This window comes from Ipomoea nil, unplaced genomic scaffold, assembly GCF_001879475.1.
Source record: "Ipomoea nil cultivar Tokyo-kokei standard unplaced genomic scaffold, Asagao_1.1 scaffold3314, whole genome shotgun sequence".
NCBI classification, from domain to species: domain Eukaryota; kingdom Viridiplantae; phylum Streptophyta; class Magnoliopsida; order Solanales; family Convolvulaceae; genus Ipomoea; species Ipomoea nil.
The window spans coordinates 775,300-847,388 of record NW_017619742.1 but is presented as its reverse complement, the minus strand read 5'-3'; the positions used below and the strand labels follow the sequence as shown (position 1 = coordinate 847,388).

Sequence of the window (72,089 nt, the reverse complement as noted above, 5' to 3'; positions counted from 1 at the left end):
AGCATGGGTTACCTCTTGTGGACTAAAAGACTTCACTTTACACCTCAACAAGCTCCCACAACGCTTACTTTCCAAACCCACTTCAAGATTAAACCAAAAGATCATAAAGATCCTACTTTTAAGAAAGAGACAACTTAGATGGAACCAAAAACCCAAGATAGACTTAGATCTTACCCTCCTAGATGCCCAAATAGGAGAAAGGTTGAATCTTGGAAGCAAAACTTGGAATCTTGACAAGGGTCTCAACTTAGCTTGGAGAATAAGCTACACCTCTTTTCTAGAGAGAAGATAGAGAAATTTTCTAGGAATTGTAAGGAATGAAATGAAGAAGTCTTCTAGGTTAGGTTACAATACTAACTCTTGGGGAAAAGTCAAGAATGCCCTTACTAAGCTTTAGAAAGTGTAAGGAACAAGGGAACTCCCCTCAAAGCTCAAGGTACAACACAACTTAAAGATTGACTAGTCAAATACTAGTCCTTGAGTATTAAAAATTAGGATTTTAGGAATTAATTCCTCAAGTAAAATAGGATTAATTACTCAATTAATCCATGGATTGATTGTGGATTTTTGGGGTGTCACATCCTCTCCCCCTTCAAAGAAGCTTCGTCCCCGAAGCTTGGGTACGACGAATAGAAACAAGCGGTGGTAGGAAACAACATTGTGACAAGAGGTTCAAGAACGAATCCTTTTGGTCATGCTCAAAAGGTTCCACAAGGATTTCAAACAAGAAGAAAGGCATAATAATTCAAGAATTGGCAAGGGCATAACAAAGAAGTAGATTGAGCATCACAAACTCTATTCTTAGAACCAACATCTACTTCAACCCAAACACTAAAAGCAAGACAACCAACACGAAACACCACTACCACTACAAAGCTAACTAAGCCACAAGGCTACAAGCAAAGCAAGCACAAAAGCAACGACAAGCAACCAAGCAACGGCGACTACGCCTAAAGAAAAGCAACAACAAGGAAAAAGGCGAACAAGGAAACCATAACTACTAGAAAGACTCGCTCTCCGACTCCTCGGACTCTTCCTTGTCTTCTCCCCTACGACTCGAGCTGGCTTCGATCTGATCTAGCCGATGGTGCACAGCAACGAACTGCGTCCTCATGAAGGCAAAACCCTCCTCTATCATGCGGTTTTGCTGACGAAGCAAAGCAACAACACGCTCTTCATGCGACGTGGGGTCGTGCTCCCTCTTGGTGCGAGCTTCCCTTCTTCGTCGGTTCTCTTCACTCTCCGAGTCGCTTTCTTCAGCTTTAACAGCTTCTGGCACATCCACCTCTTATTCATGATCGGCTTCATCCTCGGCTTCTTCGGCACCTCCCAAGCTCTGAACAGCGAGGCTCAACTTCCCGGCATGGATTCCAAGCTCAGCTGCTAACTCCGCCCGTTCATCAGGTGCTTTCCTCGCCACTTCTTCAAGCGTGATGTGCTCGCCATCATCCAACTGAAACAGGTGACAACTCCGAAGGTTGGTAGCATCCAACACTAGCTTTCCCACAGCTTTAGGAAGACAACCATCCACACTGATGCCCTTCCTAACCAAGATCCAGCTCAACACCATCCCATAAGGCAAACTCTTCCGATTGTGATCCCGGCAGAACACCATATGTTGCAACATCAGAGCCGGCAAGTTGAACTTAACCATATTCTTCAGACAGAAAGCAAAAGTGCACTCCAACTTACCCAACAGCTTGCTGTTGTTATTGTTTGGCAACAGACAGACCGACACCAACATCACCAAGATCCTTTGCTCCGTAGACAACCACTTCTTCTCCGGCCTAGAGGGTTGAGTGAAACCACTCGTACGGCCAAACAAGTAGCTCAAGTAGTCACGGTACCCCATGGTATCCGTACTAATCCAAGAATGACCACTGTACTGAGCCACTCCGGTAGCAAACAAACTCAACAACTGAGCCAACCTCTTCTCAGAAAGCACAACCTTTACACCTCTCACCTTAGAGGTGATTTCAAGACTTTCACCCTCCTTCGTCACAACCATGTGACGGTTAAACTCTTTCAACAAACTCGGGTATGTCTCGGCCCTTATGGCGAGAAACCCATCCAACAAACCTTGATACCTAAGCAAATCCAACAAGGAACTAGATAAAGATTCCGGATCAAAAGCTTTACCTTCAAGAACAAGGTAGTGGGCATCCACCCATTCTGCTTTCCTAGCCAAACTTGACTTTCTAGGCATGGTAGGAGATGATCCAAAACTCAACAAACAAAGCCCACAACTTCTTCTTCACACCCACACTACCTCTCACTCTCCCGAGCTCTCTCTCTCTCTCTCTCTCTCTCTCTCTCTCTCTTTCTCTCTCTCTCTCTCTCTTTCTCTCTCTCTCGCTGCTCTCGGCGTCACGGCAACAGCATGTCGGCGACGGCGGTGGCCACTCCGGTGGTAGCGTCGGCGGTGAGGCGGTGGTGGGGCGACGGGTTGGTGGTTGTGGAGCTACGGGTTAGGGATGGGGTTTAGGGTGTTCACGGGTAGGAAGAAAGGAAAAAGAAGAAGGAGAGAAAATTTTGGGGATTTAGGGATTTGGGAGAAATTGGGGAAAAAATGATTAAATTTGGGGATTTTGAACAAAGTGGGAATTTATGGTTTAGAAGGAATTAAAATTGGATAAGTACCAAGAAAGACAATTAGCTCAAGTGGTTTAGAAGTTGGGTTGAAGAGAAATAGGCTTGGGTTTGAAACTCAAGGGTTACAATTAAACTTTAGGCTTAATTTTTAGAATGCACAAGAAAGAATTTTGCTATTTCCAAATTCATAGAATACTTGGAAATTTAAGAAGTTCACAAGGAATTGTTGTAAGAAAAACCAAGTGTAAATGGTGACTTCACAACAAGATTTAGATGCCAACTAAAGAAGTCACTTAGCAAGAAGAGAGTCTACACTAAGCTCCAATGAATTACTAGCAAGAAAAGCATGCCAAGGATTGCCAAACAAAAGACAACCACGAAACACAAGATAGCACTCAAGGCAACAAAGAACACAACACTCTCGGGAAAACAAGGATAGGATCGAAGAAAGGGTTACTCAGGGAAAAGAGGCTCACAAGAAGAGATTCGGTTCAATGGAAAAGGTTAGAGTGAAGGATTTAGGTATTAAACTCAAGGACACGACGGTTGGAAAGGAAAGGAGGATGAGAGTTTGGGTTCCAAACTTGAGACAACGTCAATTAGGATTAGGGTCAAAGTAATCAAAGTCGCAACTTAGGAAATAAGGTTGCCACTTTGCACAGAATCGTTTGAAATGAAAGATCGAGAACGAGGTTTGAAAGAATTGAAAGGATTTCCTAACGAAGGGTACTAGATTTAGGCTCAAGGATAGCATAGATTAGAAAGGAAATCAAGATTGTCAAGGTTACAACATAGGAAAACGAGGTTGTCATCTTGTACAGAATCGGATTAAGAAGGAAACAGGAACGAGGCTCGAAGAGATAGGAAGAATTTTCCAACAAAAAGGCTTTTGGGTCCATCAATGTAAAGAGACGAAAACGGCTTAAAGAGGGTTAGGGATTAGACAAGGGTAAGAGAAGAAGATCGGTTGCACGAGGTGAACGGGTTCACGACTTTCGGTGAAACTTCGGCTTGAAGCTGATGCAGGCTTTGAACTAACTGCTCGTTGGTCGGGGTCTCCGAGGTGCATGCGCGAGGACGAGGAGGCATCGCAAGCTTCTGCTACAACAACACGATTACGAAAAGAAAACCAACAAACAAAGAACAGAGAACAACACACAGCTCACCGCGCAACCTAGAGTCCTAAGCCTAACACTTAGCTTCTTAAGGTCGCTTAGAGGTCTCAAAACACACTTAACCACTTAGAAACTCGAGACTTAACTCTTCCTAGGCTCTAAACCTAGGCTCGGATACCAACTGTAACACCACCTATATGAAAAGGCCTTAACACCTGCAGATCAAACACAAAACTAGCACAGCGGAAGATAAAACGGAAATTGGATAAAAAGAAATCCAACGGGGTGTTATGCCACGTCTACCAAACCCGGTAAACGCTACGGCAGCCAATCTGCAAGTGTATACATCTATCCTAAAAGGTAACAGTCTATCACTACAACAGCACACAGGCCACAAAAGAAAGGTAAAGGTACTAGACTACCGGCTTCTAAACATCGCGCTCGTCTAGACATCACCTGAAAGATACAAATATAAACATTGGGACGACGCCTGGTCAGCAATAATGCTGGTAACCCACCAATACCTGTTAAGTATCATACATAGGTAGGGTATATATACAAAAATCATTTTGGAACGGAATACGTATATATAAGTGTAAAACCAGGAGTAAACAACAACTCAAGACTCAACACTCATCAACAAACACCACGGGAACACATCCCAAGACCACAACGGATAACAACACCACAAGAATAACAACATGACAACCGGCAACACATGCCTAGGAAACACATGCCTTTTGTGACTACACACGTCACAAGAGAGAACACACAACCACGGCTACACAAGCCTTCGTGACATCACCCGCCACGAGTTGATATGCCTTCCTTATGCCTGTTCCAACCTTATGGCTACCCCCAACCTTATATCTAGTTCCAACCTCTACCTCCAGGACCCCTGTACATACAGTCCAACCTTATTCCCCCGGGAATCGTCATTCCCCCTCCGACAGACCTCCAACAAAGACCACCAATTCATAGTACCTGCAGCACTATCACGCACATGGCACACATGCCTGGATAACACCTATTATTCCCTAAAAACGTGAACATTACACAAAGGCCACAGCTCCATAATCACGCCACGGCCACTACGAGGACCGCTGCAATATCTTTGTGACTAGTATCCCATACCACTAATCGTGCAACCCAGGTAAAGCCACACACGCACCACAACTCGACAAGAGTCAAACAAAGGATAACAACGAAGGTATGAAACATACTCAATCAAGGAACGGGTCACAGCCCAACAACATCAACGATGAATAACACAAGTTATCATCACCCAAACGGAAGGTACAAACCACACACACGCTAGCATTTAGACAACAAACTAGCATGCTTATCAACGGGGAAACTCAAGATAGTTCCGAAGAACACACAAGACACCTCTCGGTTCAACGAAACACAATGTTGAACACTTAGCACGATTCAAGACACCAAAGTCCTACATGGATACCTACCATATAGCTCTAGACATACGAAACATCAAGAAGACACTCAAATAGTTCCACAAAAGAACATCGGGAAGTCAAAAGGCCAAATACCGAGACAAACGAATTACGGGGAACAAATCCCTTCACAATGCCAACCATGTACCCGCGGGTGGACCCACGGGTAGTGCCCCACCCGTGGTTCCGCCCGCGGGAACACCATCCCACGAGGCTATGTACCCGCGGGTAGGCCGGCGGGTGGTGCCCCGCCCGCGAGAACACTCGTGTTCCACAACAAATCCCTTCGGGGATTTTCTTCTCCAAACACAAATTCAAGTCCAAAACATGTCAAATCTCACCCAACACAACAAAATGACTTGAATCATGGAAAATGCCAAGCAATGGCAAAAGAGAACCCTAAACACTAGCTCTAGATATGCAATATCACAAGACAAATGCATAAACCCTCATATTTCATAGCAAAACACAAGTAGAATCCAAGAAATCACATATAGGTAAGCAAAATAAGTTTTAGTAGAGCATGGGTTACCTCTTGTAGACCAAAAGACTTCACTTTACCCTCAACAAGCTTCTTACAAGGCTTACTTTCCAAACCCACTTCAAGATCAAACCAAAAGATCATAAAGATCCGACCTTTAAGAAAAAGACAACTAAGATGGAACCAAAAAGACAAGAAAGACTTAGATCTTACCCTCCTAGATGCCCAAGTAGGTGAAAGGTTGAATCTTGGAAGCAAAACTTGGAATCTTGACAAGGGTCTCAACTTAGCTTGAAGAATATGCTACACCTCTTTTCTAAAGAGAAGATAGAGAAATTTTCTAGGAATTGTATGGAATGAAATGAAGAAGTCTTCTAGGTTAGGTTACAATACTAACTCTTGGGGAAAATTCAAGAATGCCCTTACTAAGCTTTAGAAAGTGTAAGGAACAAGGGAACTCCCCTCAAAGCTCAAGGTACAACACAACTTAAAGATTGACTAGTCAAATACTAGTCCTTGAGTATTAAAAATCAGGATTTTAGGAATTAATTCCTCACGTAAAATAGGATTAATTACTCAATTAATCCATGGATTGATTGTGGATTTTTGGGGTGTCACAAGAACTCACAACCTCACCGCGCGACCTAAAGTCCTAAGTCCTAAGCACTTAGATTCTTAAGGTCGCCTAAGGGTCTCAAACCACACTTAGCCACTTAGAAAGTCTAGACTAAACTCTTCCTAGGTTCAAACCTAGGCTCTGATACCAACTGTAACACCCCCCCAAAACAAGCTATAGTAAAAGGCCTAACGCATGCAGATATCAAACAAAACACTAGCACAGCGGAAGAAAAAGTATAACTAGATAACATAGAATCCAAACGGGGGTGTTTTGCCACGCTTATCAACACGATAAGCGCTACGGCCAAATCTGCATGGTATACATCTATCCAAAAACTCATGAGTCTAAAACAACCAAATCGGCTCACAGGCTGTACAACAAGGGAAAGATACTACACTATCAGGCACTAGACATCACGCTCGACAAGATATCACCTGTAGGAACACAAAGATAAACATGGGACGACGCCCGGTCAGCGAATAATGCTGGTAACCCACCAATACATGTGAAATATCATACATAAATAGGGTATAAGCTGTAAAACCATTTTCGAAATGGAATACATATATATAAGTTCAAAACCAAGAGTCAAAGCCAACATAAGACTCAACACTCTAATAATCAACACGGGAACACATCCCAAGACCATAAGAACGACACAACTAACCAAAGAGTCAAGGCATGATCTATAATCACTCAATAGACCGCCACCCGACAAGTACAACGCGAAGGAATCAAACTCACACAACTGGCAACACATGCCAAGGCTACAACTGCCTTTGTGACTACACACGTCACAAGAGAAGAACACACAACACCGGCTACAATAGCCCTCGCGACATCACCCATCACGAGTTGGTATGCCTGCCTTATGCCCTGTTCCAACCTTATGGCTACCCCCAACCTTGTATCTTCTTTCCAACCATTACCTCCAGGACCCCTGTACTTCTTAGTCTAACCTTTTACCTTCGGGACCGTCGTCTCCCACCAACAAGCCACCAACAAAGCCACCAATTTCATACTACACAAGGTACCGTACACACACATGGCAACACATGCCTTCCCAAGAAATACGTGGACCCATCACTCAGGCCACAACTCCATAGTTACGTCACGGCCACTACGAGGACCGCTGCAATACCTTGGTGACTAGTGTCCCATACCACTAATTGTGCAATCCAAGTAAAGCCACACACACCACACCTCAACAGGAATCAATCAATGGATCACAACGAAGGTATGAAACATACTCAATCAAAGAATGGGTCACAGCCCAACAACAACAACGATGAATAACACAAGTTATCATCAACCAATCGGAAGGTAAAAACAACACACACGCTAGCATTTCGACACCAAACTAGCATGCTTATCAACGGGGAAACCAAAGATAGTTCCAAGGAACACACAAGACACCTCACGATCCAACGAAAAACAATGTTGAACACATAGCACGATTCAAGACACCAAATACTTACATGGCTTCCTACCATATAGTTCTAGACATACGAAACATCAAGAAGACACTCAAATAGTTCCACAAAAGAACATCGGGAAGTCAAAAGATCAAATACCGAGTCAAAAGAATCACGGGGAACAAATCCCATCATAACACTACTGTGTTCCCCGCGGGTAGACCCACGGTTAGGCTCCCACCTGTGCTTTTGCCCGCGGGTACTCACCCTGTAACACCCCAGATTTTCAAGACATTTTAAGCTTATATAATAAAGGTAATATCTCATTACATCCCAAAATATATTATAAGTGTACGGGGTGCTATGCCACACCTGGGCTAGAGAACCTAGGTGCACAGGCCGTCTAACTAATATCCATTGAAACACAATGCATAATATGGCACGCAGGCCGAAAGGGAACTACTCTACTTCTACGCTCCGGTTCTAGCGCGCTCCAGTGCTCTAGTCCTCTGTGCCTGAAAGCCAAATATATCTGTTCAGCGAGAGATGCTGGTAACCCACTCCAACGCGTTGAGATACAATACATATAGAGATATATATAGATATACGAAAACCATTATGAGCATGAAGATATATCCTACGAACTCTAGCTTTAAAACCGGGAATAACTCGACAGATAAGGCCAGACACCAGCAACAGTTATAACGAGCATATGCAGTTCACAATAGATAAGGCAGATAAGGCAAGGCATAAACAATAATCATAACCCAACATGAACAATCCCCAATATAAGTCCCATAGTCACATCCCCCAAGACACTCATAATCACAACCCATCCATATCACAACACATAACACACCTTGTTGGCGCCACAGGACCAATCGCATGCCCATACATGAGGGTCAGCGCATATAGCTCTGACACGGCCCCGCAGCACCCTGCCCCGTATCGCAACACGGAGGGGTCGATCGCAACCGACCGATGAACCGCAGCTCATCATAGTGTTTGATCGCAACCAAACAGTGGACCGCAGCCCAAGGGAATGTCATCTGATCGCAGCCAGGAAAAAGGACGAACCGCAGCTCGTATAGGAACGTTTGATCGCAACCAAACGGTGGACCGCAGCCCAAGAGTATCAATCTGACCGCAGCCAGCTTCTGAACCGCAGCTCAGGATAACCAATCCGATCGCAACCGAATTGGGGTAACACACACATAACACATAGCAAGCACATCCAACCCACATTACACATTAGGAAGGGGGAGAAAACGTATAACAAAACCTATGCGTGATCCATCACTTACTAAGAATAGTCCTAAGGGGTTCATACTTCTTCCACCTAGGTCAACGGGATACCAATTCAACTAGCATGCAATATAATAGAATCATAAACCTACAAACGGTACCCGAAACATCAAACTAGACATAGGCACGATAAACGGAGTCCGTTGGGACACCACGGGGAACAGGGAACATCAAACGGGGAAACCGGGAGCCCGAGGTAGTGTAATTTCCAGCGGGTAGCCGGTGGGTGGGGGTCCACCCGCCGGCTGCCACTGTTCCGAGCAGCGGGTGCCCGGCGGGCAGCTGCCCGCCCGCCGGCTGCCCGCTGCCGGAGCTGCCCGAGAATGCCGCGGGTAGGTGGCGGGTCCCCTACCCCCCACTTACTCTTTTCATCACTTTTCGCCCCGGGAACCGTTGTGGAACCCGAAACCATGCTTAGACACTTTACAACGCAATTAACAACAACAAGTAGACAATTAACGGATCAAATACGGGAAACGAACGGCACATGGCCTATCATGCTTTTCTAAACATAATCAACACCCAAACATGCAATTTCCCCACCCGATATTCCAAGAATAATATCATACGATACAACCTAGGGTTCTAATCACTTTTATATCAACAAGAATATGATTCGTCTTCTAATTGCAAGATTCGGTAAGAACAATACATAATCACCAAGGATACCAATTAATCATCAAGAACACCATGATTACCAAGAACAATATATAATCATCAAGAATCCCAATTAATTATCAAGAACATCATATTTATCAAGAACCTCTCAATATCAAGATTATCAAGATCCCCCATGGGATCATCACATCAATCATCAACAATAATCATCGCAAGTCATTAATACACAATAATATGGGGAAACCCTAAGGGGGAAATCATAGCTATGAAAATAGGTTTTGTTGAGACATGGGTTACCTCTTAGCCTTAATTAATTCCTTGGCTATGAAGGATCTTTCTTTAAGCTTCCTTGCTTTCTTGATTTCTCCTAAGGGGATTCTTGGAGCTCTTTAGAGGGTGGTGGGGCGTTAGACATGTGGGAGTTCTAGGCGCCTCCTAAGTCCCTTATTTATATATTTAGGAGTCCTAATTAGGAACTAATATTATAGGCTTACTAATTCTATTCCTTTTGGAACTAAGGATTGGGTTTATATATGAGGGCCCATGGACTATGGTGGGCCTTTTTCCCTAATTAATCATTATGATTTATTCTTTCTCTTGGGCTATTGATTAATTAATTAAATGGTTTTAGGGGCCGTAACACGGGGTGTTACACTTTCCCCCCCCCCCCCCCTTACAAGGGGCTTCGTCCCCGAAGCCCGGTGTTATAGTCCATCCTTTCACCCCTAGACACCTCGTAGCTCGGCCTCCTGATTAGGGTTGCGGCCTTACGTTTTGTCTTGGCTTGGGGTAGGCTGAACTTTTGATGGTGTTGTGAGAGGGAAGTTTTCGGTTGTACCTCGGTTTCCTGCGCTGGAACTGGGTGCACCGCGAGCGCCCAAGGCGGCCTCGATCGCTGCTACCCTTTGATCGAGTGCGCGTGTGGTGCGAATCAGGGATGAGAACCCTTCTTCCATGATTTGATTCTGCCGGTCGAGCTGTGCGAGTATGCGTTCGTTGACCGAACCCTCGTCTTGCCCCCTCGGGTTCTCTCCTGGCTGTGGGTGCACTGACGGGTTAGGCCCGTCTTCCTCCTCTTGTCCTTCATTTCCCTCCGTGCCTCCGCAATCTTGCATGGCCCGCTTGAGGTTTTTGTTGGAGATGTCCAACCGATCAACCAATTCCCTACGTTCCTCATTGGGTTTTTGGCAAATTTCTTCGAGGGTGAGATAGTGTCCTCCTTCGATGTAGTAGATGTCGTTGCGGCGGAGGTTTTGGGCATTGAAAACCATGCCATTGGCGGTCTTGACCTCGGTGTGGCTTAGGTCTACCCCCTTTTTCTCCATGATCCAACTTAGGATCATTCCGTATGGTAGGCTAAGCCGGTTGTTTGTCTTGCAGAACTCTATGTGCTTTAGCATGAGTGTCGGCAGGTTGAACTTGATTTTATGTTTTAGGAGATACGCAAAGGTGCACTCCAAGCTCCCCACATCCTTGCTCTTGTTATTGGTGGGCAAGAGGCTATCGGTTATAATCATAACTAATATCTTTTGCTCCGCCGATAGCCACTTTCGGTTTGGTCGAGTGGCCGAGGTGAACTCGTCCTCTTTCCCGAGTAAGTACCCGAGATAGTCTTTGTATCCCGTAGTTTGGGTTTCAACCCACCCCTTTCGGTCATAGTTAGACACACCCGTGGTGGTCAATTTCAAGAGTTTGGCCAACCGGCCTTCGGAAAGCACAATTTCCTTGCCACGAACCTTGGTGGTGATCTCTATCTTGTCACCCCGTTTTGTGGCCACAAGATGTTGATAGATCTCCTTCACCAATTCGGGGTATGTGTCCCCTTTGATGGTGAGGTATGCATCTAGGAGTCCTTGGTGTTTAAGCATATCGACCAATTCCGGAGAGAATTGGTCGGGTTCAAGACTTTTACCTCCGATCACGGTGTAATCGGCGTTGTTCCATTCCGGGGTGCGGATTCCGAGGGGCTTTTTCGGCATCGTGAATCTCTCCTTGGTGGTGAGAAATTCCGGCAAAATTTCCGGCAGCCTTTCCGGTGATCCTCCGGCGAATTTTTCGGGCGAGGCGGCGGGGTTCCGGCGTGTCTTTCCTGGTGGCCGAGCGTGCGGCGATTCGTGGTGCTCCGATGGAGGGCCGGTGATTGGAGACGATGGCCTGGGCGATGGAGAGAGGCGGCTTCGGCGCGGTGCGCAGCAGGACAGCGGGCGGTGGCCGGGCGGCCTTCGGGCGAGAGCGGCTGGGCGCTGTTGCGGTGGTGCAGCGGCGTGGCCTGGCGGGAGGCGGTCGGACGGCGGCGGCGTTCGTGCGGCGGTGGCGTCGAGTGGGTTGGGGGTGGTTGCTATGGTGGGGCGGCGGGTTGTGTGGAAGGGAGAAGGAGAGGGAGTGGGGAAGGTGAAGGGGAGGAAGAGGGAGGAGAAGGGTTTTTTATTTGGGGTTTTTGTGGGTTTTAGGAATTTGGGGGGTTTAACAAGGGAATATCCCCTTAAGGTTTCAAGAAACACTCATGGGCTAGTGGTTCAGGCCTTGACTTATAGAGGGGAGGTCCAAGGTTCCATTCCTAAAGGTGACATTAAGTATTTCTTGGTGGTGTGATTTTTGTCTTTTTCCTTATTTCGTCCTTTAGTGGAGGGAAGGTTAGGTTGGTAGTATAACTTGGGTTTTACCCTTGTAGCGGAAATTGGATTTTGATCGAGAATCTTTATTCATAATAATTCCGAAATAGTTAAGCTAAGTAAATGGTCTTTACGACAAAAGAAGGGGGGGTGGTTACAAGGGGGTGTGACGGCTTATCCTAGACAGTATTTGTTTTCCTGGTTTTCTTCTGCGGGGTCCGTATGGTCCTCGTCTTCTGGGATTGGGTTTTCCTCCCCGAGGTCCTCCTCGTTCCCGAGGTTGGCTTGAGTGTGGCTCATGACAAATACCTTCCCGGGAGCGCCGTAACTCCCTTGATGACCGGTGCCCCCGTGTTGTCCCACGGTGGTGGGGCGTGGTCTTTGGGGTTGAGTGCACTGGAAGGCCTTGTGTCCTTCCTCTCCGCAATTGAAACATCGCCAGGGGTTGCCCGCGCAATCCTTGCCTCTGTGGCTTTTGTTGCATCTCGGGCAAGGGAAGCCTCTTGGATTGGCTTCGTTATTTCCCAGGGGCGGTCTTTGTTTGGTCGGGTTGTTCGACCTTGTGCCGGTGTCGTTTCTCGTTCTTTTCATCGGTGATGCCCCCCTCCCAGTGTTTCTTCTTCGTATTTGTTCCTGAACTCCGCGTTGGAGTAGTTGGATTCGATAGAGATTCGCGGCACTGGAGTAAGCCTCGTTGAGGGTCCGAGGTCTGCTTACCACTAGCGCCTTTCGAGCTTCGAAGTTAAGGCCTGACACGAATCTCTCTATCTTGGTTACCTCGGTGGGGACTAGCTCTGGCGCGAAGCGTGCCAGTTCGAGGAATCGCTTATGGTATTCTATGACGGTGGCCGCTCCTTGTTTTAGATGAAGGAACTCCTCGTACATGGATGCTTTTACGTGGGTTGGATAGAATCTCTCTCGTAGTCGTGTCTGGAGGTCCTCCCAATTGAACCCCGGTTCTTGTTGATAGGTGGGTCCCTCGTGGATCCACCAGAGGTCGGCCTCGTGCCCGAAGTAGAACGAGGCTATCTCTACGCGGCGTTCCTCCGGGCATTCTACTACCCCAAAAATCTTATCAAGGGTTCGGATCCATTCTTCTAGGACCGCGGGATCCTCTTCTCCCGAAAACGTGGGTGGTCGGTGATTTGAAACTTGTCGGGCGACGTCTGAGCTTGCGTTTGATGGGGGTGGTGGGGGCCTGTTGTTGCGAAGGGTCGCGTCACTTAGTGCCTGTGCGACCTGTGTTAGTTGCTGTAGAGTTTGGGTCAAGGGGTCATTAGTGGCGGGTTCCGGAGTCCTTGATTGCCTTCTGTTCGGTGCCATGCTATCGTCTTTCTGGTTAGTGTTTATAAGAATGTTAAGTTAGAGTTCGATGCACTTCGGGTGAAGTGATAAGTGGAGAAGGGTTTTAGAATGGGGAAGGGCAACGTGTAGGGAAGTTATGTGTAGGTTTCACAATCTCACCGTGCGTCCTAAGATTCATGAGTCCTATGTTCCTAGGTACTTAGAGTTCAAGCCTAATGTCCTAAAGTCCGGTCTTAAGAGTCTTTTCCTAGGGTCAAACTTAGGCTCTGATACCAACTGTAACACCCCAGATTTTCAAGACATTTTAAGCTTATATAATAAAGGTAATATCTCATTACATCCCAAAATATATCATAAGTGTACGGGGTGCTATGCCACACCTGGGCTAGAGAACCCAGGTGAAACACAATGCATAATATGGCACGCAGGCCGAAAGGGAACTACTCTACTTCTACGCTCCGGTTCTAGCGCGCTCCAGTGCTCTAGTCCTCTGTGCCTGAAAGCCAAATATATCTGTTCAGCGAGAGATGCTGGTAACCCACTCCAACGCGTTGAGATACAATACATATAGAGATATATATAGATATACGAAAACCATTATGAGCATGAAGATATATCCTACGAACTCTAGCTTTAAAACCGGGAATAACTCGACAGATAAGGCCAAACACCAGCAACAGTTATAACGAGCATATGCAGTTCACAATAGATAAGGCAGATAAGGCAAGGCATAAACAATAATCATAACCCAACATGAACAATCCCCAATATAAGTCCCATAGTCAAATCCCCCAAGACACTCATAATCACAACCCATCCATATCACAACACATAACACACCTTGTTGGCGCCACAGGACCAATCGCATGCCCATACATGAGGGTCAGCACATATAGCTCTGACACGGCCCCGCAGCACCCTGCCCCGTATCGCAACACGGAGGGGTCGATCGCAACCGACCGATGAACCGCAGCTCATCATAGTGTTTGATCGCAACCAAACAGTGGACCGCAGCCCAAGGGAATGTCATCTGACCGCAGCCAGGAAAAAGGACGAACCGCAGCTCGTATAGGAACGTTTGATCGCAACCAAACGGTGGACCGCAGCCCAAGAGTATCAATCTGACCGCAGCCAGCTTCTGAACCGCAGCTCAGGATAACCAATCCGATCGCAACCGAATTGGGGTAACACACACATAACACATAGCAAGCACATGCAACCCACATTACACATTAGGAAGGGGGAGAAAACGTATAACAAAACCTATGTGTGATCCATCACTTACTAAGAATAATCCTAAGGGGTTCATACTTCTTCCACCTAGGTCAACGGGATACCAATTCAACTAGCATGCAATATAATAGACTCATAAACCTACGAACGGTACCCGAAACATCAAACTAGACATAGGCACGATAAACAGAGTCCGTTGGGACACCACGGGGAACGGGGAACATCAAACGGGGAAACCGGGAGCCCGAGGTAGTGTAATTTCCAGCGGGTAGCCGGTGGGTGGGGTGTCCACCTGCCGGCTTCCCGCCGGCTGCCACTGTTCCGGGCAGCTGCCCGCTGCCGGAGCTGCCCGAGAATGCCGCGGGTAGGTGGCGGGTCCCCTACCCCCACCTACCCCCCACTGACTCTTTTCATCACTTTTCGCCCCGGGAACCGTTGTGGAACCCGAAACCATGCTTAGACACTTTACAACGCAATTAACAACAACAAGTAGACAATTAACGGATCAAATACGGGAAACGAATGGCACATGGCCTATCATGCTTTTCTAAACATAATCAACACCCAAACATGCGATTTCCCCACCCGATATTCCAAGAATAATATCATACGATACAACCTAGGGTTCTAATCACTTTTATATCAACAAGAATATGATTCGTCTTCTAATTGCAAGATTCGGTAAGAACAATACATAATCACCAAGGATACCAATTAATCATCAAGAACACCATGATTACCAAGAACAATATATAATCATCAAGAATCCCAATTAATTATCAAGAACATCATATTTATCAAGAACCTCTCAATATCAAGATTATCAAGATCCCCCATGGGATCATCACATCAATCATCAACAATAATCATCGCAAGCCATTAATACACAATAATATGGGGAAACCCTAAGGGGGAAATCATAGCTATGAAAATAGGTTTTGTTGAGACATGGGTTACCTCTTAGCCTTAATTAATTCCTTGGCTATGAAGGATCTTTCTTTAAGCTTCCTTGCTTTCTTGATTTCTCCTAAGGGGATTCTTGGAGCTCTTTTGAGGGTGGTGGGGCGTTAGACTTGTGGGAGTTCTAGGCGCCTCCTAAGTCCCTTATTTATATATTTAGGAGTCCTAATTAGGAACTAATATTATAGGCTTGCTAATTCTATTCCTTTTGGAACTAAGGATTGGGTTTATATATGAGGGCCCATGGACTATGGTGGGCCTTTTTCCCTAATTAATCATTATGATTTATTCTTTCTCTTGGGCTATTGATTAATTAATTAAATGGTTTTAGGGGCCGTAACACGGGGTGTTACACACCCACCGACTTACGTTCCCCGCGGGTGGGCAACGGGTGGAGCTCGACCCGTCGTTCCGCCCGCAGGTACATATACCTGTGCAAAATAATCCCTTTGGGGATTTTTTTCTCCAAACTCAAATTCAAGTCCAAAACATGTCAAATCTCACCCAACACAACAAAATCACTTGAATCATAGGAAATGCCAAGCAATGGCACAAAAGAACCCTAAACACAAGCTCTAGATATGCATTTTCACAAGACAAATGCATAAACACTCACATTTCATAGCAAAGCACAAGTAGAATCCAAGAAATCACATATAGGTAAGCAAAATGGGTTTTGTAGAGCATGGGTTACCTCTTGTAGACTAAAAGACTTCACTTTACACTTCAACAAGCTCCTCACAAGGCTCACTTTCCAAACCCACTTCAAGATCAAACAAAAAGATCATAAAGATCCTACCTTTAAGAAAAGGCACCTAAGATGAAACCAAAGACACAAGATGAACTTAGATCTTACCCTCCTAGATGCCCAAAAAGGTGAAAGGTTAAATCTTGGAAGCAAATCTTGAAGTCTTGGCAAGGTCTCAACTTGGCTTGGAGGAAAAGCTACTCACCTTTCTAGAGAAGGTAGACCTAATATTTTAGAAAGTGTAAGGGGTAGAATGAAGATGTTTACTAGGTTAGGTTACAATACTAACACTAGGTGAAAGGTCAAGAATACCCTTACTAACTTTAGAAAGTGTAAGGAACAAGGGAACTCCCTTCAAAGCTCAAGGTACAACTTGACTTTGGAGTTGACTAGTCAAATACTAGTCCTCAAGTATTAAAAATCAGGATTTTAGGAATTAATTCCTCAATTGAAAAAGGATTAATTACTCAGTGGAGACATTATTGGTTCTTTGTGTTTCAGTAGGTTGAGAAAGTATATGAACAGATACTACAATGTAATAGAGCCAGTAACTTTCAAAAAAAAAAATTACTCAATTAATCCATGGATTGAATTTGGATTTTTGGGGTGTCACACTGATACCAACTTTAACACCCCTAAAATTTCAAACCTTGAATACTTATAAAATAAAGGCAATACTATCATTAATTCCGAAATAGAGCATTACTAAACATAAGTGTTTGGGGTGTTATGCCACATCTGAGTTGGAGAGCTTAGATGCACAGGCTATACTATCTAAATATCCTCAAAACAGTGTCATTACATCAACATGGCACGCAGGCCGATAAGGGAACTAACTATCTAAGCCTCGGGTCCTCTAGCGTGCTCCGGAGCTACTCATCTGTGCCTGAAAGCCAAATATATAGGAAAATCATTTTGAAGCCGGAAGATATATACTTAGGATACTCTAGTTTTAAAACCGAGAATAGACTCAACAAGTAGGGACAGACACATTCAACAGTTATAATCATGCATATAAAGATACTAGCATATATCCTGAGGTCACAAGATTTATTTCACATCATTCATATCATTATTCAATCATTATCTCAACACATAAGCACACTTTGGTGGCGCCGCAGGACCAATCGCATGCCCATACATGAGGGTCAGTGCATATAGCGCTAACACGGTCCCGCAGCACCCTGCCTCGTACCGCAGCACGAAGGGGTTGATCGCAACCAACCGATGAACCGCAGCTCATCATAACATTTGATCGCAACCAAACGGTGGAATGCAGCCCAAAAAAGTATTTCTGATCGCAACCAGATTATGAACCGCAGCTCATGTATAACGTTTGATCGCAACCAAACAGTGGACCGCAGCCCTATATAATATTTATATATATACCTGACCGATCGCAACTGGCCTGGTTAACAGCCGATAGTTCTCAACCCATCCAACTGCCCGTATAGCCAATTTGATCGCAACAAAATTGGGGTATCATGCACACATAACACATAGCAAGCACATGCAACCCACATTAGCACATTGGGAAGAGGGAAATGTATAAATAAAACTTAAGCATGGTCATCCACATATTAGGAGTATTCCTAAGGGGTTCATACATCTTTCACCTAGGCCAGCGGGATACCAATTCAACTAGCATGCAATACACATGACTCTTTTATCCTACGAATGGTACCCGTAACATCAAACTAGACCCAGGCACGACAAACGGGGTCCATTGGGATAACACGGGGGTCGGGGAAACATCAAACGGGGAAAACCATCATCCCACACATGGAAAACCAGCGGGTGGCTTTCTGGGCTTTTACCAATGCTTGTCTGTCTGGTCTGTGATGTGTGATGGAACCAAGTTTCCCCGGTTAGTAGGTCAATCACAATGTCTGGCCTTTCAGTTTCGACTGCCCTGTTTGTAACCAAGAACCTCTCTCTCCCAACTTTCGGCTTGTCAAACTATTTGGATAGAAGAAGAGGTGTTTGCAAGAAAAGGTTTTACATTCTCATCCCCTGTTCACGAATCAGCTGTGAATGTTGCCGATACCGCTTTTGGAATAGCAGATGTGTGACACCCCGTAATCCAAATTCAATTAAGGGATTAATTAAGTAATTAATCCTAAAGCAGTTGGTAATTTAATTCCTTAAATTCCTGAAAATTCAATAGTCGAGGACTAGTAATTGACTAGTCAACCCCAAAGTCAACGTTGTACCTTAAGCTTTGTGAGGAGTTCCCTTGTTCCCTTACACCTCTTCATTTTAGTAAGGGTATTCATGACATTTCACCTTGTGTTAGTAATGCAAGCTAACCTAGTAGACACTCCTCACACTTGCTCCTTACACTTCCCAAATTTGAGCTCTACCGTCTCTTTATTTTTATCTTGTGTTTTTAGTGTTTCCTAAAGTGTCTTTTCTTAAAGATAGAATCTTTATAATCTTTTGATGTGTTCTTGAAGTGGGTTTGGTAGGTGAGCCTTATTAGGAGCTTGGTGAAGTGTTAAGTGAAGGTTTTTGTCTATAAGAGGTAACCCATGCTCTACAAAATCTATTTTTCTTACCTATATAATGATTTCTGGGATTCTACATGTGTTTTGCTATGAAATGTGAGTGTTTATGCATTGTCTTGTGAAAATGCATATCTAGAGCTTGTGTTTAAGGTTCTTTTGTGCCATTGTTTGGTTATTCCTTTTATTCAAGTTATTTTGTTGTATTTGGTGAGATTTGGCATGTTTTGGACTTGAATTTGAGCTTGGTGTTGCAAATCCCCAAAGGGATTATTTTGGGCACAGATACGTACCCGCGGGCGGAACGGCGGGCAGTGGCCTACCCGCCGCGCACCCGCGGAGAACATAAGGTCGGTAGGCGTGTACTCGCGGGCGGAACCACGGGTGGGGGTCTACCCGTGGGTCCACCCGCGGGTAACAATGTGGTGTTGTTCGGGGATTTGTTCCCCGTGATTCTTTTGACTCGGTATTTGGTCTTTTGACTTCACGATGTTCTTTTGTGGAACTATTTGAGCGTCTTCTTGATGTTTCATATGTCTAGAACTATATGGTAGGAATCCATGTAGGTTTTGGTGTCTTGAATCGTGCTAAGTGTTCAACACTGTGATTCGTTGAACCGTGATGAGTCTTATGTGTTCTTCGGAGCTACGTTTGGTTTACCCGTTTGATAAGCATGCTAGTTCGGTGTTTAAATGCTTGCGTGTGTGTTGTTTGTACCTTCTTATTGGTTGATGATAACTCGTGTTATTCATCATTTTTGTTGGACTGTGATCCATTCCTTGATTGAGTATGGTTTCATATCTTCGTTGTGATCCGTTGATTGATTCCTGTTGAGGTGTGGTGTGTGTGGTTGTACCTGGATTGCACGATTAGTGGTATGGGACACTAGTCACCAAGGTACTACAGTGGTCCTCGTGGTGGCCATGACGTGATTAAGGACCTCATGGTGGCCATAACGTGATTAAGGAGTTTGTGACCTGTGTGTCGGGTTCACGTGTTTTAGAGAGGCGTGTGTCGCCGAGGAGTGTGTCGCTGTGTGTGTGATCGGTACCTTGTGTACTATGAATTGGTGGTCTTGTTGGTGGTTTTTTGGTGGGGGACGACGGTCCTAGGAGGGAAAAGGTTGGACTAAGAAGTACAGGGGTCCTGGAGGTAATGGTTGGAACTAGACATAAGGTTGGGGGTAGCCATAAGGTTGGAACCGGCCATAAGGAAGGCATATCAATTCGTGATGGGTGATGTCACAGAGGCTTGTGTAGCCGTTGTTGTGAGTTCTCTTCTTGTGATGTGTGTAGTCACAAAGGCATGTGTTGCCATTGGTTGTGTCCTTATTCTCTTTTGTTATGCATGTCAGGTGTTAATCTACTGTGTGATGGTAGATTATACCTTGAGCCGTTCTTGTGAGTCTTTGTATCTCGTGTGGTCTTGGGATGTGTTCCCTTATCTTGTTGTGAGTGCTTAGAGTCTTGTGTTAACTTCTGCTCTCGGTTTTGAACATATATATGTATATTCCCTTTCGCAAATGATTTTACATACGTATATCCTATCTATGTATGATATTTCACCTGTATTGGTGGGTTATCAGCATTATTCGCTGACCGGGCGTCATCCCATCTTTTATGTGTTTCTTTCAGGTGATGTTTAAACGTGAGTGCGGTCTAGAGCCTACTAGTGTAGCTCCCATCTTGTGTTGTTATGGCCTGTGTGCCAGGGATAGATTTTAGTACTTTGGACATGTATGGTTTTAGCTTATGAATTATGCAGATGTTAGCCTGTGCGTTCACCTCTGGGTAAGCATGGCATAGCACCCTTCCGTTTCCAGTTTATATAATCCTTTTTAATGTTTAATGTTTTGCCTAGATAACTGCATGTTTAAGGCTTTAATTAGCATGGAAATTAGGGGGTGTTACAGTTGGTATCAGAGCCTAGGTTTGAGCCTAGGTTGTTAAAGTCTAGACTTCTAAGTGGCTAAATGTGGTTTGAGACCTTAAAGTGACCTTAAGAATCTAAGTGTTAGGCTTAGGACTCTAGGTTGCGCGGGGAGATGAGTGTTGCTTACAGTTATTTTCTTGTGTGTTGTCTTTTTGGTAACCGTGTTGTTGTTGTAGAAGCTTTGTGATGTCTCCTCGTCGGCGTATCGTGTTGTTCGAAGAAGTGAGTGATGTCACCAAGAGACCCTGAACAACAGGAGTTCGTAACACTCCTAGTGTAGTCGAGCAATGGATTCGAAGTGGCACGTCCACTCAAATAAGCCCCAGCACAGCTACCTTGCCATCGTTCCGTGATCTAAGAAGAAGTGGTGGGTTGGGGACCCAGAGTTTGTCAGAAGAGTTAACCCAAGAGAGGACCCTCATCCTAAGCGAGGCTCAGGCGGGGGACAATGATGTAGTGATCAGGACGTTTTTGGTGCATGCCATTCCAGCAGTAATCTTGTTCGATTCTGGGGCGTCCAACTCGTTCATATCCCCGGAACTCGTGAAGAAGTTGGGCCTAACCGAAGGAGTCGGGGTGAAGCTAAGTGTCAAAGTGGTATCAGGAGAAGTTAAGGCTTGTGATCGTCTCTTCAAGGACGTTATGATAACCATCGGCGGAGAAGAGTTTTCCAGTAATCTAATACAGTTCCGCCTGGACGGGGTTGATGTGGTCCTGTGTATGGACTGGCTAGGACGGTTCAGAGCCCAAATCTTGTGTGGTGAGCAGAAGGTGGTTTTGAGAGGACTAAGTGGAAAGAGGGTGTCGTACCGAGGATCAACAGAAGAACCAGGGATCAAGTTAGTGTCCATGATGAAGATGAAAAACTACGTGGAGAAAGGCCACGAGATCTTCTTGTGCTCAGTTGAAAACTTGGAGGCCAAAAGAGATGGAGCTTAGACCATACCTGTTGTATGTGAATTCCTTGATGTCTTCCCCGAGGAGATTCCGGGAATGCCTCCTCCAAGAGAAGTTGAATTCTCAGTGGATCTTATACTCGGTACAGCGCCTATATCCAAAGCTCCCTATCGTTTAGCGCCCAAGGAGATGCAGGAGTTGAAGACTCAGTTGCAAGAGTTGTTAGACAAAGGCTACATCCGGCCGAGTACATCACCGTGGGGAGCACCAGTGTTGCTTGTGAAGAAGAAAGATGGAAGCATGAGGTTGTGCATCGACTACCGCGAGCTGAACCAAGTTACAATCAAGAACAACTATCCCCTGCCGCAGATCGACGACTTGTTTGATCAACTCCGAGGTGCCGGGGTGTTCTCCAAGATTGATTTAAGATTAGGTTACCATCAGTTGAAAGTGGCAGATCAGGACATACCTAAGACGGCGTTCCGAACGCGCTACGGCCATTACGAGTTCACGGTGATGCCGTTCGAGTTAACCAACGCGCCAGCAGTGTTCATGGATCTAATGAATCGTGTATTCAAGCCTCATCTCGATGACTTCATGATCGTGTTCATAGACGACATCCTTGTGCATTCTCGGGATAAAGAAGAACATGTGGGTCATCTTCGGATGGTACTGCAGATTCTGCGAGAAAAGCAGTTGTACGCCAAGCTTTCGAAATGTGAGTTTTGGAAAGATAGCGTAGCATTCTTAGGCCATGTGATAGACAGCAGAGGTATATCGGTGGATCCAGATAAGATTCGGGCGGTGAAAGAGTGGAACGTGCCAACAACCGTGGCGGAAGTAAGAAGCTTCTTGGGTTTAGCGGGTTATTATCGAAGGTTTGTGTTGGACTTCGCTAAGGTGGCTCAACCGTTGACAAAGCTATTAAAGAAGGATATGCCCTTCCAATGGAATCAAGCTTGCGAATTAGCGTTCCGGGAGTTGAAAGAGAAGCTCACGACCGCACCGGTACTAATCTTACCATCCGGGACAGAGGGGTTCGAGGTATACAGTGATGCATCTAAGAAAGGACTAGGTTGTGTGTTGATGCAAAATGGGAGAGTGATAGCTTATGCATCGCGACAGCTTAAAGTACATGAAGAGAACTATTCCACGCATGATTTAGAGTTGGCGGCCGTAGTTTTCGCCCGGAAGATTTGGAGACATTATCTGTATGGCGTGCGTTGCAAGATCTTTACGGACCATAAGAGCCTCAAGTATATCTTCACCCAAAAGGATCTCAACATGCGTCAAAGACGGTGGTTGGAACTCATTAAAGATTATGAGTTGGGCATACAATATCACGAAGGGGAGGCAAATGTTGTGGCGGACGCTCTAAGCAGGAAGACCAAACATGCGGTTAGCTCCATTTGGGTAGTGGCTGACGAGCTTTGCAAGGAATTTCAAAGGATGAACCTAGAAGTGGTGGAACAAGGTGAAGTTGAGTCGGAAGCCCGTCTTTTCAACCTAAGAGTCATACCTATGCTTTTGGAAGAGATCAAATCGGAACAATGGAAGGATTCTAGCTTGATGAAGGCAAGAGATGACCTGGAAAAAGGAAGGGGGGGACCGTTTGAGTTGTCCACGGACAGAGAGTTGAGGTACGCGGGCCGTCTATGTGTACCTACATCTTGTGACCGGTTAAAGCGTCAGATTTTGGAAGAAGGCCATAATACACCCTATTCTGTACATCCTGGAGGTGACAAATTGTACAAAGACATGAAGAAGCTTTTTTGGTGGCCTAACATGAAGAAGGAGGTGGCGGAGTTCGAGGGCATATGCTTGACTTGCCAAAAGGTGAAAGCGGAGCGTTGCAGGGTCAAAGGCTTAGTACAGCCATTGGAGGTTCCACAAGGAAAATGGAACTCTATATCTATGGACTTCGTGGGAGGCTTGCCAGCAACCAGTTCTGGTAAGGATAAAATCTGGGTAATAGTTGATCGCTTGACCAAGACCGCTCGCCTTATCGCGATGAAAAAAACATGGACAATGACGCAGTTGGCCCAAGCCTATGTTAGTCAGGTAGTGAAGTATCATGGAGTACCAAAATATATAGTCTCCGATCGGGATCCAAGGTTCTTGTCACAGTTTTGGAAGTCCTTACAATCAGCCTTGGGGACCAAGCTGAATCTCCGTACCGCCTTCCATCCAGCCACAGACGGACAAACAGAGAGGACTATTCAGACTATCGAGGATATGTTGAGGGCATGCATGCTGGATTTTCATGGATCATGGGAGGATCACCTAGACTTAATAAAGTTCTCCTATAACAACAGTTATCACTCGAGTATACGCATGGCACCTTATGAAGCTCTTTACGGTCAAAAGTGTCGCAGTCCATTGTGTTGGGAGGATAAGGTCAATCCGGTAGTTTTGGGACCTCAGTTCTTGCTTGACATCGCAGAAAAGATTAAACAGATTCAGAGTAGGATGAAAGCGGCACAAGATCGTCAAAAGTCCTACGCCGACCGAGCAAGAAGGCAAGTAGAGTTCGCGGTTGGAGATAAGGTCTGGCTAAGAGTATCTCCCACCCGGGGAGTGATGAGGTTTGGAAGGAAGGGCAAGCTAAGCCCCCGTTTCATAGCACCCTATGAGATACTTGAGAGGGTTGGGAACCTAGCTTATCGATTGGTTCTACCTATGGAGTTGGAGCGAGTCCAGAATGTTTTCCACGTATCTCAGCTTAAGAAGTATGTTCACGACCTAACACATGTTCTACCACCGGAAGTGATTCCTTTAGACGATGATATGTCTTATGAAGAAAGGCCGCTCAAGATCTTGGATTTTAAGACCCGGGATACGCGTAGGAAGTCGGTGAAGATGGTGAAGGTTTGGTGGTCACATCACGGTGTAGAAGAAGCTACTTGGGAGTTGGAATCGACCATGAGGGAGCGTTACCCAGAGTTGTTCTCGGCGGGTACCTTGTCCTACCGTGTGTTAGTTGCTTGTTACTTGCCTTGTGTGCTTGTTCTTGCTTGTTTGTTTAGTCGAATAGTTAGCTTTGTTGGTTGATGCTTTGAGTTAGTTGTTAGTTCTTGGTTGTTGGTTAGAAGTTGGTAATGGTGTTTGGTTTAGAGTTTGATATGCTCATCATATCCGTTGGTTTCGTTTCTCCAATCTTCGTTTTGATATACTTTCTTGCTTGCTTTGATGTCTTGTGAATCCTTTGGGTTTGACCAAAAGAGATTATTCTTGGCACTCTTGTCACGTTGTGGTTTCGTTTCACCGTTTGATCTAATTCGTCGTACCCAAGCTTCGGGGACGAAGCTTCTTTGAAGGGGGAGAGGATGTGACACCCCGTAATCCAAATTCAATTAAGGGATTAATTAAGTAATTAATCCTAAACCAATTGGTAATTTAATTCCTTAAATTCCTGAAAATTCAATAGTCGGGGACTAGTAATTGACTAGTCAACCCCAAAGTCAACGTTGTACCTTAAGCTTTGTGAGGAGTTCCCTTGTTCCCTTACACCTCTTCATTTTAGTAAGGGTATTCATGACATTTCACCTTGTGTTAGTAATGCAAGCTAACCTAGTAGACACTCCTCGCACTTGGTCCATACACTTCCAAAATTTGAGCTCTACCTTCTCTCTAAAAGTTGGATAGCTTTTCTTCCAACCAAAGTTGAAACTTTGTCAAATCTCCAAGTGCTGTCTCCAAGATTCTACCTTTCATACCTTTGAGCATCTAGGAGGGTAAGATCTATGTTTATCTTGTGTTTTTAGTGTTTCCTAAAGTGTATTTTCTTAAAGACAGAATCTTTATGATCTTTTGGTGTGTTCTTGAAGTGGGTTTGGTAGGTGAGCCTTATTAGGAGCTTGGTGAAGTGTTAAGTGAAGGTTTTTGTCTACAAGAGGTAACCTATGCTCAACAAAATCTATTTTGCTTACCTATATAATGATTTCTTAGATTCTACACGTGTTTTGTTATGACATGTGAGTGTTTATGCATTGTCTTGTGAAAATGCATATCTAGAGCTTGCGTTTAGGGTTCTTGTGTGCCATTGCTTGGCTATTCCTTTGATTCAAGTCATTTTTTTGTATTTGGTGAAATTTGGAATGTTTTGGACTTGAATTTGAGCTTGGTGTTGATAATCCCCAGAGGGATTATTTTGGGCACAGGTACGTACCCGCGGGCGGAACGGCGGGCAGTGGCCTACCCACCGCCCACCCGCGGAGAACATAAGGCCGGCGGGTGTGTACCCGCGGGCGGAACCACGGGTGGGGGTCTACCCGTGGGTCCACCTGCGGGGAACAATGTGGTGTTGTTCGGGGATTTGTTCCCCGTGATTCTTTTGAATCGGTATTCGGTGTTTTGACTTCCCGATGTTCTTTTGTGTAACTATTTGAGCGTCTTCTTGATGTTTCGTATGTCTAGAACTATATGGTAGGAATCCATGTAGGTTTTGGTGTCTTGAATCGTGCTAAGTGTTCAACATTGTGATTCGTTGAACCGTGATGAGTCTTGTGTGTTCTTTGGAACTACGTTTGGTTTACCCATTTAATAAGCATGCTAGTTCGGTGTTTAAATGCTAGTGTGTGTGTTGTTTGTACCTTCTTATTGGTTGATGATAACTCGTGTTATTCATCGTTGTTGTTGGACTGTGATCCATTCCTTGATTGAGTATGGTTTCATATCTTCGTTGTAATCCTTTGATTGATTCCTGTTGAGGTGTGGTGTGTGTGGCTGTATCTGGATTGCACGATTAGTGGTATGGGACACTAGTCACCAAGGTACGGCAGTGGTCCTCGTGGTGGCCATGACGTGATTATGGAGTTTGTGACCTGTATGTCGGGTTCATGTGTTTTGGAGAGGCGTGTGGCGCTGAGGAGTGTGTCGTCGTGTGTGTGATCGATACCTTGTGTACTAGTAATTGGTGGTCTTGTTGGTGGTTTGTTGGTGGGGGATGACGGTCCCATGAGGGAAAAGGTCTGACTAAGAAGTACAGGGGTCTTGGAGGTAACGGTTGGAACTAGACATAAGGTTGGGGGTAGCCATAAGTTGGAACCGGGTATAAGGAAGGCATATCAATTCGTGATGGGTTATGTCACAGAGGCTTGTGTAGTCGTTGTTGTGAGTTCTCTTCTTGTGACGTGTGTAGTCACAAAGGCATGTGTTGCCATTGGTTGTGTCATTATTCTCTTTTGTTATGCATGTCGAGTGTTAATCTACTGTGTGATGGTAGATTTTACCTTGAGCCGTTCTTGTGAGTCTTTGTATCTCGTGTGGTCTTGGGAAGTGTTCCCTTATCTTGTTGTGAGTGCTTAGAGTCTTGTGTTGACTTCTGCTCTCGGTTTTGAACATATATATGTATATTCCGTTTCGCAAATGATTTTACATACGTATATCCTATCTATGTATGATATTTCACATGTATTGGTGGGTTACCAGCATTATTCGTTGACCTAGTGTCGTCCCATCTTTTATGTTTTCAGGTGATGTTTAGACGTGAGCGCGGTCTAGAGCCTACTAGTGCAGCTCCCATCTTGTGTTGTTATGGCCTGTGTGCCAGGGATAAATTTTAGTACTTTGGACATGTATGGTTTTAGCTTATGAATTATGCAGATGTTAGCCTGTGCGTTCATCTCTTGGTGAGCGTGGCATAGCACCCATTCCGTTTCCAGTTTATATAATCCTTTTTCAGTCTTCCGCTATGTTTAATGTTTTGCCTAGATATCTGCATGTTTAAGGCTTTAATTAACATGGAAATTAGGGGGTGTTACAAGATGAATTGAGCAGATGAATTGAGCAGAGGATTTGAGAAAAGCACATTCCCTAAGCGGTCGAAAATGGCCTTGAATCAAACTCTTAAACTAAGCCCTACTTCAAAATTCTAAAGTAAAGAGTCAGCAACTTAAACATCCTAACTCTATCGAGTAAGAAATACATTACCTTACTCTAAAAAGAAAGATAAAAAAGCCATGAAATTTGAAATGAAAATTCAGTGTTATAGGCAAAAATAAAGATAGCCAAAAATTGTAATAAAGCTAGCTTCTTCTGGGTAGAAAGAACGAATAAGATCGGGGGTAGAAAGAACGAATAAGACCGGGGGAAGTGAGGCTTCAGCCGACGAAAAGCAGCATCTCAGAGGTTGTCGTTGGCCGAGGGGAAGGGGAGTGGTGAGGTGGTCTCCCATTAAAATTATATATGGTGAGATTTAAACTTGAGCCATTTTGCATAATACATCAAGCATCTTCCAACTCATCCATACAATTTATTGGTTATATCTCCAATCTTCATTCATGTATTCCTTTCTTTCCATAGATGCTTGATCCCCAAGCCAAATTCATGCAATCTTCCAATCTTGATTTTCTTCAAAGAAAATTCTCCTGGGAAATCATTTTGAGTAGTAGCGACGTGAAACTCATATCATTAATCTTCTTCTTCAATTTGTCATTTTCTCCAAACAAATTCTTGATTTTCGGCTTGATATCTTCTTCTTCTTCTATTTTCATGCATCTTCCTCTGTTTTTCTCTTTTGCAAATTAAATAATTTCCCGATCATAGTCTAAGACTCTACTAGACCTATATAAATAAAATTGGGGGTTCTACAAATACATATTTGGCATATCAAAACCATTACATTTTATTCCTAACAGACTTGTTTTCTTTCTTTATTTTCTTAGAGTCGCAATGACTCCCTTCTTTCTTTCTTAGAGTCGCAATGACTCATTCTTTCTCTTTAAATGGACGAGGTAGGAACTTCACCATACTGTGAATGAACCTATCCGGGCATGGCGTCTAGCCGACCTAATACTCTGCTCGTCCACCGAACCACTCTCTTGGTTCTATACTTGGACCGCAATGTCCATAAATATCATCCGAGAGGACATAGTCCAAACAGGTCCCCCAAAACCTCACCGATATAGATAATACATAAATATATCTCTCATGCATCAATCTCATGCATGCAACATCTCAGCAACTTCTCAATGCATCAAATAATGATATACCACATGCTTATGGATTTTGAAAATAATATTTTGGCTCACGTTGGCCACTTATGCACTTTTTAAAACATGATATACTTTAGATTCAAAAATACTCTACAACATGCTCCAAAGCTATATTTATAATTCATAAATTTCTCAAGAATACAATATCATGCTTGATTTGCAACATAACAAATTCTATTTATATCTATCAACAAAATATGCTTCAACTCTCATTGATCAAACAACACATTCTAGTCATGCTTTTCTAATAAGTCATATTTTCAAAGTGATCATGCTTCTCTACTCAATACATAAAAGACATCAGACAACAAGGCAAGCATTTCTCTTTCACAATAAACTTCAAACACATACTATGTAGCAAAATCATACTAAATCCTTCATAACATGCTCATTTTAAATCCAAATTCCATGAAATCAAAGCCAAAACGTGCGTCGAGACGGCCCCGAGGTACGGAGCCACGCGGGCCCGTGACACCTAGCCCGAAACAACACGTAGCTGAGCCACAAGGGCCCGACCACTACACAAAACACTCTTAGAACAAAACTCAAGGACCTGGGCGGGTGTAACACCCCGTGTTACGGCCTCTAACCCAAACTAATTATTTAATTACTTACCTTAAAAAGAGAATTAAATTCCATTAATTAACCAAGAAAGGTCCACCATAGACCATGGACCCTTATCCCTAAACCAATCCCTTAGTCCTATAAGAAATAGAATTAGCAAACCCATACCATCCAGATCCTAATTCGGACTCTTAGATATATATAAATAGGGGCATAGGAGGCACCTAGAATTCACACCACAATAACTTTCACCACGCAAGAATTCCCCAAGAACTCCCATAGGAGAAATCAAGAAGAAGAGATCTTAGAAAAAGACCCTCAAGGATTCTAATTAAGGCTAAGAGGTAACCCATGTCTCAACAAAATCTATTTTCCATGTTATAATCTTCTTCTTTGGCTCCTTCTCTATGCTTGTGTCTTGATAAATCTTTTATGATGATGATGATATGATCTTGATGATTGATGAGATGATCTTATGTGTTGATCTTGATAAACTTGATGATTATAAGAGGATCTTGATAATTGCGTGATGTTCTTGATAAATCTTGATGTTCTTGATTTTAAAGATAAACTATGATGTTGATGATTTAAATATGATTAGAGCCCTAGGTTAAATTGGGAATTTCGTATTGTGATATTCTTGATATATTTGAGTGGGATTTCGCATGATCGGGTGTTATTTATATTAAGAACTCATGTTAGGATATGTTCAATATGATTCTTGGTTTTGATACATCATTTGATTACGTGGTGTTGTCGTTTATGTTTAAAGGAGTCTAAACATGGTTTCGGGTTCCACGAAAGATCCCGGGACCAATATATTGAAGAAGAGTCAGAGGGGGATAGGTGGGGGTAGGGGGACCCGCCACCTACCCGCTGCCCGAATTGACGTCGCCGGCAGCGGGCAGACGACTGCCCGCCGGGGCACCCGCTGCCCGGAGGCTCGTCGCCGGCGGGTGGTCGGACCACCCGCCGGCCACCCGCTGGATTTTCCCCCACCTTGGGGTGTTGGTTTCCCCGTTTGATGTTCCCCGAACGCATGGTGTCCCGTCGGACTCCGTTTATCGTGCCTAAGTCTAGTATGATGTTTCGAGTGCCGTTCGTAGGAAAAAGAGTCTTGTGTGTTACATGCTAGTTGAATTGGTACCCCGTTGGCCTAGGTAAAAGATGCATGAACCCTTAAGGACATTTCCTAGTATGTGGATGACCACGCATAGGTTTCTTTATACGTTTTCTCCCCTCTCCCAATGTGTTAATATGAATTGCATGTGCTTGCTACGTGATATATGTGCATGACTTCCCCAATATTGGCTGCGGTCAAATTGGTCTTACATAGGCTGCAGTCCACCGACTGAGCTCGTCAGCGGTGTGTAGGGTCGCAGTCCACAAAGAGGGTCACAGTCCACCGACTGACCTCGTCAGCAGCGTGTGGGGCTGTGATCCGCCGTTGAGCTCTTCAACGGTCTAATCGGTTGGCTATGGTCAATCCCTTCATGTTGCGGTATGAGGCAAGGTGCTGCGGGGCCGTGTTAGCGCTATATGCGCTAACCCTCATGTATGGGCATGCGATTGGTCCTGTGGCACCACCAAAGTGTGTTTATATGATAAAGATGATTGATTGAAAGATGACTTGAATGACGTGAAGTTAACCTGTGACCCTAAGATGTATAATGATATCTTTGTATTCTTGATTATAATTGTTGAATGTGTTGATCCCTATCTATTGAGTCTGTTCTCGGTTTTAAAGCTAGAGTATCCTAAGTATATATCTTCCTGCTTCAAAATTGTTTTCCTATATCTAGATATATATACATACCTATATTGTATTTTAACGCGTTGGAGTGGGTTACCAGCATTATTCGCTGAACAGATATATTTGCCTTTCAGGCACAGATGATTAGCCACCGGAGCGTGCTAGAGTACCTCGGTTTAGATAGATTAGTCTTTCCTTTCGGCATACGTGCCTTTATAATGTAGTGACACTGTTTGAGGATAATTAGTTAATGTAGCCTGTGCATCTGAGTTCTCCAGCTCAGATGTGGCATAAAACCCCAAACCCTTATGTTCATGACACTCTATTTGGAATTTATTAATAGAATTTCTTTCATAATATAAGGTTGAAAAGTTTTAAAAATTTCGGGGTGTTACAGATGGTATCAGAGCCTAAGTTTGACCCTAGGAAGAGACTCTTAAGACCGGACTATAGAACATTAAGCTTAAACTCTAGGTATTTAGGAACGTAGGATTCAGGAATCTTAGGACGCGCGGTGAGATTGTGAGCCACCTATCATCACATAAACTTCCCTCACTTTATCTTTCGTTAATTTAAAGAACTTTCCCCCTTCGCTTATCGCATCAAGGTAAGGGTGCAACACTCTAACTCATCGTTACAACAAACGTTAACCCTGTAGACCGACGACATGGCACCTAAAAGAAGACAGTCAAGGACTCCGGAACCCACCACACACGATCCCCTGGCTCAAACTCTACAGCAACTGATACAAATCGCCCAAACTCTAAGCGACGTAGCACTCCGCAATAACAACAGACCACCACCACCCCCAAACACAAACTCAGAAATCACGCGGCAAGTTTCAAATCATCGACCACCCATCTTCTCAGGGGAAGAAGACCCCACAATCCTCAAAGAATGGATTCAAACCTTCGACAAAATCCTGGAATTGGTGGAATGCCTAGAAGAACGTCGTGTAGAGATAGCCTCGTTCTACTTCGAACACGAGGCAGATCTTTGGTGGATCCACGTAGGGCCCACCTACAGACAGGAACCAGGGTTCAACTCGGAGAACCTAAAGGCACGACTGCGAGAGCGGTTCGTCCCAGCACACGTGAGAGCATCCATGTACGAGGAGTTCCTCCACCTAAAACAAAGAATGGCCACCGTCACAGAGTACCATAAACGGTTCCTCGAACTAGCCCGTTTCGCACCCGAATTGGTCCCTACCGAGACAACCAAGATAGAAAGATTTATATCGGGCCTCAACTTCGAAGCCCGAAAAGCACTAATCGTAAGCGGACCCCGAACCCTCAATGAGGCTTACTCCAGTGCTGCCAACCTCTATCGAATCCAACTACTACAACGTGGAGTCCAGGAACAGATTCTTAAGAGGAACACGGGAGGTGGAGCGCCACCCGTAAAGAGAACAAGAAACGACGCTAACACAAGGCCAGGTAACCCGGCCAACCAAGGGCCGCCCCTAAGGAACAACGAATCTAATGCGAGGTCCTCCCTTTGCCAGAAATGTAACAAGGACCACAAAGGCAACGACTGCATGGGAAACCCCTGGCGATGTTTCAACTGCGGAGGGGAAGGCCACAGGTCCTTCCACTGCACTCTGTAACAGCCCCATTTTCCAAAACCAGAATCTGAGAAAATTTTAATTTTTTTCCCTTTTATTTAATGACAACACATTGTTTAAATTGCGGAAGCTAAAACAAAATGAGGGAATAGGGGATGCTACCGCCACGTTTAGATAACAACCTATATCCAAACGCACAGGCTAAAAACAACACAACTAAAAACAACCCAAATTAACACTAGTACATTGAGTTAAATACAATTTTTATATTGTCTAATAAATTAAAAACTGCAAATGCTAAACTAGAACGGTGAAAATCGCTCTCATGCTCCAAATGTCATTCAAGATGTACCTGCAAAATAATTAAAGAATAGAAAACAAAGAAACACACACATTCAGCATAAAGCTTGTAAGATCTACTTCACCCCGTAAAACATTTTGCACATAGCATGTAACATATATGAGCATGTAATTGCACATACAATAACCCCTTAAACATTTTACCATCTCGTCAATACCAATAATCTTTAACTTTAACCATTTAAAATATAAATGTTGAGGAAACCACACACTCAAGTACAAAAATATCCATAACAACTTCTAGCAAAACGACTAAGGCATTTCCTATCCATAATCCAAAGTCATCCAACAATTATTCTTTCCTCAAGATTTGCATATAACCTCATCCTCAAAACATTTCATAACATCCTCATTATTCAAAATTTCTTTAAATCATAATCATAATATAATCACCAAAATAATTTCCAATAATAACCAAATAGAGTTTCCAAACTCTCAAAATAATAACCAAAGAGGGAATTTCAATCTCTCAAAATGATCTCAGAATATATTACCAAAGAGAGAATTTCAATCTCTCAATTTATATCTTTCCAAGAGAACATCTTCCAATAACACATTTGAATTTCTCAAAACCAACCACAATTGATATATATAAGTTGCCAAGAAGAAATGGGTACCAAATGGAGGATTTTCAAATTCTCAAAAATATATTTTCCATGAACAGGGAGTTTTCTCGGCTCCCTAGTGAGTCAGCTTTTACATCACTACTCACTCCTCAAAACAACGGGGAAGTTAATATAAAACCCCCTAGTGAGTCAGTATATCTCAACTGCTCACTCCACAAAACAGAGAGTTTTTAGGCTCCCTAGTGAGTCAGTATATTCCAACTACTCACTCCACAAAAACACCAAATGGCACCACTTTCCATTGACAAAATATATATATCTATAACCTCAAAAATTCACTTCCAAAATCCATATCTTTACTCTCAAATATTACATTCAAGTTTACACCTGAATCTATAACCTTTGTACCAATATTTCCAAAAATGTATTTTCAAACATCCTATTAACCACATAGATATATCACATATTAGCGTATTCCACACCTAATTATTATGAACACAACTCTCCATATTTATAAAAATGATAACAGTAATGATATTTCACAAGCAAGCAACTTCTCAATATCTCAAATAAGAAACTGACAAAAATTTTCAGAAACTATGACCTGAATTGCAGAATTTACTGAGAAAAATCGGCACCAGATTTTCATATGGAGATTTTCATATGAAATTCTCCAGATAAGTAGTAAAAAGAAACTACACACAAAAAGTTTCAAGCCAATCCAAGGCCTAGAAGTATTTTTCCCGAAATATTTCCTAACACTGCGCCAGACAAAAATTGAACTGGCAGCACACTGCCTACACTTTACGAAATTTTTATGGAAATAAAGAAACATATTTTTAACCAAAAACTTTTACAAACATCAAATATAACAAGTCTGGGTTATCCATAAAAAATCTCAAGCAAAAATAAGTTTAGGAAGCAATTTTCACGAATTTTTCTTTCCAACTGCGCCAGTCAAAATTTTCTCAGGCAATGATCAAGTTGTGTAAAATTTATCCTTCTTAATCACCACAAAATCACCATATCACATATGCAGGGTTTTCAAAACATCTAAACACATATATCTATTCGCATAATATAATCAAATAACTTTTCACGTTAAATATCACATATTCATTAAAATCATGAATCACATAAACACATAGGAAAAGTGATTTTTGATTTGGGGTAAAAGGAAATTTAGTGAACATAAATCTTACCTGAATTCCAACATTAACATTAACACTTGAATCCCTACGGTGAACAAAGGAGAGAATTTGATGATGATAGAGGAACAAGACCAATCATGATTGAATCGATGACAAAGAGGAATAAGTTTTTGTTTTTTGTTTTTCCTTTCTATTCGGCGGTATTGTGTTAGCAAGGGGATAGGATTTAATGAATCAGCTACTGATGAGGATGGGAACAATTAGACTACTACTTAAATACTTAACTAATAACTTGTATTATAAATAATAATTCTAGTTGTAGGGAACTAAAATACTTAAAAGCTTAATATAATATTAATATACATATTAGCCTACTAGTACTTAACATATATACATACGTAACATATATATATAAATAAATAATTATTAGCTATAATACACCATTTAGAAATAAAAGAGTGGCAGTGGTAGACTAGTTTAAATAGTTTTGGGTCACATAAAATAATATAATTACAGACCGTATAGTAAAATTGTTTTATTTAACATAATATCTATTTTATAAAATTTTATTTAGAATAATAATATTTATAACAAAATACTCAAATAACCGGGGTATCACAATCTACCCTCCTTAAAGATGCTTCGTCCCCAAAGCATAACCATAGGAAAATACCGGGTATTACACACTCAACCACCAAACTCGCGCCCTACTGTCATGGGTCAGCACAGAGGCTTGAACAATCAAGGAAATTACGGTGCTCCCGGAAAGGTGTTCGTCATGAGCCGCACTCAGGCCGAACTTGAAAACGAAGGCAACTTCGACGAAGAAAACGTAGCCCCAGGAGACGAGGACCCCGCAAACCAACCAGGAGAAAACCAAGAAGACGAATTCTACTTAGGTTCATTAGTGAACCCCCTGTAATCACCCTCGTAGTAAAATTACTTGTTTAGTTTAGCTACTTCAGAATTATTATAAATAAAATGAATTAGCATAAAAAGGACCAGACGATCCCGGGGACCCATGAGTCACCAGAGACAATATCCACTAAAAGACAAAAGTCCAACAAAGAAGACCGGTCAAACCTATTACCACTAGAAGAAAGAAGAGACAAAAATCTAAAGGGGTACCCAACAAAGAAAACTAATGTTACAAATAGGTATTAAACTCTAGGCCTTCCACTTAAATGACCAAGTCCTTAACCACTAGACTATGAGTATTTCTTATAACTTCAAGGGAACACACCCTTCTTAAACCCTCCCTAAGTCCCTAAAACCCACAAAATCCCCAAATCAAAAACCCTTCTTCTTCTTCCTCCTCACACAAAACCCTCTCCCCCTCTCTCTCCCTCTTCCCCAACCGTACCGCCGTCCACCACCCAAACAACACCACAGCTCGCCCCACTAAATGAACCGCCACAGGTGACCGCTGTCCATCGCCCAAGCCACACCACCGCCCCGTGCCCTGCCGTCGATGCCCCGGAGACCACCCGGCTACACCTCGCTGCCATGAAGCCCGTCATCGCCGCCACTGCCGTGCGCCGCCCGGCCTCCTCCCGTTGCCCGCTGCTCCGCCAGGCCGTCACACCCCTGTATCAACTCCGGATCGACAGGCAACGCCGCCCCCTTCGCCACCGGAAAAAGTCTCGTCGCCGGAACCTCGCCGGAAGTTCGTCGGAAAATGCCACCACCACCTAGAGAGATCTCAAAATGCCAAAGAAGCCCGTTGGTATCCGAATCCCGGAATGGAACGACGCCGATTACACGGTAATCGGAGGTAAAGCCCTCGAACCCGACCAATTCTCTCCGGAATTGGTCGATATGCTTAAATTGCAAGGGCTCTTGGATACCTATCTCACAATCAAGGGGGATACGTACCCCGAATTGGTAAAAGAATTCTATCACCATTTAGTAGCCGTCAAACGGGGTGATAAGTTAGAAATCGCCGCCAAGGTCCGAGGCAAGGTGTGACACCCCAAAATCCAAATTCAATTAATGGATTAATTGAGTAATTAATCCTATTTCAATTAGTGAATTGATTCCTAAAATCCTGAAAATTCAATACTTGGGGACTAGTAATTGACTAGTCAACCCCAAAGTCAAGTTGTACCTTGAGCTTTGTAAGGAGTTCCCTTGTTCCTTACACTTCCTAATGTTAGTAAGGGCATTCTTGACCTTTCACATAGGGTTTGTAACCTAACCTAGTAGACATCTTCATTCTATCCCTTACACTTTCTAAAAACCTAGCTCTACCCTCTCTCTAAAAAGGTGAGTAGTTTTTCTTCCAAGCCAAGTTGGGACCTTGCCAAGACTTCAAGAGTTGCTTCCAAGATTCAACCTTTCTTATATTTGGGCATCTAGGAGGGTACGATCTAAGTTCATCTTGTGTTTTTGGTTTCATCTTAGGTGTCTTTTCTTAAAGGTAGGATCTTTATGATCTTTTGGTTTGTTCTTGAAGTGGGTTTGGAAGGTGAGCCTTGAGAAGAGCTTATTAAGGTGTAAAGTGAAGTCTTTTAGTCTACAAGCGGTAACCCATGCTGTACTAAATCTATTTTGCTTACCTATATGTGATTTCTTGGATTCTACTTGTGTTTTGCTATGAAATGAGAGTGTTTATGCATGACTTGTGAAAATGCATATCTAGAGCTTGTGTTTAGGGTTCATTTATGCCATTGCTTGGCATTTCCTATGATTCAAGTCATTTTGTTGTATTGGGTGAGATTTGACATGTCTTGGACTTGAATTTGAGTTTGGAGGTGAAAATTCGCGATGTGCTTTGTTGTGGTACAGGTTTACCCGCGGGCGGAACGGCGGGTAGGGGTCCAACCCGCCGCCCACCCGCGAGTACACTTCTTGGGCGGCCTGTACCCGCAGGCGGAACCACGGTCAGAGGCCTACCCGTGGGCCTACCCACGGGTACATGATATGGTGATGGTGGGGATTTGTTCCCCATGATTCTTTTGACTCGGTATTTGGTCTTTTGACTTCCCGATGTTCTTTTGTGGAACTATTTGAGTGTCTTCTTGATGTTTCGTATGTCTAGAACTATATGGTAGGTATCTATGTAGGACTTTGGTGTCTTGAATCGTGCTAAGTGTTCAACATTGTGTTTCGTTGAACCGTGATGAGTCATGTGTGTTCTTCGAAACTATCTTTGGTTTACCCGTTTGATAAGCATGCTAGTTTAGTGTCTAAATGCTAGCGTGTGTGTTGTTTGTACCTTCCGATTGGTTGATGATAACTTGTGTTATTCATCATTGTTGTTGTTAGGCTGTGACCCATTCCTTGATTATGTTTCATACCTTCGTTGTGATCCGTTGATTGATTCCTATTGAGGTGTGATGCGTGTGTGGCTTTACCTGGATTGCACGATTAGTGGTATGGGACACTAGTCACCAAGGTATTGCAGCGGTCCTCGTGGTGGCCATGACGTGATTATGGAGTTGTGACCTGTGTGTCAGGTTCAAGTATTTCTTGGGAAGGCGTGTGTCACCGTGTGTGTGTACGGTACCTTGAGTACTATGAAATTGGTGGTCTTGTGGGTGGTTTGTTGGTGGGGGACGACGGTCCCAGGAGGGAAAAGGTTGGACTAAGAAGTACAGGGGTCCTGGAGGTAATGGTTGGAAAGAAGATACAAGGTTGGGGGTAGCCATAAGGTTGGAACAGGGCATAAGGAAGGCATATCAACTCCTGATGGGTGATGTCACGAGGGCTCGTGTAGCCGTTGTTGTGAGTTCTTCTCTTGTGACGTGTGTAGTCACAAAGGCATGTCTTGCCTTGGCAAGTGTTGCCGTTGTGTGAGTCTTATTCCTTTGCATTGTGCTTGTCGGGTTTTGATCTATTGTGTGATGATAGATCATGCCTTGACTCTTCTTGTGAGTCATGTTGTTCTAGCGGTTTTGGGATGCGTTCACGTGTTATTGTTGAGAGTGTTGAGTATTATGTTGGCTTTTACTCTTGGTTTTGCACTTATATATATGTATTCCGTTTCGAAAATGGTTTTACAACTTATACCTTACTTATGTATGTTATTTCACATGTATTGGTGGGTTACCAGCGTTATTCGTTGACCGGGCGTCGTCCCATGTTTTTATTGTGTTCTTTCAGGTGATGTCTAGACGAGTGCGCAGTCTAGTACCCGATAGCATATCTCCTTCCGTTTGTTTTATGGCCTGTGTGCCGATCTAGTTGTAGACTTGTGACATTTGGGATAGTTGTGAACCATGCAGATTTTTTCGTAGCGTTCATCTTTGTTGGTGAACGTGGCATAACACCCCATGACTTGGATTTATGTTTATCCAGTTATCTTTTAATCTTCCGCTGTGCTAGTTGTTTAGTTGTGTTATCTGCATGTGTTAAGGCTTTTTATAGCATGTGTTTTTAAGGGGTGTTACAGTTGGTATTAGAGCCTAGGTTTGAGCCTAGAAAGAGTTAAGTCTAGACTTTCTAAGTGGCTAAGTGTGGTTTGAGACCCTTAAGCGACCTTAAGAATCTAAGTGCTAGGCTTAGGACTCTAGGTTGCGCGATGAGCTGAGTGTTGCTTTCTGTTCTTTGCTTGTTTGCTATCTTTTGGTAATCGTGTTGTTGTTGTAGAACTTTCCTCGTCCCCGAGCACGCACCCCGGAGACCCCGACCAACGAGCAGCTCGCTCAGAATCTCCACCAGCTGACTCAGACCATGCAGACGCTCAGTGAATCTTTGTTGAACAACAATCACGCTGTGCCGCCTCCTCCACCTGCTGGGCACCGTGATATAGGTCGTTTCGTGTCGGGACATAGGCCGCCAACCTTCGCTGGTGAGGAAGACTCGGTAGTCTTGGAAGAGTGGCTAAGGGTGTTCGACAAGATCTTTACCGTTGTGGGTTGCCCCGAAGAGAGGAGAGTGGAGTTGGCAACGTTTTACTTTTGCTATGAAGCGGATTTGTGGTGGGTCCATGAAGGTCCGACTTTTCTTGAAGAACCCGAGTTCGATTGGTCCGCGCTCAAGGACAGAATGCGCGAGAGGTTCTACCAGCACATGTGCGAGCCGCCATGTATGAAGAGTTTCTCCACCTGCAGCAAGGATATATATCTGTGGTTGAATACCACAATAGGTTCTTGGAGTTGGCACATTTCGCGAGGATGCTTGTGCCTACAGAACTCGCTAAAGTCGAGAAATTCGTGGTCGGTTTGAACTACGAGGCGCGAAAAGCTTTGACTGTGAGTAGGCCAAGTTCTCTTAAGGACGCTTACGTGTGTGCTGCTGATCTGTATCGCGTGCAGCAGCTTCAGAGACGATCGTACGAGCAAGCTATGAAGAGGACTGAAGGCGGAGGTTCTTCTACCTTTAAGAAGCCACGACCGAGTTTTCAGGCTAAGAACGTGTCATCTTCTTCTCAAGGACCTAAAAGGATGGAGCAAGGGGATCAAGCTAAGTTGTTTCCGTGCCGAAGATGTGGGAAGGTGCACGCGGGCCAAGACTGTCATGGCCAGGCGTTTAAGTGCTTTCGTTGCGGGGATCGTGGTCACAAAGTCGCGAGTGTCCCCAGCTAGCAAGTCAGAGAGCGTTGCCGCCACCCCCGGGAGCCGGAGGAGCATCGGGAGGTAGTTCGAGTCGCGGAGCAGTTGGAGCTAGGCCACCTGGGAGGGTCTTCGTGATGGCGCGTTCACAGGCTGAGTCGGAGGGCTTGATGGAGGAAGAGTTGGCAGGTAACCCTTTTCCCTAGCCTATCCTTGTTTTTCGCGAGCATCGTGTTCTTTGTTGTCTTGAGTGTTATCTTGTGTTTCGTAGTTGTCTATTTGAGTTACGTGGCGATCCTTGGCATATTTTTCTTAAGTAGTTATTCTTTCGAAGCTTAGTGTAATTTCTTCTTGCTAAGTGACTTCCTTAGTTTGGCATATAAGTTTCGTTGTGAAGTTAGCTATCCATCTTTGGAATGAATTGTGCTTGGGTCAATTCTACAATCCTTATACCTAGTTGTTCTTACAACAATTCCTTTGTAAACTCCATAAATTTTCCCAAGTATTCTTTGAATTTGGAGATAGCCAATTCATACCAAAAATCCTTTCTTGTGTAGCTTAAAAGTCAAGCCAAAATTTTTAATTGTAACCCTTGAGTTGCGAACCTAAGCATATTCTTTGTCAACCCAACTTCTAAACCACTTGAGCTAATTATCTTTCTTAAAACTTATCCAATTTTAATTCCATCTAAACCATAAATTCTCACTTTACCCAAAATCCCCAAATTAAATCACCTTTTTCCCCGATTTCTCTCAAATCCCTAAAATTCCAATTTCTCTTCTTCTTACCTTCTCCCCACCCGTGAGTAGCCGAAACCCCACCCCCTACCCGTAGCTTCACCTGCAACCCGCCACCACCACCTGCCCATTGCCACACCTTCGTCGTGCCACCGCCACACCGTCGACGCACCACCGGAGCTTCGTCGTGACGCCTGCTGTGTCGCCGGGAAGCCGAACGAGAGAGAGAACAGCGAGAGAGTGAGAGAGAATCATGAAAAAGAAGAGGAAAGTTGTGGGAACCTTTTGTTGAGCTTTGGGTCATCTCCTACCATGCCTAGAAGATCAAGTTTGGCTAGGAAAGCGGAATGGGTCGATACCCACTATCTTGTTCTTGAAGGTAAAGCTTTTGAACCGGAATCTTTTCCTTATTCCTTGTTGGATATGCTTAGATTCCAGGGTTTGTTGGATAGGTTTCTCGCCATAAGGGCCGAGACTTACCCGAGTTTGGTTAAGGAGTTTTACCGTCACATGGTTGTGAGAAAAGAGGGTGAGAAGCTTGAGATCATTTCCAAAGTGAGAGGTGTGAGGTTGGTGCTTTCTGAAAAGAGGCTGGCTCAGCTTTTGAGTTTGACTGCTTCCGGAGTGGCTCATTATAGTGGTCATTCTTAGATTAGTATGGATACCATGGGGTACCGGGACTACTTGAGCTACTTGTTGGGTCGTACGAGTGGTTTCACTCAAGCTTCGAGGCCGGAGAAGAAGTGGTTGACTGTGGAGCAAAGGATTTTGGTGATGTTGGTGTCGAACTGTTTGTTGCCTAACAACAACAAGAGCAAGTTGTTGGGGAAGTTGGAGTGCACTTTTGCCTTTTGTCTCAAGAATATAGTTAAGTTCAACTTGCCTGCTTTGATGTTGCAACACATGGTGTTCTGTCGAGATCACAATCGGAAAAGCCTACCGTACGGGATGGTGTTGAGTTGGATCTTGGTTAGGAAGGGTGTCAGTGTGGATGGTTGCCTTCCGAAGGCCGTGGGAAAGCTAGTGTTGGATGCCACCAACCTTCGGAGTTGTAATCTGTTTCAGCTTGATGATGGTGAGTACATCACGCTTGAAGAAGTGGCAAGAAAAGCACCCGAAGAAAGGGCAGAGTTGGCAACCGAGCTTGGAATCCATGCCGGGAAGTTGAGCCTCGCTGTTCAGAGCTTGGGAGGTGATGAGGGAGCCGAAGATGAAGCCGACCGTGAGGATGAGGTGGGAGCTCCAGAAGCCGTTGAAGCTGAAGAAAGTGACTCGGAGAGTGAAGAGAACCGACGAAAAAGAGAAGCTCGCACCAAGAGGGAGCACGACTCCATGTCGCACGAAGAGCGTGTTGTCGCCTTGCTTCGTCAACAAAACCGCATGATCGAGGAGGGTCTCGCCTACATGAAGACGTAGTTCGTCGCGGTGCACCACAGGCTAGACCAGATCGAAGCCAGCTCGAGTCATAGAGGGGAAGACGAGGACGAGTCCAAGGAGTCGGAGAGCGAGTCCTTCTAGTGTGCAGCTGTGGCTACCTTGTTCGCCTTTTTCTTAGTAGTTGTATCTCCCTAGCCGTTGTTGCCGTTGTTGGTTGTTTGTTGTTGCTTTCGCGCTTGTTTTTGCTTGTTGCCTTGTGGCTTAGTTAGCTTAGTAGTAGTAGTGGGTGTCTTGTGTTGGTTGTCTTGTTCTTGTGGCTGGTTAGAAGTTGGTGTTGTGTTAAGATAGAGTTCGTGATGCTCAATCCATCCATTTGTTAAACTCTTGCCAATCCTTGATTGATATACCATCTTTTTTGTTTGAAATTCTTGTGAAATCTTTTGAGTTTTGACCAAAAGAATTCGTTCTTGAACCTCTTGTCACAATGTTGTTTCCTATCACCGTTGCTTTTAATTCGTCGTACCCAAGCTTCGGGGACGAAGCTTCTTTGAAGGGGGAGAGGATGTGACACCCCAAAATCCAAATTCAATTAATGGATTAATTGAGTAATTAATCCTATTTCAATTGGTGAATGGATTCCTAAAATCCTGAAAATTCAATACTTGGGGACTAGTAATTGACTAGTCAACCCCAAAGTCAAGTTGTACCTTGAGCTTTGTAAGGAGTTCCCTTGTTCCTTACACTTCCTAATGTTAGTAAGGGCATTCTTAACCTTTCACATCGTGTTAGTATTATAACCTAACCTAGTAAACATCTTCATTCTATCCCTTACATTTTCTAAAAACCTAGCTCTACCTTCTCTCTAAAAAGGTGAGTAGCTTTTCTTCCAAGCCAAGTTGGGACCTTGCCAAGACTTCAACAGTTGCTTCGAAGATTCAACCTTTCTTATAATTGGGCATCTAGGAGGGTAAGATTTAAGTTCATCTTGTGTTTTTAGTTTCATCTTAGGTGTCTTTTCTTAAAGGTACGATCTTTATGATCTTTTGGTTTGTTCTTGAAGTGGGTTTGGAAGGTGAGCCTTGAGAAGAGCTTATTAAGGTGTAAAGTGAAGTATTTTAGTCTACAAGAGGTAACCCATGCTCTACAAAATCTATTTTGCTTACCTATATGTGATTTCTTGGATTCTACTTGTGTTTTGCTATGAAATGAGAGTATTTATGCATTGTCTTGTGAAAATGCATATCTAGAGCTTGTGTTTATGGTTCATTTGTGCCATTGCTTGGCATTTCCTATGATTCAAGTCATTTTGTTGTATTGGGTGAGATTTGACATGTCTTAGACTTGAATTTGAGTTTTGAGGTGAAAATTCGCGATGTGCTTTGTTGTGGTACAGGTTGTACCCGCGGGCGGAACGGCAGGTAGGGGTCCAACCCGCCGCCCACCCGCGGAGTACACTTCTTGGGCGGCCTGTACCCGCGGGCAGAACCGCGGGTAGAGGCCTACCCGCGGGTACATGATGTGGTGATGGTGGGTTTTTGTTCTCCGTGATTCTTTTGACTCGGTATTTGGTCTTTTGACTTCCCGATGTTCTTTTGTGTGTCTTCTTGATGTTTCGTATGTCTAGAACTATATGGTAGGTATACATGTAGGACTTTGGTGTCTTGAATCGTGCTAAGTGTTCAACATTGTATTTCGTTGAACCGTGATGAGTCTTGTGTGTTCTTCGAAACTATCTTTGGTTTACCCGTTTGATAAGCATGCTAGTTTAGTGTCTAAATGCTAGTGTGTGTGTGTGTTGCTTGTACCTTCCGATTGGTTGATGATAACTTGTGTTATTCATCGTTGTTGTTGTTGGGCTGTGACCCATTCCTTGATTAAATATGTTTCATACCTTCGTTGTGATCCGTTGATTGATTCCTGTTGAGGTGTGATGCGTGTGTGGCTTTACCTGGATTGCACGATTAGTGGTATGGGACACTAGTCACCAAGGTATTGCAGCAGTCCTCGTGGTGGTCGTGACGTGATTATGGAGTTGTGACCTGTGTGTCAGGTTCACGTATTTCTTGGGAAGGCGTGTGTCGCCGTGTGTGTGTGTGCGGTACCTTGTGTACTATTAAATTGGTGGTCTTGTTGGTGGTTTGTTGGTGGGGGACGACGGTCCCAGGAGGGAAAAGGTTGGACTAAGAAGTACAGGGGTCCTGGAGGTAATGGTTGGAAGGAAGATACAAGGTTGGGGGTAGCCATAAGGTTGGAACAGGGCATAAGAAAGGCATATCAACTCGTGATGGGTGATGTCACGAGGGCTCGTGTAACCGTTGTTGTGAGTTCTTCTCTTGTGACGTGTGTAGTCACAAAGGCATGTCTTGCCTTGGCAAGTGTTGCCGTTGTGTGAGTCTTATTCCTTTGCATTGTGCTTGTCGGGTTTTGATCTATTGTGTGATGATAGATCATGCATTGACTCTTCTTGTGAGTCATGTTGTTCTAGCGGTTTTGGGATGCGTTCACGTGTTATTGTTGAGAGTGTTGAGTATTATGTTGGCTTTTACTCTTGGTTTTGCACTTATATATATGTATTCCGTTTCGAAAATGGTTTTACAACTTATACCTTACTTATGTATGTTATTTCACATGTATTGGTGGGTTACCAGCGTTATTCGCTGACCGGACGTCGTCCCATGTTTTTATTGTGTTCTTTTATGTGATGTCTAGATGAGTACGCAGTCTAGTACCCGATAGCATAGCTCCTTCCGTTTGGGATAGTTGTGAACCATGCATATTTTGCCGTAGCGTTCATCTTTGTTGGTGAACGTGGCATAACACCCCATGACTTGTATTTATGTTTATCCAGTTATCTTTTAATCTTCCGCTGTGCTAGTTGTTTAGTTATGTTATCTGCATGTGTTAAGGCTTTTTATAGCATGTGTTTTTAGGGGGTGTTACACAAGGAGATAATACTCTCCGAAGGCCTCTTGGGCAAACTCTTAAAACTGACCACCACGGGTGTGTCAGATTATGACTGGAAAGGATGGATCGGTACCCAAAGCACGGGGTATAAAGATTACGTCGGGGTACCTACTAGGAAAGGAAGAAGGCTTCACCTCGGCCACCCGGCCAAACAGGAAATCGATAACCGCTGAACAAAAGATACTAGTCATGATTGTGACTGATAGCTTGTTGCCTACAAACAACAAGAGCAAAGATGTGGGAAGCCTAGTGTGCACCTTTGCCTACTTCCTAAAACACAAAATCAAGTTCAACCTAGCGACCCTTATGTTGAAACACATGGAGTTTTGCAAGACTAGTAACCGGCTTAGTCTACCTTACGGGATGATCCTAAGTTGGATCATGGAGAAGAAGGGAGTGGACCTAAGCCACACAGAGATCAAACCCGTAAGCGGTATGATCCTAAGTTGGATCATGGAGAAGAAGAGAGTGGACCTAAGCCACACGGAGATCAAACCCGTAAGCGGTATGATTTTCAATGCCCAGAATCTCCGCCGCAACGACATCTACACTACTACAGAATTCACATTTAACGTCAGTATTTTAACGTCGGTTATTTATATAACCGATGTTAAAAGTTAATTAAATATATAAAATTAATTAAAAACATTTAACGTCGGCTAATAGATAATAGCCGACGTTATAAGTAAAAAATAAAAAAAATAAAAATGGTAAACATACAACGTCGGCTATATAAATAGTCAATGTCGTAAGTAATTAATTTTTATTTTTAATTTATATAATTAATCTACAACATCGGCTGTTTGCACCGCCGATGTTGTATAATTTTAATATTTTTTTTTAAAATTATACAACGTCGGCTAATATTCTATTAGCCGACGTTGTAGGTTGTTCAAAAAAAAAAAACTTTTTAATTTAATCTCCGTTCATCACAGCAAAAAGTTATTCACACTCCCACCAACGTCGTCCTCTTCTCACCACAGCACAGCGCAGCCACCACCGCACCCCTTCCCACCGCCGCACAGCACAGCCACCTCTGCCCCCGACGCCGTCCTCTTCTTCTCACCACAGCACAGCCACCGCACAGCACACCTTCCTGCCGCCGCGCCGCCGCACCGCCGCACCGCCGCACCAAAGGTAAATCTCAGATCTGTCCTTGCTTTTGTTTTGTTTTGTTTTTTTTTTTTTTGTTTTTTTTTTATTATTTCTTAAAATAAATCTCAGATCTGATCTGAGTACGTAGGTCCGTACCTGAGATGATGTTGTGGGTTGTAATGAGTAAAATTAGATATTAGTGCAGCAATTTCCCATGGCCTTCAAAGATCAACCGATTTGTTCTTTTAGCCATTCTGGTTAGTACTGTACATTCTTGCGTAACTCATTACGATAAGCTCCTTTCGAATTTTAGGATAATATTCCTATTGCTAGTTGTTTCTTTAGATGTTCTAGTTTGTGGCTGATTTTTGAGACTTGAATCCAGTGTTGAATTTGGACATGGCTCTGCCATTCTGGATTATTGGATATTATGTATTGCTTTCTGTTATGGTGCTTGTAGAATGTTTTATATAACGCTTGATGGGTACATTTCTTTTGGATTCTTACACTCTGCTTTTTTCATAGCACATGCTCTTGTATATTCTTGTTTCATTGTTTTGGCAAAGAAATTGCTCTTAATTTATCTACAGGGAGTCGGACAAATATTTAAAGGTTGATTTCAAAATGGTTGGCAAAGAAATTGCTCTTAGTTTTTCATTTTTTCACATTACTTCTCAGCTTCTAGAGTCATTCTTCTGATTCTTTCTTCTTATTTACTTGTAGAAGTGGAGTCACAATACACTGGTGCCAGGATCGAGGGAGATGTTGTAACTTTAGATTTTGTGAAGAAAATGATGGAGGACTTCAAAAGCCAAAAGAACTTACATAGAAGGTGTTAATCGTGTTATTATTATTATTATTATTATTATTATTATTATTATTATTATTATTATTATTTTATATAGTTCTCTGTTCTTTAAATTTAAAATCATTCTATATTTTCCCATCTAAAATCTTGGATTTTATTTGGTAGATATGCATACCAAATTGTGCTGCAAGCATTGCCCTCACTTATTGACATCAATGTTCCTGAGGGGAAGCATTTCACTGTATGTGGTGATGTACACGGTTAGGTAATAAAATGAATATGGATTGGTGCACTTGTTTGTCACAATACTTACCATCTTCATGCTCATCTTCCCATTAGGTTGCATTCTTCACTTCTGTCCTTTCTCTCATATTTGGCCTCTACCTTTGGCTAACTGACATGCATAGAATATTGCATGTGCACATGCATATAACCTCTGCCGAATCCTTAACAGCAAACATGAATAAAGGAACTTTTATTTGTATTCATGCACCATGACAGTATGATTTATAGTTTGTGACTACATCTTTAGTTTTGAAAAGCTAATATCTTTGTAGGCAATACTAACTTGAAATGAATGTGTGCTTAAAGAGGTAGGAAAGAAATAAAGTAATATACTGATATAGTTGATGAGAGGGCTTATAAACATCAGGAGTTACACAAATTAATAAATATAGTCTTATTTGTTTAGAGTTCTAATTTGAAAATCATCTCTGGGTATAAAGCATTTGGGTGGTAGCTTATTTATTGATTTATGTTTGAGTCTGTTCATTCGGGAAGAGGGGGAGGGGCAACCCTGCTGTTTGACCCTACATGGCTGATTATTTGGGTGAATTTTTGTCATGGGTTGCAGTTCTGTGACCCCTTTAAAATATTTTTGACGTCAATGGTCTTCCACCTGTCATTAACCCATATCTCTTCTATATGGTGACTTTGTTGGTAGGGGATCTTCCTCTGTGTTGCTGATTTCTCTCTTATTTTTATCATGGAATTTGCAGTTCTATCATTGTTCTGGCAAAGAACTTGTATTCTTTTTGCAGTCAGATGATGATTGTTGTAATTCGTGTGAAGAAGTTCGTGAAGCATACAGAAAAAGAGGCTGGGCGATCAGAAACCCAGATTTAATAGATTAGGTTGGATTGATTGTGCAAAGGCTTTCCCATTAGCTCATTATATTGATCCTCTAGAATGCCATGGCTAAGTTAGCCACATGTTACTGTTTTTTTTTAAAAAATAATTATTATCTACATTAGCAATTGAAGAAGAAAAAGAAAAACGTATGTAGTAATATTAAAGTTTCTGGTTATCGTTTCTCTTGTACTGACTCCATGATTGTATTCAGGAGTTTAGAACGTATTAAAGGGAATATAAGCTCAATGTGGGAACATGCGGAACTTCTTAGTTCTGTAAGAGATGATATTAGTGAATACAAGGTGAGTAATCTCGAGTTTTAAGTTTTCTAATTGATGCAAGTGTTTTGTCTTATTAATCTATGATTTTTATTTAAGCAGGCAGGGAGCATGTCTCCAAGAAATCAGTTATTACGTGAGAGAGCTGCCATACATGGAAGTATTTCTCATGTAAGACTAATTGTTAGTTCATTATATTGTTGTTGCGGTGTTCATTTTCTTTATGCTTAGTTTCTTATACTGATTTTGATTAATTAAAGGCTATTTTGGAGATTGGTGGCGTACACTGCTTAATTCTGTTGTTATCTTAGGCTTGCATACATAGAAATGTGGGGAAACTCAATGTGATTTGGGAAATTATGATCTTAGCCTTTGAAGTTAAAGTAGACTGAGAAGCTGATGCCACATGTTAATATGCTACTTTCTTCATTGAAGGAATTTGAACTACTCATATAGACATTGGGCATAACTGCATAAGTATATCAGAATTCTTTTGCTAGCTTCATTGCTGTTATTTGTCATCATCTTCCTAGCAACAAAGGCAATTATATGTAAATGGAATTTCTTCTATTAGCAAGTGTAGGTGAAAAGAAGGCAAAAACTAATTGCCTTTCCAGCAATTGAAACTGTTCTAACAGTAATCCATTGCTACAGTTCCCTGGCTGTGGGCATAATTTTTTTTTATTTTTTTAATAACATAACACGTCGGTTTTTAAATAAAAACCGACGTGTTATGTTAATTTTTTAAAAAATTAAATACAAAAAACGTCGGTTATTTTGTAATAACCGACGCTAAAAGTTGTATTAATTAAATAAAAAAAATATACAACGTCGGTTTTTATTTAGCCGACGTTGTATGTTTACTATACAACATCGCTTTTTAGCCGACGTTAAAGGCCCTAAATAGCCGAAGTTAAAGGCCTGCTGTGTAGTAGCGCTACTACACCAGAGATGGACAATACATCACCCTCGAGGAGGTTTGTCTTAAACCCGAAGAAGAACGGAGAGAATTGGTAGATCAACTAGACATCTCCAACAAGAAGCTAAGACGGGCAATGCAAGAGTGTGGAGGACAAGGGGAACAGGAAGAAAGAGAGGAGGACAGTGAACCTAACCCGCCAGCACCCACACAAGAAAGGGAAAATCCGGAACGCCAAGATAGAGAGTCCATCAACGAACGCATCCTCATGCAGCTCACCCGTCAAAACCAAATCATGGATGAAGGGTTATCATCCCTAATCCACGCGACACGGGCATTAAATCAAAGGGTGGCAACAATCGAGGCCATATTGGGCACACGCGGGGCATCTAGCTCAAGATCAGGAAACCAAGGTAGACCCAAAAACCCTCTCAAGCACCACCTCACCAAAGTTCTACTTTACCCCAGCAACAACGACACGTGGAGCCACATCTCCTAACCAGGAAGCGAAAATACGTGACGTCCAGGGGTGAAAGAATGAAACCACGCACCGGCTTCGGGGACGAAGCCTCTTGTAAGGGGAGAGGGTGTAACACCCCGTGTTACGGCCTCTAACCCAAACTAATTATTTAATTACTTACCCTAAAAAGAGAATTAAATTCCATTAATTAACCAAGAAGGGTCCCGGGACCAATATATTGAAGAAGAGTCAGTGGGGGGTAGGGGGACCCGCCACCTACCACTGCCCGAATTGACGTTGCCGGCAGCGGGCAGACGACTGCCCTCCAGGCACCCGCTGCCCGGAGGCTCGTCGCCGGCGGGTGGTCCTCCACCCGCTGGATTTTCCCCCACCTTGGGGTGTTGGTTTCCCCGTTTGACGTTCCCCTGCCCCATGGTGTCCCGTCGGACTCCGTTTATCGTGCCTAAGTCTAGTATGATGTTTCGGGTGCCATTCGAAGGAAAAAGAGTCTTGTGTGTTGCATGCTAGTTAAATTGGTACCCCATTGGCCTAGGTAAAAGATGCATGAACCCTTAAGGGCATTTCTTACTATGTGGATGACCACACATAAGTTTCTTTATATGTTTTCTCCCCCCTCCCAATGTGTTAATATGAATTGCATGTGCTTGCTACGTGATATATGTGCATGACTTCCCCAATATTGGCTGCGGTCAAATTGGACTTACATAGGCTGCAGTCCACCGACTGAGCTCGTCAGCGGTGTGTAGGGCTGCAGTTGTAACACCCCGTGTTACGACCCCTAAAACCAATTAATCATTTAATCATTTACCCAAAAGAAAGAATTAAATTAGAGTAATTAATTAGGAAAAAAGGTCCACCATAGTCCGTGGGCCCTCACCTCCAAAATCCAACCCCTAGTCCAAAAAGGAATAGAATTAGCAAGCCTATAGTATTTGGACCCTAATTGGGTCTCTTAGGTATATAAATAGGGGACATAGGGGGCACCTAGAACCCACACACAATAATCTCTCACCACACAAGAAGTTCCAAGAATTCCCTTAGGAGAAATCAAGAAAGGAGAAAGCTTAGAGAAAGACCCTTCATAGCCCAGGAAATTAATTAAGGCTAAGAGGTAACCCATGTCTCAACAAAACCTATTTTCTTAGCTATGATCTCCCTCTTAGACATCCCTCTATATTCTTGTGTCTTGATGAATCGTTATGATGTTGATGATGTGATCTTGATAAGTAGTGATATGATTTTATGTGCGATCTTGATGATCTTGATGATGATAGGGGATTCTTGATGATTATGTGTTATTCTTGATGAGTCTTAATGTTTCTTGATATTAAAAGATGAGTTATGTTCTTGATGATTTAAATATGATTAGAGCCCTAGGATGTATCGTGAAATTCGTATTGTGATATTCTTGATATATTGGATGGGAATTTGCATGCTCGGGTGTTGTTGTTGGTTTAGAAATTATGATAGGATACGTGCCATATGATTCTTGCTTTTGATCCGTTAACTGTCTACGTGGTATCGTCAATTGCGCTTAAAGGTGTCTAAGCATGGTTTCGGGTTCCACAAAGGATTCCGGGGCGTTCATTGTGAAAAAGAGTCAGTGGGGGGTAGGTAGGGGTAGGGGACCCGCCACCTACCCGCGGCCAGAAATAACGCCGCCGGCAGCGGGCAGCCGGCGGGCAGGCGACTGCCCGCCGGGCACCCGCTGCCCGGAGACTCGTCGCCGGCGGGTGACCCTTCACCCACCGGCTACCCGCTGGAATCTATTCCACCTCGGGACTCCAGCTTCCCCGTTTGATGTTCTCTTGATCCTCGTAGTGTCCCAACGGACTCCGTCTATCGTGCCTAAAGTCTAGTTTGATATTTTGGGTACAATTCGTAGGATAAACGAGTCTTATATATATATATATATATATATATATATATATATATATATATATGTTGCATGCTAGTGGAATTGGTATCCCGTTGGCCTAGGTGAAAGAAGTATGAACCCCTTAGGATTATTCATAGTATGTGGATGACCATGCATAGGTTTCGTTATACGTTTTCTCCCCCTTCCCAATGTGTCAATGTGGGTTGCATGTGCTTGCTATGTGTTATGTGTGCATGATACCCCAATTTGGTTGCGATCAAATTGGTTATACCTGGGCTGCGGTTCAGAAGCTGGCTACGGTCAGATTTACACTCTCGGGCTGCGGTCCACTGTTTGGTTGCAATCAAACGTTTTACATGAGCTGCGGTTCATATTCCTGGCTGTGGTCAGATGATCACTCTTGGGCTGCGGTCCACTGTTTGGTTGCGATCAAACATTATGATGAGCTGCGGTTCATCGGTCGGTTGCGATCGACCCCTTCGTGTTGCGATACGAGGCAGGGTGCTGCGGGGCCATGTCAGAGCTATATGCGCTGACCCTCATGTATGGGCATGCGATTGGTCCTGTGGCGCCATCAAAGTGTGCTTGTGTGATGAGATACGAATTGAATGAGGATATGGATGATATGAAGTGAAATTGTGACCATAGGATACATGCTAGTATCTGTATATGCTTGGTTATAACTGTTGGCTGTGCTTATCCCTATCTGTCGAGTCTATTCCCGGTTTTAAAAGCTAGAGTTTCCTAGGATATATCTTCATGCTTCAAAATGGTTTTTCCTATATCTATATATATCTATATGTATTGTATTTCAACGCGTTGGAGTGGGTTACCAGCATCTCTCGCTGAACAGATATATTTGGCTTTCAGGCACAGATGAGTAGACACTGGAGCGCGCTAGAGATCCGGAGCGTAGAGTAGATAGTTTGCCCTTTCGGTCTGCTCGCCATGCTTATGTATTGATATTATTGAGGATTTTAGTTAGTAAGCCTGTGCACCTGAGCTCTCTAGCCCAAGTGTGGCATAACACCCCGTACTCTTATGTTATGTTTTGGGATCTAATGAGAATTTACCTTTATTATATAAACTTTAAAAGTTTCAAAATTTCGGGGTGTTACAGCAGTCCACAAAGAGGATCATAGTCCACCGACTGAGCTCGTCAGCGGTGTGTAGGGCTATGGTCCGCCGCTGAGCTCGTCAGCGGTCTCACAAGACTGCGATCCACCAACTGAGCTCGTCAGTGGTGTGTAGGGTCGCAGTCCAAAAAGAGAGTCACAGTTTACCGACTGAGCTCGTCAGCGGTGTGTAGGGCTGTGATCCGCCGTTGAGCTCGTCAACGGTCTAATCGGTTGGCTACGGTCAATCCCTTCATGCTACGGTATGAGGCAGGGTGTTGCGGGGCCGTGTTAGCGCTATATGCGCTAACCCTCATGTATGGGCATGCGATTGGTCCTGTGGCGCCACCAAAGTGTGCTTATATGATAAAGATGATTTATTTAAAGATGACTTGAATGGCGTGAAGTTAACCTGTGACCTTAAGATGTATAATGATATCTTTGTATGCTTGATTATAACTGTTGAATGTGCTGATCCCTATCTGTTGAGTCTGTTCTCGGTTTTAAAGCTAGAGTCTCCTAAGTATATATCTTCATGCTTCAAAATGGTTTTCCTATATCTAGATATATATACATACCTATATTGTATTTTAATGTGTTGGAGTGGGTTACTAGCATTATTCACTGAACAGATATATTTGGCTTTCAGGCACAGATGATTAGCCACCGGAGCGCGCTAGAGGACCTCGGTTTAGATAGATTAGTCTTTCCTTTCGGCCTGCATGCCTTGATGATGTAGTGACATTGTTTGAGGATAATTAGTTAATGTAGCTTGTGCATCTGAGTTCTCCAGCTCAGATGTGGCATAACACCCTAGACCCTTATGTTCATGAAAATCTATTTGAAATTTATTAATAGAATTGCTTTCATATTATAAGGTTGAAAACTTCTAAAAATTTCGGGGTGTTACAGCGGGGCTCCTCATGAGCCGCCCCTCTAGGCTACTACAAAGCCGGGCCTAGGTAACGGCCCTCTCTCCCGGCTCTAGCCGGCGACCCCCTTGATGGGCCGCGGCTAGGGCCGTTACTCTGGTCTGGTGCACACACAGTGTGCACCAGATAAATCATTTCTTTTGCAAAACACATTTCAAGCATGTCCAAAACATTCAAAACATTATCAACACTTCAAAGACAAATACTAGATCACTTCCAAGCTCAAATACAACCAAAATCCACCATTTTTACTTATTTCTACTCAAAAAAGGCTTCACAAAGCCAAAAATCAAAGAGGGAGTCCATGGGGTTATACCTTTGTAGATTCCTCCTAATTGTTGGGATTCCACCTTCTTCCCAAGCTAGTTAAACCCTCCTTCACCCCCTAAACAAACTATATAACAACCTTAAGACTAAGTTCTCGAAGATGGAAGTTAAGAAGGAAAGCTAGAAGAAATGGAATGCTAAGATGAGCTATGAACTTACTATGTTTTTCTTGGATGTCTTGTAGAGCTTTTGGGGAGGAATACAAGGTTGGGAATCAAGAGGCAAAGTCTGATTGTGTTCTATTATATAGGGGCACTAAACCCTAGGAGAATCCACAATGATTGGTTGATGGTAAAAATGGCAAAAGGTTGGCTAAATGATGCATCAGGCTAAGTCTTTGGGAGATTGTGGTTCACCTAGCAACATGAACCCAAGGGCTAAAATTGCTATTTTAAATACTTTGGGGTTGAAAAGGAATTTTTTCAAAAAGTTTTCTAAATGAACACTTGTTTAAAGCTTCTCAGAATTCTCTCGGTCTCACTCAGATTGGTTTCTCAATTTAAAACTTGGTACGCGAAGTACCAGAAAATTTAGGATTTTGGAATAAAAATAAGTTTTGGTGTCGAATTAATTTAAAATGGGTCAAAATAATTTATTCAAACACCAATTGATCGCAAAAAATTTTAATGGAATGAAAATGGCTATTTTGGAATTTCTTAAAATTAGATTTATAAAATAAAATTTTGAGTTGTTACAAGTTAGGCATTGGGTCACCAATTGTATGTCGATGAGCGAACCAGTCGCTTAGTGCCGGTGTAGGACAACCAATAAAGCTGACCAACTAGTGCAGTCGGCCAACTAATTCCCCCAGTGAGTGGTAAGCCGCAAAAAACGGTCGACCGCGGAAGTAAAAAAAAAAAAAAAGTCATAAAACCAATAGATTGCATTAGCGGTTTGTAAAAAAGATGTTTGGTAAAATTAGCTTTTTACTATTAGAGGTTAAATGTAAAAAGACATGTTGTTGTTGTTGTTGTTGTAATATAAAATTTATAAATAAAAATAAATAAATAAAAGACATAACAGATGTGGAATCAACTTTGATCCAATATCGTTAGTGAATGAAGATGAGCTCTAAGAGCTCCTCTATATAAGAGTAGCATTGCTCCCTTACTAACTTACGAAACGACTTGCTTGCCCATCACTGTTGGGCAAGCTTGATAGCTAAAAAAACTCCTTCAATTAAGGAACCTTTAATGACTTCAGTTCTAAGTTTTTTTTTTTTTTTTTTTTAAAATTTAAATATAATAAAGTGTGTTTTGGAAAAATGTTATTCTTTCTCAAAATGCCAAATTGAAAGCTGCAAAATGTATCAGTTCAGTTTTCAATGGTTTGGAACAAACCGTTGCTCCAAACGGCTGAACAACCAAACAACTTTTTTGACATTTTGTCTCTAGTCAAAATGTTAAAATGGCGGATCTGTCAAATAAATAAATAAAAAAATATATAGTTGGAATTATTAATAATTTTTAATAATAATTTTTTTTTAAATAAAAAAAAATAAATAAATTTTAAAAAAATAAATTTGTTGTAAATAATTTTTTTTTTAAAAAAAACTTGATTAAAAATTATTAAAAATGTCAACTCCGCTGCTACGTAAGCAGGTAACCCACTAAAATTGATGATAAACTGCTATCATATGAAATTGCATACATTTGGAGTGTTCAGTGGCCTAATTTCACTTTTTTTTTTCATTCAATGGCCTAATTGCATAGTAAAATTGCATATGCAGTAGTTATGATAACCATTAAATAGATTGAGTACTTATTTTTTTATTTTTTTTATTTAAAAAAAAAAATTATGTCCTATTCATATTTAATTACAAATTGAATCTACAATTTTATTATTACAATTATTGATTAATTATTTATGACGGAAAAAAAGATATGATTTGACACGACAATTTATATCGTGCATCGAGGCGTGCAATCCCCCTGATGCAAAACGACGTCGTTTCAGTTTATTTTATTTTTATTTTTATTTTTTTTGAATTTTTGCTACCCTATGTTGGCGGTTAATTTTCTTTTTTTAAAAAATCTCATGTTCAAAAATGAACATAATTTTATACTAAGATACACATAATTGTATACATGAATGAACATAATTGTATAACAAAATACACATGTTTTTTTTTTTTTAAGATAATACACCTAATCTAACATAATACATAATACACATAAACTTTTAACATAATACACATAAATTTTCTGTTTCGGATGTACATAATTGTATTAAAAAAATGTACATAATTTTATAAACAAAAATACACATAATTGTATACCGTACCATAATGTACATAATCACGTCAACTACCTACATAACTTACCAAAACGACGTCGTTTTGGGAGGCGTAGGCCGCACAGTGATATATGCGCCATGGTGCAGGGTATAACGATTGCAAATTAACTAATATCTAATGGATTGGAACTACCAATGTCGTATACAAAGTGGTTTTCAATAATATATAATTCCAGTGATATTATGTTTTCTTTTTATGCGAGGATGACAAAATTGGTATATATCTACATAGAAATTATATCTTCCATATAAATACATTAGCAAATTTGCCACTTAATACAAATCATAAACACCTATATATAAAATCTCTAAATTTTCAGCACTAAAAGCGTACATCTACACATTTGTTATTAATTGAGAAAATACAACTCAATTCTTCAATTGCACTATATAATATTCGATATTATAATTTATATAATTATATATCTAATGGAATTAATTAACCCGGGGGTCCGTGTTAATTAATCCAATTAATGAATAAACATCTCCATGGAGAAAATATAAATGATAAAAGGATTGCAGGGAATCAATAAATAAGAAACAAATATGCAGGACACAAAGATATTTAACGTGGAAACCAATATGGTGAAAACCACGAGCCTTTTTGGGCTAAGCCAAGCCGAAATCCACTAATTTGTAGGTGTAGTACATGTACACAGGTATGTAGGCCATGGCCCTGAAATATATGGAAGAAGAAAGGAGAGTATATGTAGAAGAGAAGTTTAGTATTGAGACTGGCCTCCCCCTTTGTCTGCATCCCGGAATCTTTATATAATGTCATCAGTTGTAACTTCCCGTAGCCTTCCCTATTTTCTTGCCATGATGACCTCTTCTCTTTGACTAATTAATAATAATAATAATAATAATAATAATAATAATATGGCAGGCATACTATATTATTCCATCATGAGTCTCCCACTTTCTTAAGTGCAAGTATTTGTCAGTATAAGAAAGTAGAAACTGAGACTACATGTTTGTGCACGGGGCACCAAAGTTGTGACATTCCTTGCTCGGAGTGGGGAGATCATATGAAAGTTACGATTAGGTGCACGGAGCACCCATGAGCCATGATTAGGTGCACGGAGCACCCATGAGTCACGATTAGGCGCACGGAGCACCCATGAGTCACGATTAGGCGCACGGAGCATCCATGAGTCACGATTAGGCGCACGGAACACCCATGAGTCACGATTAGGCGCACGGAGCACCCATTAGTTCACGGAAGTCGTTCCCTGCATGCTAAATAACACATGATTAGTGGGTCATGCCACTAGTATTGATTTAAATACGAAATTAAAAATTGAAGATAGGTTCAAAAAATCTCTATCTTCCTTTAATTTATTGTGACCAACACCAAACTTATTCTTCGAAATTGTTGTTGTAAGAGGTAGCGCAGAGCTACCGTGAAATTTAAGAGGTAGCGCTGAGCTTACCGTAAAATTTCGGTGGTGGCAGCGCTGGGCTTGCCTCGCAATATAATTGGTAGCACAGGGCTTACCATATTACGTTATATAAGTGACAACAGCAATTTTCGAATAAATTGACATTGGTCACATTCACAATTCGACTAATAATAATAATAATAATAATAATAATAATAATACTTATCTTTAATAATATATAAATGAGAAGATGAATAGAGATCTGGTTGGATTCATCCTCCGGGGAGGAAGTTGCGCTGCGCATGCATGATCTGTTGTATCCCCAATCCACTAGTCTGCGTAAATTTCATCTAATCTTTTCAGGAAATTCGGATTTCTCTTCAACTTTAGAATCCATCGACTTCATGGCAGACGCCCAGATATTCCAAAAGGCTTCAACACAAATGTCTCCTTCTCAGAGAACCACCTACTGGACGCGTGAAGTTGATAACTCAGACAGCCTCGACATCTTAGCCTCCTTCCACGTGCTGCCAATCGCCGGAACCGCATCAACCGAGACAAAAACGTCAGCCGCGACTCCGCACTGGACATCGCCACACACCAGACATCGCCACCTCTGCACCACCTAGCCTCCACCGTCGGTTCTCTGATCAACGCTGCAGTGCTTGATTAAGGCGCACTTTGTCACCGTCGGCAAGAAGAGGCGGGCTGGCCGTACAAACGCTGCGTTATTGGACGCTTCTTTCCCGGTGGCTACTGCCACGGTGAGCTGGCTCCTTTCACGGTGACGATTCGCAGCTCTTGCTCGGCCTCCGATTCGGAAACCACCTCGGGAAACTTCTCCAGAAGCTCATCCGGTGAAGCTTTGGTTGCTGCTGCATTCACACTATCCATTTTTGCTTCAAGGTTCAAGATTTGAAAGAAACAGAGAGAGATGGAAGGACAAGGTATTTCTTCAGAAGTGTATTATTGCATGGATACTGGAGATAACGTACTGGATGGAATATGATTGAAAATGAAGTTTGCATACACAGGGAAAAGATGAATAATTTAAAGATGAATGTTATAAAAGTAGAGAGAGCACGCTTAAGCTTGTACAGCCGCTCTTAACAAGAGCACCATTGATGGAATTAATTAACCCGGGGGTCCGTGTTAATTAATCCAATTAATGAATAAACATCTCCATGGAGAAAATATAAATGATAAAAGGATTGCAGGGAATCAATAAATAAGAAACAAATATACAGGACACAAAGATATTTAACGTGGAAACCAATATGGTGAAAATCACGAGCCTTTTTGGGCTAAGCCAAGCCGAAATCCACTAATTTGTAGGTGTAATACATGTACACAGGTATGTAGGCCATGGCCCTAAAATATATGGAAGAAGAAAGGAGAGTATATGTAGAAGAGAAGTTTAGTATTGAGACTGGCCTCCCCCTTTGTTAGCATCCCAGAATCTTTATATAATGTCATCAGTAGTAACTTCCCGTAGCTTTCCCTATTTTCTTGCCATGATGACCTCTTCTCTTTGACTAATTAATATCATAATAATGATAATGATAATGATAATAATAATAATAATAATATGGCAGACATACTATATTATTCCATCAATATCGATTCAAATATTTTTAAAATATTATAACATATTCATTTAATGCATCGCAAATATGAAAATACTTAGTAAATTATAAAAAATATTATATAAAATAACAATAAAAATAATATTTATCAATTTCATTCTAAGATAGGATTGCCATAAAAAACATCCACCTCGCTCATAGTAATTACGTTAAACAAGAGAGCTGAGGGCGGGTAACCCAAGAGACTCCATCAACATCGACACTCCATCAGCTCTTTAAGTGACCTACCATCGACACTCCATCAACTCTTCAGTAGCCTACCAATGCTCAATTCAATCACCTAAGCCTCCAGCTTAGTGTCCATGTGTAGGATAAGGGCAGGTTTCGTGCTTATCTGATCTAGACATGAGCTAGCTCGAATGCCAATCTAATGCCATTTATAATGAACCATCTCGTGAACAAAAGCAAGCAGGAAACGGACAGAGGAAGAAGGTAGAGAGAGAAAAGAGAAAAGCTAGAGATAACAATTATTATTAATTAATTTTCAAGTCTAATATAATGTCATCACAATCTTGAACTATTTCGTATTTATTTGTACTAAAATAAGAAAGACGTGAAAAGAATATCTAATAACAACTAACTCCAGTTAGTTGAAGCTGAGCTGTGTGTCTGATTATTACTGCTTCAATTCAATTCAATTCGCCTCAGCTCCTCTTGGGGGTTACAAAATTTGCAGCATTCGCAGCATTTCTGCACTTCTCCCAGCCGGTGATTGCCACTATTTGAGGGTGAGGGAGCGCCGCCAATTCGAAATTCAATGCACCGACAACCTCCGCTATTATTATTTGCCTCATTAGTGCATTTCTGCACCACTTCTTCCCGCCGGTGATTGCCACCATTTGAGGCTGAGGGAGCGCCGCCGCCCCTTCGAAATGCAATGCATGGACAACATCCGTCCTTGTTGTTATTATTATTATTATTATTATTATTATTATTATTATTATTATGATAATGATAATAATAATAATGATAATGATGATAAAAATATCCTGCCGCCTGTGCGCCATTATTCATAAGATTTGCGTGCTTATTCTGTTCTTCCCTCCTAATCATTTCCTGCTTCTTCTGCTCCTCCCTCCTAATCCTTTCCTGCTTGTCCTGCTCCTCCCACTCGTCAAAAATACTGAACACACGTACACAATAATATATATAATTGAAAAGTAAGTGTAATAACGTAGGTACATTAATTAATTAGGATACGTGGAAAAGATAGAATTGAAGTAATTAAAGGATTGGAGAATTATATTAATTACTCGAGCCAATGGTCCACGAACTGGAGAAAACTATTCAAATTCCGTTTCAAGTAGTCAAGGAATTGTTTAAACCCGTCCTCAAGGAATTTGCAGCATTTCTGCAGGGCGTTGGCCTTCCTAATCCTTTCCTGCTTCTCCCTGGACACACGTACACAATAATATATATAATTGAAAAGTAAGTGTAATAACGTACGTACATTAATTAATTAGAGTACGTGGAAAAGAGCTGAGATAGAATTGAAGTGTTGTTTTTGAACAAAAAACAAATAATAAAACTAATTAAAAGATGGGAAGGAGATTTAATTACTCGAGCCAATGCTCCAGGAACTCCATAAATCTATCCCTATTCCGTTCCAAGTAGTAACGGAATTGTTTAAAGTAGTCATAGAATTGATGAAACCAGTCCGCAAGGAATTTGCAGCATTGCTGCAGGGCGTTGGCGTTATTTTCAGAATCTCCCTTCACATCTTGCGCCGCTAATTCTACTTCTTCGCTGCTATCCTCCTCCTCCCAGACTTGGGTATAAAATTGGGGACGGACAGGAACGCCGCCGGTATAACCATAACCATTCGGATAAAATTGGGGACGGCTTAGAGGAACGCCGGTATAACCATTCGGATACCCCCTGAAATTTGAGCGAAAAAATTGAGAATACGTAGGAGGAGGAGCGCCGCCGTAGTCGGCGATCACGTATCTCTCCACACTCACGTATCGAAGAAAACCTGTCATGCCTTAAACTCAATTATCTTTTTCACTTCAGGGCTAGATTCCATTATCATTATAAATAAGGTCAGGTCTTTCTTGGGAAGAAAGAAACACAATCACAATTGGAATCTAAAACATAACAATTTAGATTTTTGTATTTGGTTAAAATTGAAGTATGTAATATAATCATGTTTAGTTTCATATATTTTAATAAATTTAAGAATTAAAATAAATAAATAAGATAACTGTATCATATATAATTAAATGATTTAAAAATCTAAACTTCTATATCTATCTATCTATCTATCTATACTATATATAAAAACAAAATCATCTATTTTAACTTTCTACCCAAAACAGTCCTATACTATTAAGATTTTGTGTAATATCTTCTACTATTCTACTTTTATCTACTACTAATAAGAGCCCAGGCCTATAATGGGTAGAAAAAATGACGGACAAATTTTTTCATCAAATGAAGGGCTGAAATTTATTAGATATTAATTTTTCCTTAAGATTTCCTAATTTATCCTTAATGAATATGATTATCCGTTAAATTTTTCATTAATTTCTGTTAGTTTACCGTTAACTTACTAATTGATTTCAATAAGAAAGGTCTTAGGTTTGAACTTCATCCCAATCAAAGTTGGCATAATTAGTACTCAATTTTACTCTTATTAAATTAAATAATAATATAGTATCTACAACAAAAAATAATACATATGCATTTCTTTAATTTAGAATTATGTGTCTACATTGTCTTTATTCAAAAAAATTTATTCATTAACAATAAATTAAATAAGAGAAATAATTTCATTAGTTATATTGTATTTATTTTTTTCCAATATAAAAATTCTTTACATTCAAATTCATCTATTGGTTATATTCGCTCCATTGTCCCTACAATGTCTTTATTAAAAAAATTATTCATTATCAATAAAATAATTAAGAGAAATAATTTTATTAGTTATATTGTCTTTATATTTCTTCAATGTAAAAATCTTTACATTCAAATTCATCAATTGATTATATTCACTACATTGTCTATTATCTTTTTTGTGCACTATTTTTAATTAAATATCAAAGTTATAATACAAAATAATGCTATATATTTATTTACCAAGTATTTTATTAATACCATGAAAAATTTAAAAATATAATTAATAAAGTCAATCATATTAACTACTTGAGGGATTTGTTGACAAAGAGAGTATTCAAATCACACAACAAATTGAAGTGAGAACTACCTCGCAATGTCCTTGTTTGACAATCATCTGTTAGCGGTTAGCGACTTAACGTTAGAGGATTATATTAGCAAATTATATCAATGGTTGGTAAAAACATATTTGTAAAAGTTAGTTGTTTAGATTAACATGTAAAATGACCTAAGGGTATATATATATTTAATAATAATAACAATAATAATAATAATAATAATAATAATAATAATAATAATAATAATAATAATAATTGTTTTAAAAAATAAAAAAATAAAAAATAAAATTAAGCCAATCATATTAACTACATTGGGGATTTATTGACAAAAAGAGTATTCAAATCACACAACAAATTGAAGTGAAAAACTATCTCGCAATGTCTTTGTTTGGCAATCAGCAGTTAGCTCTTCAATATTAGTATATATTTAATATTTTATGCCATAATTTTTATTTGGTCTCCTTATGTCCCGTATTTGGTTTCAACCATACCTATACAATTATAATCAATATTGACTATATAATCTCGCATTTGTAAACTTAGAATTGCCTATTTAAATACACAAATTTAACATTCAATTATCTATGCATAAACAATTCTAATATAATATTGCCTTGATATACTTTAAAGTATTTATTTAAAAAAAAAAACATGGGACATTATCATAATCGCGCGTAAAAAACTAGTTGTAAAATAGTGTAATACAATTTTTAATAAAATATATTATTTTCTATTTTCCTATTCGTACTACTATTCTACATTAAAATTCATATTCGTAATACAATACAACAATATAAAAATTCATCTTTGACCCGACCCTAAAAAGCCTTCTCTTCTCTTTCCCTTTTTCCTTTCGCGACTCGCGATCTCTCTACTTCAAATAAAACGAAAAAAAAGGTCAATCTAGGTTTTGATCGTTCCCTTCCTTTAAGTTAACTCAATCCATAATTCTACATTAAGAGGGGTGTATTCAATCATAATTTTTGTAGAGTTTTAAAAACTTTTAAAATAATAGATTTTAATAAACTTTGATTGACTTTCATAGAGTCGTTCAAAACTTTTTAAAACTTTATAAGACTCTATAAAAGTCTATATAAAAAACATTCATAGACTTTTATCAACTTTTTATTTTAAAAAGTCTACAAAAGTCATTAAAATTCTAAATTGAATACATCCTTACAAACTTTTAATGATTTTAATTCTTATCATTTACAATTTTCTTACAAAACATTTATAATATATCATAAAATTCTTCTTATTATATAGTTCTTCACTCACATGAAAATATCTAAAACAACTAACTCATCAGTAACAAATAAACTTAACAGTTAGTTGAAGTTGAACAGTGAAATGCATGCATGCCATTATATTGTCTGTCTGATTATTCTGCTTCAATTCAAATCGCCTCAGCTCCTCTTGAGGGGGGGGGGGGGGGGGGGGGGAGAGGCCGACCCTGGGCAAGGGCGGGCTGGGCCCTTGCCCAGGGCCCATGCCTGGAGGGGGTCCATACAACACCTATTCCTTTTATATATAATTTATATGTATAAGTAGTGGATATACATTTGGCTAATACAAAGGTGAAGTTGTCTGTTTGGGTCGAATCCGTTGTCTTCCACTTTGTTCATAACTATTCTAAATGCTATTTATTCAGAATTTTTTAGTCAACAAATTAAAATCCCCTGATTTGTGAGACTAGATAATAGAATGTTTTTTGAAAACAATATCAGAATGTTGAAAAGTAAAATTTTTTTTAATGAATATCTAGTTAATAAGATTTGTGCCAACTATCATGTAGTATGATGATATCCCGATTATTATTTTAAATAGATGACCGGTCCGCTGCATCTGTGTGTTCAGAATGAATGAACTATATATTCAGAATTAATGAAGTATAAATTCATAATTAGTGAACTATATATCCAGAATTAATGAACTATATATCTAGAATTAGTTAACTATGTATCAAGAATTAATGAACTATATATCCAGAATTAGTAAACTATATATCCACACCGAAAATGGTAGAAATTCCGTCCAGGCCCGGCCCTGGGCAAGGGCGAGCTGGGCCCTTGCCCAGGGCCCACACTTGAAAGGGGCCCACCACATTAGCTCACTATCTTTTATATATATATATATATATATATATATATATATATATATACACTGTATATTTTACGTATAAGAATGAAATATACATGCAGAATAAATAAAGTTTACTTGGTTTAGTTGGTTGGATCTGTGGCTTCTTTGTTGAAGTCAAAGTGTCAAACTCCCCTGGCTGCATATGGATTTTTATTTATTAATTCACTTTAGATTTTTCTCCCAAGACGAATTTTGAGATATTATATTATATACTAGTTTTTTTACGCGCTTTGCGCGAATGTGATAATGCCCAATAATTATTTTTAAATAAGTATTTTAAAATATATCAATGCAATATTATAGGAGATGTTCATGCATAGGTAAATAAATGTTGAATTTGTTTATGTAAATCGGTAATTTAAAGTATATAAATGCAAGATAATATATGAGAGATTTATTATAATTGTCACTAAAACAAATGTTTGCAACTTTGTAATAACGCTAGTCTAAATACTTAGTCTTAAAGCGATAGTCTAAATAAATACTATTTTTGGTTTAAATTTCTCTAATTCTTCTTAATTCTCTTTTGGGTAGCATTGTTATTGTTTTTATCTTCAGTACATGTCTTTTTTTTTTTTTATTAGTAGTGTGCCATGTGCAATTAGGTTACGGGTAGCAGCATAGAGAGATTCATCATGCATTGAGATTATTGTGTAGGAAATTTTAGATTTGCCTTGCTGTGTATATGACTGAGATTTTAGTTGTAATATGAACTATTTAGCGTACAAACACCTATTGATATTTAGTAGTGGTTGTTTTTTTCCTACATGTTTCATGTGTTGTGAGATGTGTGTCGTAGGTTATCATGTGAAAGTATTGAACAAAATATTAATATTTATTATATTTGTATAAAATACATGGAAAATAAATAAATAAATAAATAAATATATATATATATATATATATATATATATATATATATATATATATATATATACATATATATCTACTATACTAATAAGAGCCTAAGAGAGTTAGGCTTATAATGGGTAGAAAAAATGGTGGTCAAGTTTTTTAATCAAATGAATGGCTCAGATTGATCAGATTTTAATTTTTTCTTTAAGATTTACTAATTTATCCTTAATGAATATGATTATCCGTTAACTTTTCCGTTAAATATTATCTTTTCCGTTAATTTCTGTTAGTTCACCGTTAACTTATTCATTGATCTACTATTCTACTATACTAATAAGAGCCCAAGAGAGTTAGGCTTATAATGGGTAGAAAAAATGGCGGTCAAGTTTTTTAATCAAATGAATGGCTCAGATTGATCAGATTTTAATTTTTTCTTTAAGATTTACTAATTTATCCTTAATGAATATGATTATCCGTTAACTTTTCCGTTAAATATTATCTTTTCCGTTAATTTCTGTTAGTTCACCGTTAACTTATTCATTGATTTCAATAAGAAAGGTCTTAGGTTCGAAGTTCAAACCCCATCCCAATCAAAGTTGGCATATTTAGTACTCTATTTTACTTTTATTAAGTTAAATAATAATTTAGTAGTTACAACAAAAAATAATACATATGCATTTCGATCTTTAATTTTTTTTTTTTTGAATGCTACTAGCTCTATTACATTGTAGTATCTGTTCATATACTTTCTCAACCTACTGAAACACAAAGAGCTAATAACGCCTCCACTGAGGCTTGAACTCACAACCTTCCTAATGGAAGTCCAACGCGGGTACCATTGGACCACATAGTCCTGGTTCCGATCTTTAATTTAGAATTATGTATCTACAATGTTTTTATTCAAAAAATTTATTCATTATCAATAAATTAAATAAGAAAAATAATTTCATTAGTTATATTGTCTTTATTTTTCTCCAATATAAAAATTCTTTACATTCAAATTTATCAATTGATTATATTCGCTACATTGTCCTTACAATGTCTTTATTAAAAAAAAATTATTCATTATCAATAAATTAATTAAGAGAAATAATTTTATTATATTATATTGTCTTTATTTTTCTCCAATGTAAAAATTCTTTACATTCAAATTCATCAATTGATTATATTCACTACATTGTCAATTATCTTTTTTTTGTGCACTATTTTTTAATTAAATATCAAAGTTATAATACAAAATAATGTTATATATTTATTTACCAAGTATTTTATTAATACCATAAAAAATTAAAAAAAATATAATTAATAAAGCCAATCATATTAACTACTTTGAAGAATTTGTTGACAAAAAGAGTATTCAAATCACACAACAAATTGAAGTGAGAATTATCTCGTAATGTCCTTGTTTGACAATCAGTAGTTAGCGGTTAGCGTTAGCGGATTATATTAGCTGATTTGACCAACGAATTATATCAACGGTAGGTAAAAAGATATTTGAAAAAATTAGTTTTTTAGATTAACATGTAAAATGACCTAAGGGTATACATATATTTAATAATAATAATAATAATAATAATAATAATAATAATAATAATAATAATACTTGTTTTAAAAAATAAAAAAAATATAATTAAGTCAATCATATTTACTACTTGGGGGATTTATTTACAAAAAGAGTAATCAAATTACACAACAAATTGAAGTGGAAAACTACCTCGCAATGTCCTTGTTTGACAATCAACAATTGGCTCTTCAATATTAGTATATATTTAAAATTTTATGCCCTAATTTTTATTTGTTCTCCCTTATATCCCGTATTTGGTTTCAACCATACCTATACAATTATTTTATTGACAATTATAATCAATCTTGACTATATTATCTTGCATTTGTAAACTTAGAATTACCTATTTAAATACGCAAATTCAACTTTCAATTATTTATGCATGAACAATTCTAATATAATCCTGCCTTGATATACTTTAAAGTACTTATTAAAAAAAACATTGGGCATTATCCCAATCGCGCAATGCGCGTAAAAAACTAGTATATATATACACTTGCACTCGGTGCGAACGGCTCGCCCAGGCGCGAAATAGGAATGGATTCTGTTCGTTCACGTGTCCAGATCTAATGGATGAGAAACACTGATTTTTTAAAAAAATGCGGTGGCATTTTCGTAAATAATTGAACATCGAAGTGCAAGTAAAAATGTATTACAAGTGCATGTAAAATGTATTATAGGTGCAAGTAAAAATTTACATTGAGCATCAATACTTAGTTGCACTTATAGTTCTAAGTAGTTGCACCTATAGTTCTAAGTATTTGCACACATAGGTATAACTAGTTGCATCTAGGTGTATGAATGTTTGCGAGTGGTTTTCAGGAGTATTACTACCCGCTGAACTCAGATCAATGAAGGTTAACAAGGCAAAATTACATGCACCATAGGTGAAAGTAGGTGCACCTATAGTTATAAGTAGTTACACCTATAGTTATAAATAGTTGCACTTATAGGTGAAAATAGGTGCACTTATAATAGATTTTACTTGCACTTCGATGTTCAATTATTTACGAAAATGCCACCGCATTTTTTTTTAAGTTATTAGATCTGGACACATGTCGCGCGCTGATTCGTTCGCATTTCCTTCCTGGGCACTTATTCGCACCTGAGTGCGTCCCTCTATATATATATATATATATATATATATATATATATATATATATATATATAACATGTTTTGTATTATAACTTTGATATTTAATTAATTACAAGATAATGTAAAAAAGAAGATAATGAACAATGTAGTGAATATAATAAATTAATAAATTTGAAGGTAAGGAATCTTTGAATTGTAGAAAATAAAGATAATATAACTAAAGAAATTATATTTCTTTTAAGTTTTTTTTTTTTATAATGAATAAACTTTTTTAAATAAAACATTATAGACATCTAATTCTAAATTAATTAAATGCATATGTATTATTTTTTGTTGTAGCTACTAATTTATTTAATTAATAAGAGTAATAAAGTGTCATACATACTTTTCTTCAACAATAATGAATCAATGATTTTTTTTAATTTCCATTCCTTGTTGAGACAAATTGATTTCAGAGTTTGTCCATGACAATTGCTACAATTGCTGTTATTAGAGGATGATAATAAATAATTCAAAATATATGGTTACAATAGATATTAATATAATGATATAGTAAAAATTAACTTACAAATATATATATATATATATATATATATATATATATATATATATATATATATATATATATATATATATATATATAAATACACTTTAACATATTCATAATATATGTTTAACAATTATGCCAACTATATTTTGGATGAGGTTCGAACCTAAGACCTTATATAAATTAAGAGTATGTTAAGAATAATAAATAGTTAACGGAATATTCTGTTGTTAAAGTTTAAACTAACCGAATTTAGGGTTATTTAAGGGAAGAAAATAATGTAATAGATGGTAAATAAGGAAAATCATTAAAAGATACTAAAACCAAAATAATATGAACCATTCATTTTAAGAAACAATTAGTACCGACATTTTTTTTGTTCCAGTTAAGGGCCTAACATTATTCGCTCTTATTAGATTTGTAGATAGATAGATTGTAGATATAATATTCAAATAAGGGATACTATATTATATAGTATTAAAATTATAATTTATGGAATTTAATTTCCCTCCGTACCTTTAGAAGATGAATTTAGAAATATTATATAGTACGTACAGAATTTATTTATATTTCTAATTGTAATTTTTGAGTTGTAACGTGATTTTTTTTTATCTTTCTATAATTATAGTGAGATTTATAATATAGATTCATTTGTGATTAATATTAATTTTTTAATCTATTTCTATTTGAGTAATTTACTAATATTTAGAACATGTGTTATTTTGTGAACTTTATAATAATTTATGTATATGTAATATATTTTGTTATTTAGTTGTGAAATTATTTTTAAAAAAATAGTTTATTTTTTATGAATTATCTAATCAATGTAGTTTAGAAGTTCTATTATGCGTCATTCTATTCAAATTAATCTAAAAAAGACTTGAAATTGATCAAAAAGAAAAAGTATTTATAAATATGATATCAATAGAGAATATGCGTGATTTATAATATGTTTTTTATTCGAACTATTTTATCCAATTAATCATATTTCATATTTTGTTATAAATACCATTTCTCACGTTTTAAAGTGTTTTGATTTATTGCTTCAATAATTAAGATTTCATCATCTACTCTTATTTGTAAGTTGTGTTTTTAAATATTTATTAATAATTACTTTATTATTTATTATAATCACAATGTGATTGTCTATAACTTTATTATTTGATTTTAAATTGGTTATCAGCTTTTATAAATTATAATTCTTTATTTATGAAGTCGCATATGCAATTATGGAATATTTTGTAATTTGTATAATTCAACAAAAGAAAATTCATTATAACTAACGAAAACATCCAGAGTTGTTTTCATTATTATTACTGTGTATGTAAAATTGTTAAAAATTTGTATATTTAATTTTGAAAATATATATAATTTCATGTAGGGCCCATTTTTGTTGTTACGCCCCGGGCCTATAAAATGATAGGACCGGCCCTGATTCCGTCGATTGGAGTTTTAAAAAAAATGATTGGTGGAGTTAATCGGTGCCACTAACGGCACCGTTACTCTATCATAGTGAAAGAGCTTCGTTCGCAACCGTGTGCACCATGCACATCATAACGATTGGTTAACAACAGGTAGGGCCTATTTCTTTTGTTATGTCCCGAGCCTATAAAATAATAGGACCGGCCCTGGCCCCGGGGGTTTACACTGTTGGAGATAATGAACCACAATCGATTTAATATCCGTAAAATAATATTTATATATATACACACGAAATATATATAAAATATTATTGGATATATATCCGAAATATATATATACACACAAATATACATAAAACGGACCCAACGGTTATATATACATGTATATCTACGGAAAAAAGATATACCAATATATATCAACCAAAAAGAAAATATAATCCTTAGATTATAATTCCAAAACAACAAGAAAGAACGGATTTTTGCTTAGAGCATAATCCAAAACAAGAAAGAAGGAGAATGAAGAAAGATTCGTACGAGTTAGGCAAAGTGCCTGTCTTTCCTTAAAACCTTATTTGCCACCTCCCAAAAGTGCTAGGAGCGTTGTGGCCTAGGTTTCCCAGGATAAAACGTACAACGGTTCGACGTTTGAGCACCCAAACGAACGAACCCGGCGAACAAGAGCACGGGCAAAACACAGCATCAAGAATGGAGTAGGAGCAGAATTTTTGAGAAGAAAAAGTGCTTATCTTTGTGTGTTGTGTCTCTCTTGTTCTTCCCTCACGTTCACTTCCTTTCTAACCTTGTGTTCAAAAAGGTTGCTCCCACCACATCTTTATATAGGAGATTGGTACTAAATAGCATCATCATGACACATTAACCAACATAAATTCAATTTAAAAATTGAATTATAACGTTTGAAACAGTCGTACTTATTATCGAAATAATATCAACGGTCACGAACTTAATATCCGATTAATTCGTACCGACCATAACGACCCGTTTCAAATATCTGAGTGACCGAGAAGTCCGTACAAACCCGAAAGGTTAACGAATTGGGACCGAAAACCACACCCGAATGGTCCGCAAAGTACCGAAACGGTGTGGCACGAATCAATGCACATAGCATTGACTCGTGCAGCACGAAAGATAGCTCACCCGAAAGGAGCTTAATTCACTAATTAAACTTGCTTAATTACATGTAGCATCTTTCGTCCATGCAAACTTTCGTCCCAATTCCTATTTCACTGTTTTAAGCTTTCCAAAGCTTAATCACAAGCTTGACAACTCATGTTGTCACACTAATTAGGCTTAATTAAGCTTAATCTTAAGCTTTAAGCTTTCTAAGCTTAATTTGACTTCTCTCAAATAGGTTCACTTTGAGAATCAATTTCTCATTCACCTATTACCCATTTTGAGCGTACATTATATCAAATTCTTTGTCTCACTACGAAGAACCCGAATCCACCTTGACCCGACCCAAATCGGAAGTGGATCCCACATATATTTGTACCACAAAATAATCACTCAAATATCATTTTAATGCTATTTTTCCAACAATCCCCCACATGAATGAAAAATGATTTCAGGGTATTTTGAAATCGGAAACAACTGTGTTTAACGGTCGATCCCTGCATAGGATAGGTAGGGATCACTATACCCTTTGAACCTTCCCTTGTGAAGACATGTTTAC

The 72,089-nt window shown here is 40.4% G+C and overlaps 1 protein-coding gene and 1 long non-coding RNA gene across 2 annotated transcripts; both read left to right on the top strand.

Annotated features, from left to right (window-relative positions):
* The first annotated feature begins 39,857 nt into the window (after positions 1-39,857).
* LOC109169369 lies at positions 39,858-48,334 on the top strand. Its single transcript, XM_019318251.1, has 5 exons — positions 39,858-40,178; positions 46,249-46,450; positions 47,132-47,240; positions 47,382-47,481; positions 48,215-48,334. The coding sequence occupies exons 1-4, from the start codon at positions 39,858-39,860 to the stop codon at positions 47,479-47,481; spliced, it is 732 nt and encodes a 243-aa protein (XP_019173796.1). The 3' UTR covers positions 48,215-48,334.
* Positions 48,335-48,338: 4 nt separating this feature from the next.
* LOC109169502 lies at positions 48,339-49,082 on the top strand. The gene is made up of 3 exons (XR_002052235.1): positions 48,339-48,349; positions 48,728-48,796; positions 49,061-49,082. It is a non-coding gene; the product is annotated as an uncharacterized LOC109169502 (long non-coding RNA).
* The last annotated feature ends 23,007 nt before the right edge of the window (positions 49,083-72,089 follow it).

Bases quoted from the DNA above. Each gene is read 5' to 3' on its own strand.
- LOC109169369 (XM_019318251.1), top strand. From the start codon at position 39,858: ATGCTTGTGCCTACAGAACTCGCTAAAGTCGAGAAATTCGTGGTCGGT. The intron at 40,179-46,248 runs GTGCACGCGGGC...CGTTCATCACAG, and splicing joins CGTGCCGAAGATGTGGGAAG to CAAAAAGTTATTCACACTCC. The intron at 46,451-47,131 runs GTAAATCTCAGA...ATTTACTTGTAG, and splicing joins GCCGCACCGCCGCACCAAAG to AAGTGGAGTCACAATACACT.